This window comes from Lytechinus pictus, chromosome 4, assembly GCF_037042905.1.
Source record: "Lytechinus pictus isolate F3 Inbred chromosome 4, Lp3.0, whole genome shotgun sequence".
Lineage (NCBI taxonomy): Eukaryota > Metazoa > Echinodermata > Echinoidea > Temnopleuroida > Toxopneustidae > Lytechinus > Lytechinus pictus.
In genome coordinates this window covers 23,224,534-23,296,622 of record NC_087248.1, presented here as the reverse complement: position 1 = coordinate 23,296,622, position 72,089 = coordinate 23,224,534, and the positions used below count along the sequence as shown (strand labels likewise).

The following is a 72,089-nucleotide window of genomic DNA, read 5'->3' as shown; positions in this document are numbered from 1 at the left end:
ATTTCTGTTATATTTTCATCAATTTTGGGATTGCATCGAAATGACTGATAATTCAAAGTCTTACCCACACTTGCTTGTAAATTCGGTATATGTTGGTACACTGATAGTCAATGTAAATGATAAACATTCATAGCCTCACTAAAATTGAACAAATCCATTGTTTTTAGAATTTTAATGTCGCAGACATTTTGGAGAGTGAGCAAAGTGATGCTAACAAACGTCGCTAACAATATTGCTAGGCGAAAAGGCCTTTCAATGGCGCGCTCCACTGAGTTGAGGCCGTGAACATACGTGGTGTTACGGAAGGTTCGGATATTGCATCGACCGTTCAACTAAAAGTAAAAGCTAGCAAGGGCGATATAAAAGATGCTCTCGTTCCCCGCTGGAGAACGTAATTATGTGAAGTATTTTTTACATTGTCGATGGTATTTTATTGGGGCGATTCTGAAATAAAAAGTCGCCCCAAAGCATTGGGTTTTGAGAATTTTTAGGGGCGATTTGGGCTGTCATGGGGGCAAAATCGCCCGTCGCCCCCGTGTAATTCCGACCCTGCCCGGGGGGGCCACTTCCATTGACGAGTGGATACCATGCGCGACCACGGGGTCTCGAAAAGCACCCTCAACACGTATTTTCCATGTTCTGAAAATGCACCCCTTAACAAGTATTGGCGTCTCAAACTCTACCCTTAACAAGTATTGGTAACAAAACTATACTCTTGGCAAATATTCCCTGAAATGAACCCCTAAACAAGTATACAGCGATATTTTATTGTTGTGTCACGGGTCCGTCGGTCGTCGGTTTTACCTATTACACACCATTTGGTTTAGTACCTACGGCCCCACCTTCCTCACCACGCGCAAATCGGGACTCTAAACACGTAGTGTTGGGGCAAAAAGGACATCCTTTATACAACATTTTAATTTTGTTTTATCATCCCCGCAAATGTGACCCTAAACACGTAGCTTTCCTAGCGAAATAGATACCCTTTTTTCATTATATTTGTGTTTTTGACACCCTTATCACGTTACGTACGTAACGTGCCCTATCTTGAAAAAGACATCCTTTTTACGTGTTTTCTTGGTCGCGCATGGTATCCATTCTTCAATGTAAGTGACCCCCCGGGAGGCCTACACTAGCTAGTTCGTAAGGGTTTGAGCATTGAGTCAATATTTTGTTATATACATGTACTACAGCGAGATTGTAAGTTCACAGATTTGAGCATCCAGTTTAAGGAGATTCTGTGGTCATTGTGTTCTTTGTAGCTTTGGATGATAATGGATTTAGTAAGCAATACTTCTCTATTGACACGATTGACTTGAGTATATTTACGTGAGTTTGTCTCTTAATATGTGAATGTCTGAATTCGATAGTTCATTTTCTGCCCTTCACAAATCAATTATTTTATTTTTTTATCTGGTCTTGTCATTGGAGTCCCTTACTATTCTACAATTTACTGCAATTGAATCAACGGAATGACACCGCCTTGCTCTGAGTCAGTGAAGACCAATATCTGATGCTAGTTAGCATACCTTGCCTGATTTCTATAGAGTATGATGTCATATGTTTTGTTACAACCTTGTGATGGTTCCAAGTAAGCATTCCTCGCACCAGGCATATATTGGTGGATTACAGCCAGTTACTTGCTTTTTTAGCAACCAATGCAATCATAGACATTAAGTCCATTTGTATTTGTTCAGAATCTGTTGTCGTTTGGTAATGAAAAGCTGTGCCATCACCCTCTTGTAGTCAGAGTAGTCAATGAATTATTTTTGGATTTTCATTGCTTATGAATCAGAGGTATGATGTTTCCTTGAGGGACTCACCAATTACCTTTGCCTTATCATAAAGAACAACCAGACTTTTGGACCCAACAGTAACAAGACCATTGCTCTCTAAATATACACACAGTATTATCTCATCCCTTCAGGAATGTATTGTAAACATTTGTAAAGCCTTGGAAGAATGGACATTCTGACGAAAAACAACAGGATTAAAGTTTCTTGATTTCCAGCGTGAGGATCGTATGACATGCACAGTCATTCGAATGGAACATGCAGGTTACTGAACATCCAAAACAGATCAGTGTGTCTTGTGTGACTTTATGGAACAGTTGAGACTCTGGACATGTCAAAACTGCACTGTTTAGCCCTCTCAAGCTCGGAAATTAATTGGAATATATCAATCAAGAGCTTCTAGCGTGGATTCTGGAAAAACAGAGAGAATCTTGTCGAGTTTCGAGACACTCTCGTTCAAGTCTGTCCTCCATGCCAACTGTCAGACAAGGAATGGATATCGAGTGGGAATGGGAGATTGTTGATACGGATGAGATCGGCAAATGGGTAAGTAATAAATGATTCAAAAGCGTTTTACTGTTTAGGAAGAATTTACGTCGAGGAATTCTTTTTCCTTTACATGGGTAAACCATGAATCTAAATTTGTCTAACTTGTGCAAGAACACTCTTGAAAAGGATTGGTGAAGAAAAAACAATTTATTAGCAAATATGAGTCCCGCCGACAATTTTTTTTTGGTCAAAATCAAGCAATTTATGGGTGAGAATCTACTGGATTTTTGTTCATATTGACCATTGTAACAATAAACATTGTTGTCAGTTGGACACATATTTACCAACAGCTTAGTAACTTTGCCCAATCCTTTAAGGGTGTACACCATAGTTGGATGTGATTGTGACTGACTTATACCCCTTTCATAAACCCAATTATGCGGCTAATAGCAGCATAATTTGGTCGTGAAATCGGAGGAGGACCAGAGTTATCCGCATTATTTTGATGCTGCAATTATCCGCATAATAGCAGCATCGGGACAAGATTTTGAGTTTATGAACGTATTTCCAAATAATGCGGATAATTGCCATGGTGCGGTCACAAGGTCACCCTTTTCCAACACAACCGCATCGGAGGGGGCGTGTCCAGTTGTCATGACGATTATCCGCCTTTTTCAGGACGGGCGCTCGTAAAAATAATGCGGATAATTTTCGGAGTTTGTGAACGCAATTTTTATTGAATTATCCGCATTACTATTAGGCGGCTAATTGGAGGATAGGTTTATGAAAGGGGTATGAAATGTAGTCAGGGTTTTTTTTTTTTCTAAGGGGTGTTCCTTGCAACCAATTGCAGGTATTTCCATTTCAGTCATGCAAGTGAACAAAACTTCTTCACAATTAATAACAATACTTAAATGATAGATTTGGGTGCAACAAAGTACCTTGGAATTGAGCCAATTTTATTTTGCACCAATACATGCAACAACTTCAGTTATTTATAGTTCCATATTCGAGAGAAAATCTGATGTGTGACCTGTATTTTTGCATGAAATTTGTATGAAATGTGAATATACTGAATTGTGAAAATATTCTTGGCAGTTATATTTGTGATAATGATGGTTTTAGGGTTAGTCTTTTAGACTCTGAGATATTCTTGTGATTAATCAGTAGGCCTAAATGGCACAAAAATTATGTAATGTCATTAATCTAGAGATTAATTACATGGTGATAATTAGAATAATGATCATTATTTGCTGATGATGGCAGTTAATATAATTATGATGACTAGTTTAATGAAAAGGTTTACTTCTGAATTTGGAGCTGCAAGTTGTTTTGTTATTTGTTGTTGTTTTTTTGCTTTGTACTCAACAGTCTAAACATTCTTCCAATATACATGTATGCCCTAAGTCTTCATCACACTCCAACAGAGTTGAATCTTATATATTTGTTCAATCTTCAGTGACAGAACCAGAACTGAAGATAACTTTTAACCAACAATGGATATTTGTATGAAGAAGCACATATTGCAGAAATAATACATTTGAAGCAGGCCTGGTTTGAAGTGACCTTCTTGTTTATAAAAGCCCATCAAAGTTTCCAAAGTTGGTCTGCTGGGTCTAATTTACAAGTAATCTGGCACTTAAATGGTTTTAATTAATTGAAATTTGGTGAACCATGGTGTCAGTGATGACCAATAAAAAGATTTCCTTTTCTTGATTTCTTCCAACCTTTGACAAGAAAAATATGGTGTTTACTGGGAGTATAATGTATACAAATCTTTAGACCCCCACCCCCAAAGGAGATTGGAGTGCTATTTCACTGAAGCGTGTTACTGTGTACAGATCAGTGGCAATGTGGATTGGACTGTCTAGTCTAGTGATTCAGACGCGATGAAGCCATATTAATTCCCACCGACTTTGATGACACGCTGCTGCAGCTATTGATCCTCTGATGGTATATGCTCATTTTTAAGATCTGTTTCTCATGGCGTATCAAGGGGGAGGGGCTTGTGCCCCCAGGCGACACTTTCAGGGGGTGGCAAAATAGACAAAACATGGGGTAGAAGTAGTCCTGAACAAAAATTATACTACAGTCATTGATACTCTAATGGTAGGCCTATGTTCCTTTTTATTTCAAAGAGCGTTTCTCATGGCGTATCAAGCGTTAGCTTTATTAATTCATATTTTATGTATTATAATTTATATAAAGGGTGGGGTTAGTTTGATTCCGTTAGAAAACTGTTTTACAGCAGAGCCCTCCATTTGGTACAAACACAGATATAGAACATAAACACAATAAATGTATTTATTATACAACCAAATTGAAGCAAAAAAATGAACATTAAATGGATGACTTCATACATACTAGCAACAAAGTAAACATAACAGTACAAAATTGAAGAAGGAATGCAAGAAAAATATACAGCAGACATAATACTTAAATTCCCCTCTCACAAACCGAGCTTCTACAACCATCCATGTTATTATATTTAATATATCCGTGTATATATGATTGGTTTTGAATAAATTTGCGAATTCATTCAAGTTCTGTAAGCGAATTCTATATTCCAGACTTTCTTGACATCATGTCCTCAAATATCAATGTTTCAGGAAAGTGTGAAAGACTTCCCTGTAAGCCCAGGTTCTTTATATGAGATCTGCCAAAGAGCCTTTTTCGATCCCTTCTGCAAATGTTTCTGTTTATAGAAGCTTCTTTGGTAGAGAGGGGGTGGGTGGAGAGAGCCAATATTCAATAAGAAAGAGGAGAGACGGACTGAAAAAACCACACACTGAATCACAATGGAGATATCCCTCTGGTAGTTTACAAAGCAGACTATTGTACCAATGTCACACTTAAGTGCCCACAACTTTACAAAGCAGCATTTCCTGTCCCCCCATAGATAAATGGCCCAACTTCAACCCGATCAAAGGAAGAAGAGGAAAAAAAACATCAATAAGAGGTTCGACAAAGACGGAGGAGAAAAACGATTTAATCAAAACCCTGACGAGCCTGGAGAGGGAAGGTTCCTGCATTGTGAGTTCCCCTTCGGTTCTTTTGAGGGGAGGGTTTCTGCCCCAATTCCACACATTTTGATGATTTGAACAGTTGCAGGGGACTCAGTGCACACCGAAGGACTGTTTTATTCCGCTAGGAAAGACATAGCGGAAGCTGTCGTGATCACCAGTTGGAGGTTCTTGGACAACAATATTGTGATGTTTATGCGGATGCTGCGCTTATGGCGCGCCATTTGTTTCATAAAGGCGATAAACTCAGTTTATCGCCGAAAAACCTAGTTTATCAATCGAAAAACCTAGTTTTTCAATTGAAAAACTAAGTTTTTCGCCGATAAACTTAGTTTTTCGCCGATAAACTAAGTTTATCACTTGAAAAACTAAGTTTATCAAGAAAAACTAAGTTTATCGCCGAAAAACTTAGTTTTTCACCGATAAACTTAGTTTTTCAATGAAAAACCTAGTTTATCAATTGAAAAACTAAGTTTATCGCCGAAAAACTTAGTTTTTCACCGATAAACTTAGTTTTTCAATGAAAAACTAAGTTTATCAATGAAAAACTAAGTTTTTCAAGTGAAAAGCAGAGTTTCTTGAAAAACTAAGTTTTTCGACTGATAAACTGAGTTTTTCTAGATAAACTTAGTTTTTCAATTGAAAAACTTAGTTTTTCGGCGAAAAACTAGGTTTTTCAAGTGATAAACTTAGTTTATCGGCGAAAAACTAGGTTTTTCAAGTGATAAACTTAGTTTTTCAATTCTGATAAACTAAGTTTTTCGAATCTGATAAACTGAGTTTTTCTAAGAACGCCATTTGTCCCATAAATGCGATAAACTAGGTTTTTCAAGTGATAAACTGAGTTTATCGTAGAACGCCATTTGTCCCATAAAGGTGATAAACTAGGTTTTTCGCCGATAAACTAGGTTTTTCAATTTCGATAAACTAAGTTTTTCAATTCGAAAAACCTAGTTTATCGAAATTGAAAAACCTAGTTTATCGAAATTGAAAAACCTAGTTTATCGGCGAAAAACCTAGTTTATCGCCTTTATGAAACAAATGGCGTTCTTCGATAAACTCAGTTTATCACTTGAAAAACCTAGTTTATCGCCTTTGTGGGACAACTGGCGTTCTTAGAAAAACTCAGTTTATCAGATTCGAAAAACTTAGTTTATCAGAATTGAAAAACTAAGTTTATCACTTGAAAAACCTAGTTTTTCGCCGATAAACTAGGTTTTTCGATTTCGATAAACTAGGTTTTTCGATTTCGATAAACTAAGTTTTTCAATTCGAAAAACTTAGTTTATCGAAATCGAAAAACCTAGTTTATCGAATTCGTGTGCGCATAAGCGGGCACATTCGCGTAGTATGGCTACAGCGCACTGCAATGCTTTGGACGTCAAATGCATCAACGTCAACTGTATTTTGCTGGACAACTGAGGCTAAAGCTATGGTAAGTTCCAATTATTTATTTTTTATGATAAAACGGCAGCCATGGTTGTTGGCTTTCGTGATGTTAAAAACTTAACACCCCAACCTGAGCAGCGGATACCGCTGATCACTGCCCCGAATATCAGGGAAGAACAACAGAGAAGATGATGATTTGACTGAGCTTGCCGTGCCGCATGGTTGCATGCTAACTCAGAGAGCTGCCCATGCCCGCGAACCGTCCGGGCCGCGGTGTGGACTCTCCCTGCTGCCTGGCCTGGGTGACGATTACGATTCTGCAAATGCTTTGTGTATGATAGCTAAGTCTGAACTTTTGTCCACGGTGACTCGATGTTAAACTTAATGTAACAGTTAGGCATGAGTTTGAGCGGATGTTATAACCATTTAGGTTATCCAGCAAGAAGAAAAAAAGCATGGATCTTTGGAAGATCATCGATGTACGGTACCGTAGGCGTAGGGCCTAGGGCCTACCGTATTTCAACACTGAAAGTATATGGCAGTGAGTCCAAACTTTGCGTGTGTCCATACTTCGCGGACGGTTATTATCCCAAAAACTAACGTTAGCCAATATCCTTAAAATCTGACATCATCAGCGACCTAAAATTACCCATGGCTTCAGTGAAAATTTCTTTAGGATGAGTTCAGTATTAATGAAAATATTGGCAAAAGATCGGCAAATTTGCCATCGCTAGTACCCGTTTTTAAGAAATCAACAAGCATCACGATGTCACCATTTTGCAAGCAGAAATCATCAAAAATGTGAGTTAAATGTGGTACTAACCGATTCCATAGCATTTTGCCATCAATCTGATATAAATATTTCACTTTTTGAGCTTGAGTTTTTGTTTAAATCTCCACAAAAGCTTTGGTGCGCGAAGTTAGGTCACACTTTCTGAACGGTTTTCCAGCATAGCCCGCATTCGCCGATCGGAATAGAATTTTGAGATTGTGATACCGGCAAAACCCCTTGACTTACTTTACATTTTCGTCCATGATTTTATAGTTTACGATCTTGCCGTCAATGTGGTAACTATTTTTTGAATTGCTTTTGTATAAATTATGAATATTTTGTGAACAAAATTAAGCCTGATGAATATTTTTGAAAAGTGCGCGAAGTTTGGACACCCCATCATACATGTAGCCTAACCCACTATTTGATCATGCTACATCAGGAGCGCCGGCACACTTCGTGGGCCGGCACCCAGGAGCTCACCATGTATTTACCTATACTCACTGGACAAGGGTAGATTATGGTCAAAATATCTAACGTTAGCAAGACAAAATGTGAAAACAGAAATTATGCACTTACCACGATTATATGGATGAAGGTCTATCGAGTGGTAGTATCCTGACATCGATGCACAGATAATGATAAGGGATATTAGTAATAATAGTAATACATGTACCTGTACATAAGAATGGCAATATAATAATATTAACATTAATACTTAACAGCTATTGGCAGCATGAAAAATGAAAAGTGAAAGGAGAGTTCGAGAGAAAAGTGGGAAAGGAGGGGGAGAAAAGGTAATAGGTAAAATTTATATAAGAGGAGGAAGACGAGTGAATAAATGTGAGGGGAAGACCTGTAAAATATGAAATTTGTCCATATCTTAATTTTTTTTGCTAGATCATACTTTGTGTTGGCACTGCCTGTTTGATGAGATACATTACATGTCTTGTGTGAGAACATAATACAATTGAGTTTGATATAGTTCACAACGGGTGTAAAGTTGATAACAAATCACAAGAGCAACAGGAATCAAGTCAGCAATACACAGGCACTGAACATATAGGGAAGTGGCTAGACTATTTGATTGTAGATGAAAGGAATATTGGATGAAATGATGCTTGGCTGAGAAGGCAAATGGGTCTATAGTGGTGATTAGACTGAAGTACACTGAACAGCAATTAGACCAATTGAATGTTTGAAGAAATAAGTGTAGACTAAGTGACAGGGGACCAATTTTTTTTTTCCATTTTCACAAGTTTTTTGCTCCAATCGTTCATAATCAAACAGTATTCATGACCAATCGGTCTTTAAAAACTAAAAGGGAGGTAAATGTTATCACTTTTAGAGCACTCTTGAAATTTGTTTTTCTCCTTTCACTCTGTACACTAATCTCCACATTGACATTGTGTGTAATAATCTATATGTGACTTGTTGTTCCATTGGTAACAATTTTTTTATATAATTAATTAGATTAGATAAAACCACTTTTTCCCTCAAAAGCAATAAGATGTTAGGGGTCCATGTCCCAACTATGATTAAATCTCACAATTTTGGTTTTAATTTCTATTATTTTTTATAATTGTCCTAGGATATATAACACCCATTTTACCAGTTATGCAAATTAGGTGCCCCAAATTAGCCTAAATATATACATATCAAATTTTTCTTGATAAAAGATTAAAATTCAACATTCAGGCTTTCTTACCCCACCCAAGATAACTTGTTAAATTAAAGATGAAATTTTGCCTTCGAGGGGGACCTTTTCTTGCCTATATGGACCTAGTTTATGAAACTTTGACATGTACATGTAAGGTTAATCAAGTATTACTGAACACCCTGCCTGAGTTTCAGGTTAATTAATTTTAATCTATGATAGGAAAAATTTGAGGTAAATGACATTGTCACGAGGTGCCGTTTTGCAGCACAATCTATAGAAAATGTATTATTCAATAATCATTTAAGTAACAGTTAGATTTTAGTTGTAAATAATTATTAAATTATTAGCAACTAACATGCAAATTTTGAATTGTAAAATAGTAAATTTTAAACATTTTTACTTACATCCTACCTGGATCCAACAGTAAAGTGTCCTTCAATGCTGATGGAGTATTACTATTTCCAAAGTGCATTCACACCTGCACTGAATTCAGCACCACAGCAGTTAAAAATGATGACTAACATACATATTTCAGCACAAGTTGGAATCAATCTATTGTAAGTTTACTGAGGTATGCAGTATGCTGCTTCTTAGTTTGTTCAGAGTCAGTGTTTCTAACCCCCCCCCCCCCACTTTAGTTGTGTTTTTTCACTGTACACTTCTATAAAGTTTAAAATCTGAAGCTTGTAGAGGTATGTTTATTAATTTTTTAATATTATCTTCACCCCTCCAGATCTTACTCGAGCTTTAAAGAAGCATCCTACCTACATACTGCACAAACTAGAAAGCCATGAAGTTATTAGTATATTTCCTGATTCTGATGGCTCTTGCCTCGTTAGTTACTAGCCCGTTACCCAACAGAGTGGAAAGAGCAGCAAATCCATCCCTGTCATCGTTTCTTAATCGTGTATCCAGTTTGTTGCGTGCGTTTGAGAGGTTTGTATTGACATACTATATAAGTAATGTTAAACAGTTGCGTTGGCATGTATTAAGGTATTAAGGACCGTTTCAGTGGAGCTTTGGGATCATAGACAGTCTCCCCATATATTTTGCTGAAGAATTTTCATGGCGATGGAAGAGGTTATAGTTTTAACCCTATCTAGGCCAGGGTATTTTGGGAGTTCATTTGGCCGGCCAAATGAACTCCCAAAATACCCCGGCCTAGAACTTGACCGCGCGATTGCGCCCATAATTGGCACGCAGGTTGTCTAAGATATAATCTACAAAATTGAATAGTAATTTGTTTCTTGCAAATTTTTATTAATCAATTATGCTAATTTATGCGTAACTAGTATGCAGAATCATACTTTTTTCTCTAACTCCCTAAACAAAGTTCCCAATGTTCTAATTTTTGGCATAGAAACTCTTTGTGGTGTTCTTAGCAAGTTCACGTGAAAAAAATTGTGATACAGATCAATTTCTTATGTATTATATTGTTCTTTGCAATTTCTTATGTATTTCTTTGTTTTTTGGACCTTTTGTTTTTAATTGTTTTGCAATGAACTTCGTTGGGGACTCTTCTAAGATCATAAACAGCATAAAATACATGCATTTAGACCAGAAAAATTAAAAATAATCATGCATTTATGATTATTGGTTGAAACACCAATTTACATGTACATTAACCTTGCACACAATCACGTTTTTGAGCAATTTTGGTCTGACATGCACTTACATAACGATGCGTAATTTCGGAACCGCGAACCAGATTGATGCAAAATTGGTCTCATAAGTTGCGCAAGACTTGTAAGTAAGAGAAGTCAGCGAGCAGGGCGTTGAGGGGGGGGCATCGTAGCTAGGATTTTTTCCGGGGGGGGGCACTGGGGGGTCCTTGCTTTTTCGGGGGGGGCACCGGCCATTTTTCCGGTGTGTGTGTGTATGTGTCCACAAGGGTGGATCCGACTTTCGCCAATAGGGGACGGGGCCCGAAATTATCTTCACCTATGTCAGTCACTTCTTAGTTTTATTCTTATAAAGCAACATAAACATAACATAATCTCATAAGCCATATAAAAAGTGCGAGCGCGAGCGATTTTTTTTACTTTAATGTATTCTTTCCTGAAAATTTAATTTTCTGGGCAATGTTATGTGTGATCCTGAAAAAGATTTGTATGTAACTAGATGGTTACTGCGAACAGAAATTTTTATTAACTGTTCTAGCATTATAGAAAAGGGACCTGTTTAGGACTGCTTTATATAGTTAATCAGCACGAAGACGGTATATATTTAAATAATGCGAGCGCAAAGCTCTTTTTCTCCTTTTTTTTTTTACCCTGCCAATTTTTTCAGGGGGGCACGTGTCCCCCAGGCCCCCCCCCCCCCCCACCCCCCCCCCCCCCCCCCCCCGTAGCTACGCCACTGGCCTGCATATCAATTGCTTTTCAAGGTTTTTTTAAATTACTCTACATTGCCATAAGAATTACCATGGCTCAACCTGCCCCATGTTGGCTGGCTCAAAGTACCCCAGTCCAAACTTAATGCGATATTTTCACATACACACATTTCATATGCATCCAACATTTAAAAGACTTTGACAAGAATGAAGATCCGCACCAGGACTAACAGTATTTTTCTTATTTCTTACATGTTTATCAATACGAATCAACATGGATTTGGATGGCATGGATCTTTTAAGGCACACAACATAAGGCCTCATGCTGTTTATGTATAAACATACAGGACTTTTCAAATTTTTTGCAATCTATTTCTGTTTCTAGATTTACAGAACATCATGATCTCAGTAACCCAAGGCAGCTTTCAAGTTCCTCTATGCGGATACTTGAAGATTTGTGGGAGACATTGGAAGTGGCCATGGGACATTTTCAAAGATTAGGACCAGAACTTCCAGCAGAATTGTATGGACCAGTTAGCAGATCCCTTGAAGATATTCTTCGTTACCTGAGACGTGTACGTGAGAATGTTCAATCAGGCAACAGGTAAGTCTGTAATAATTTTTCCGATGAAAAATATACCCAAAGTCAACTTCCTCGCCCAGTAACTTGCAGTCTACCAGCACTTACATACATGTAACTAGTATGTTTGGTGTCATGTTGATAGTTGATACACAGATTAGAACTTCACCTGTAAACCATTTCTTATCATTTTTCATTTCTTAATGTGTTCAGATTTAAAGAATGGTTGGGATACTCCTATGCAACAAATGGTAAACTCTGTGTTGTTAGTGACACCACAGCTGCAAGGATCCCATTAATCCTTGTAGTACATAATCCAAATTGCAGAAGTGAATCCATAATGTTTGAGTACATATAGAAGAGTGACTGCACATAGAGCAAACTTTTTTTACTGCATTCACATACCCTGAAATTGGTAATGGTTTTGAGGGGAAAATTAATGTTTAATGATGTGTTAATGACATTCATTCCCCTTATTGAAATTGTTTTCATTTTAGTCACTACCGTAATATTGATGCATCATTTAAAACACTAAGTTCAAAATTATCTATATCTTTTACCATAGTTTTATAAAGTATCAGGTTTTTGTGGTATTGATAATGACAAATTCAACTGTAATACTATTTTTTCACCTTTTTGGGGGATCAAGTGTCAGAATTGATTTTTAATGCCCTTGCCCCACTACTAAAAGCCTCGTGCAAAACTGCACACAAAATATCTGCACTCTGTGTGTGTTAGTGTTTTTCAGCTTTTCATGCATTGTGCCAAATTATACTACAGAAATACATATTGGCACTTTTTGCTGAATTTCATTCAAAATTCATTTGATTTCTTTTTTTTTTCTTCATGGATTAGTGTTAAATTTTTTAGATTTAAAAGTTGATTATATTAGATCCACAAAAGAACACTACAAAATATGTCCATCATTTTACATGTATGATAAACAGCGAACTGTAAAATAGCACAAATTGCCAGAAAATGTTTTTGAAAAATTGATAACAAAAAGAACACTAAGTCCTATACAAAATATTTTCATAATTCTAAATCTTTTATAAACAGTAAAATAGCAAAAATTCCCAGAAAATTTTGAAATTTCTAAAGTTTGAAAGTAGTTTTGAAACTGTATGTTTTTTTATGATTCTTTTATATTCTGTTGGCATGCAAATATCACAAGGGCTTTTCTTTTCATTTTCCATAACCTTTTTTAAATTTTCAAAAAGAAGTAGATCCATCTTAAAGTATTAAATACTGGTATTTCTCTTCTGTAGAATCCAGTCTGCTCCATAAGGTTGTCATTAGCACTCCGCATAGAATAACAAAATCTGTGGAATGCCTTGTCAGTGATTGAAATGCTTTTGTATTCTTATCATTTCTTAATGCTTTGTGCCTATGTTTTCTACCCAACACACCCCTGATCTAATTTGACTGAGGGGGATTAATCAGATTTTGTTCAAGTTAATTGGTGTTTTCACACTCTGTAATTAGTTTTTTTCTCACCTGCATAGCAGAGTGAGAACTATAGGTGCTGCTTTTCTGACGGCAGCGGCGTCAACATCAAATCTTAACCTAGGTTTAAGTGTTTGAAATGTCATCATTACTTACAAAATATATGGACCTAGCTCATGAAACTTGGACACAAGGTTAATCAAGTATCACTGAACATCCTGCGTGAGTGTCACATAACCAAAGTCAATGGTAATTTTAATAGGGTCAATTAACTTTGGCCGAATTGGGGGTATCTGTTGAATTACCATCATAATTTCTAAGTTTATGGATCTTATTCATGAAACTTGGACATAATAGTTATCAAGTATCACTGAACATCCTTTGCAAGTTTCAGGTCACATGATCAAGGTCAAAGGTCAGTTAGGGTCAATGAACTTTGGCCAAATTGGGGGTATTTGTTGAATTACTATCATAACTTTGAAAGCAAGTTGGTCTAGTTCATAAAACTTGGAAATAAGAGTAACCAAGTATCACTGAACATCTTCTGCAAGTTATAGTAGTTTTCAAAGTCAGCGCTGCTGCTGTATTGAATCGCGTGATGCAGGTGAGACAGCCAGAGGCATTCCACTTGTTGTTGATAAAAGTAGATCATAGAATACACTCTCTTGTTCATTACAGCACACACACACCTTCAAATCCAGGATGCTGTCAGCGCATTCCAATTGGCAACAGAGGGGCACCTCCATACAATATACAGAGACAACAACTTGAGACACTCCTGAATATGCGCATGACCATTTCAGCAATTGCTAGAAGTGGAATTTTGGGAACCTCCAGCAGGAGCACTTTGTACAGAACTTGCGAACGACTAGGCATACAAATGCCTTGTGAGAGGTACGCTAACATAAGTGATGATAGGCTGAATGACATTGTGCAAGAAATCCATCAGGAGCAAAGAAATAGTGGAGCTGAAGAGGTACGAGCTACACTTTCAGCCTCTCGGGGCTTTGTTGTCCAACGGCACCGTGTAAGAAGAGCATTATCTTTAGTAGACCCTATAGGATCAGCAAGTCGATGGGCTCAAACCACACAGAGAAGGACGTATAATGTTCCGTCTCCTAATTCTTTGTGGCATCTGGATAATAACCATGCTCTTAGGAGGTAAGTTTAGTCATTAATGTAATGGCAATAATCTGACCAGTAATTTTTTCCTAAAAAATTGCTGACATATAGATAATTGTCACATTTTATTGTCTCGCCTGCATAGCAGAACAAGACTATAGGCGACGCTTTTCCGAAGGCAGCGTCAACATCAAATCTTAACCTAAGGTTAAGTTTTTGAAATGACATCATAAAGTATATGGACCTAGTTCATGAAACTTGGGCATAAGGTTAATCAAGTATTAGCAACATCCTGCTTGAGTTTCAAATCACATGACCAAGGTCAGAGGTCATTTAGGGTCAATGAACCTTGGTCAAGTTGGAGTTAGCACTGCTGCTATATTGAATTGCGTATTTCAGGTGAGACTGCCAGACCTATTGACCTTTTTCACTTGGACTCACTTGGAAATACATGTAAGGGTAATTAAGTGTCACCAATCATCTTAAGTTTCAGGTCACATTACTTAGGTCAAAGGTCATTTAGGGACAGGGTCGACAAACTTTAAGTATCTTGGGGTTATCAACAAAACTGAAATCATAACCAAGTTTAAGTTTGTGAGATATCTTTACTGATTATTTGGAACATGGTAATAAGGGTAATCAAGTAGATCAATAATAATTTTCAGGGGTTTCTGTTTGATATATGTGGCAACGATGCTGAAATCTTCATTGTATTTATATCTCCATGTTTAATGAATGTCCAATGTATAAAGGAGTTATTTGTACACTTTCCATAAAAAGAGTTTAAAATTTGTCTAAGAACTATGTTTGAAGTTAAAAAGTTGTAGTGTGACCTTGCTTTTAGAAAATTGAATGAATTGTATATCATATGAAAATTATTGCTTTGTTTTTACCTACTTTTTACCTAGTTGCAAATTGTGATGTAGAACTTTATTCTTGGATGACTATAAATCATGAAATTTATGATAGGCAAGTGTATACAAGGAAGTTCTGATTCAAGCTGCTATTCAGCTACATGTAATTCCTGTAATTCATTATGCTCACATTTTCTTCTTTTTCATTTTATTTACAGATGGGGATTTTATGTCCATGGAGGAATAGATGGCTTTTCGCGGTGCATTCCATTTTTATGTATAACCCTTGGAAACACGGCAAAGCTTGCATTAATTTGTTTCCTGAGAGGCATAAAAGAGCGAGGCCTACCAAGTCGGATACGCATGGACAAAGGATCTGAGTATAATGAATGTCAGCGGTTCATTGAATGGAAAATGGGCTTGAATCGAGGGAGTGCCATTCGAGGAAAGTCTGTCCACAACCAACGGATCGAACGATTGTGGCGAGATGTTTTTACTAAAGTTTTGGAGAGATTTTACAAGCTCTTTTACCACATGGAGGACACCCACTGTCTGGACATTAATAATCCCATTCATATTTTTTGTCTACAATATGTCTATTTCCCAAGGATCCAGAGAGCACTTAGCCATTGGGCTCATGTCCACAATCACCATGGTATTAGAACTGAGAGGTTTCAAACTCCTGAGCAACTATGGACAACCAACATGATTAAGCAAAGATGCGCACTTCAGGAACATGCCCAGGGATCTCGAGGCACACCAGCACAACAAACTTCTGCAGCTGTTCGCAATGTTTTGGAATTTAATATAGATAACTTTGCTGATGACATTTTGAATAGGTTTCATGTAGATTTAGCAGACATTCGTACAGAGGCAGTATGTGACAGACTTCTAAGTTTTCCATCTATGAGTAATGATGATCTGGAAATGTTAAGAAGTCAAATCAATCCTCTAAGATCTTCAGATCATGATGGGTTAGACATATATGGAGAAGTTGTTGAGTATGTCTGTGCATGCATTGAACGGCATCGCAACAGAACAGCTGATCAGATTCACGAAGATTAGACATAATTTTTTCCTTGGAAAATTTGGTAAATTCATCTTTAACCAGTGTTAAGTTTTGGAAGTGTTACATTGTAGAAAGAGACCTAGTGAACACTTTTTCATGTTAGTCTGTTTGTAGTCAAACAGGTCCATAAAAAAAAAATGTTAAAATTTTATTCTCCAATTTACTTTGTTTTTATATTTCTACATCAATTATATTCATACTTGTTAGATCATTGGATGATACCACATGTGACCTTATGAGAATGATGGGGTCAAGGTCATCTCATGTATTAGTCAAAAGGTTAAAATTATATGAGGTCATGTCCGTTCTTTTTTTGCCCCCGCAGATGAAGTCCGGAGGGGGCATTAAGCATGCTCCTGTCCTTCCGTCTGCCCCCACTGGTTTCCACACAATAAACTCAAATTTTTTAAAATGAATTTTATAAATTTGGGGTGTGTAGGTAGATGACACCAAAATACAGGGTAAGTTCGAATTCGGAGTCTGCAGGTGAAAGCTCCTTAAATATGCCAGTTGGTTTCGCATGATAACTTATGAAATATTCAACAGTTAAAAAAAAAAATTGGGGTGTAGGTAGATGACACCAAAATACAGGCTAAGTTCACGCTAAGTTTGAAATCGGAGCACACTGGTGAAGTGAGAGATTATCCACATCAAATACTGTCAGAGATTATTATGGAAAGGGTGATTCTTTAGGTCAAAGGTCTAAATTTGTTCATTATGTATATGCATATTGGTTTCTGCATGATGAAGTTCAATCATATTGAATGAATTTCTGATCATGTTAAGCAGGGGTAACTGTATCCTTTGTACACTTCAAATTTCTATTTTAATTTTTTGTTTTATTTGCTCTTGTATCTTTATTTCTGCATGAGTCTTGGTCACGCTTGCTCCAAATGATCCTGGGTAATGTTTTCATATGTGTTGTAGAGGATGATCGGGTCAACAGTCATCTAGCGATTTAAAGGTCAAGTTTTTGTTAAACTTGTTCTCAGTTGTTTCTGCATCACACATGATTTGTGAACCACCTTTAATAATTGTTAAAAATGATTTGAATTCATGAAGTAATAACATCTAGTTTTCATGTGGAATAGTGAAGTCTGTCACAGCCTATAGTTAATTTTATAGTTGAATATTTTACTCAGCAGCAAAGTTGTCAAATTTGAATTCTGAAATCATTGATGATGGCTGCAGATCTTTATGCTGGTGTTTCCCTAGGTCCTTGGCCATGTTCCTGAAATGAGGATCTGTGCTTTAGTGCTTTATAATCATGTTGGTTATCCATCGTTTATTTTGAACCTCTTGATTCTAACACCATGACTCTGGATCCTCGGAAAATAAACATTTCGGATTGAAAAATATTGTTATTAATGTCTTCACAGTGGGTGTTATACATGTAGTGAAAGAGCTTTGAAGGACAAGTCCACCCCATCAAAAAGTTGATTTGAATAAAAAGGGAAAATCCAACAAGCATAACACTGAACGTTTCATGAAAATTTTCATGTAAATTAAGAAATTTATGATATTTAAAAGTTTTGCTGTATTTCACAAAACAGTTTATTCACATCCTGTTCGGTATGCAAATGAGGAGAATGATGAAATGTCTACTCACTATTTTGTATTTCATTATATGAAATAGGAAGTATTCAAATATTCCTCATTGTTAAGCGAAACAATGATTAATTCTTCTCTGAACATGTGGAACTTGCATTGTTTATTATATGGTTCAGTCCATTTTGTCCTTTTTGTCAAATCTGTAAAAAATGAAATATTGTATAATTCAAACAATAAAAAACAGCAGAGGGACATCATCGACCGTTTCATTTGCATATCACTGTTTTGTGAAAAATAAGCGAAATTTTAAAATCCCATAACCTTATACTACATCCGAATTTGATGAAAATTTCAGCATTATGCTAATTAATTAAATCAACATTTTACTGGGATGGACCTGACCTTTAAGAACATTAATAAAAAAATATCCTGCCACAATCGTTCAATCCACAGATTATGGGTAGAGTGTTCATACGACTCCATAGATTGCTCTATGAAGCTTTGACATTCATTATTAAACACAATGCTTGTTTTTGTTATAGCAATTTTATTGTGATTTTTAGGGGTTTTTTGTGAGAGAGCTCTTGCAAGTCATAGGTTTAAGAGGGTATAGTCTGCAGTACTGTTGAACAATAGTAATACACATACTGCTTTTGTAAAAGTTTAGAAGATAATTGGGGGTGATTAAAAATCAACATGTAACAGTGCTGTCAGCACAAAATATTAAATTGTGCCATGTCTTTCAAAGCGTTGGGATTGACCTGATCAACTTCAACAAAATTTGAAAACCGTCAATACCATAAATTTTTTTACTGCATATTTGCTCAGTGTTATTTCTAAATAAAGTTGAAGCTCACTAGATTTTCAAAAGGAAACAGTATCATGAATTATGAATACACAGCATACATGTATATACATGTAGAAATATATATTTTCAATATGTCTTTTAGAAGATGCTCCTGGCTTTCCATAGTTATGGTTGATCGGATCAATCCCAATTCTTTTTGAGACGAGGCTCTGGAATATTTCAAAAAAAGTTTCCTATAATCTTAAATTTTTTATATTATTAAAACCTGTACATGAAAACTGTTGTAAGGTACAAAGAACTTGACATTGAATTTTGTTGCAATGTCCACCTTGAACTGTTTTACATGTATATCATGTTGTATAAAAGATTGAAGCTATAAGTGTTGCTGTATTGTAGCGTTTAGTTTCAACTTTTGCTTTCTGTTGTGGTGAAAAGATGGTTACCTTTCCAAGACTAAATGTTGTACAGAAACGTACAAAATAAATATGTAGAATGATGAGTACAGTACCAAAAATTTGGAAATTTTGTCTGGAAAATTATTTATTCAAATTTAAGCAAAATTTATTCATAAATCACAAAAAATGTTTTTTTTTCTTCATTTGTTAATCTTTTTAAATTGTGTTTGCTTTATATGATAGCTCGAGGTGTGGATACAAAATTTCAACATAGAATTTTGAAACTCATTAAGGGAAACCAAAATCCAAGAAGAGAAGTAATCTTATTGGAAAGAGTAAAATGAGAGGAACAACTAAAAAAAATGTTTCATCAAAATTGGTTATGAAATAAGCAAGTTATGGGAGTTTGAAAACTCTTGTTGTACTTTCTATGGGCATCCTCAAATTGGCAAACGTGCTTTAAAATTGCTGATTTTGTGTACAACTCTCCATTTGTTTTGTACACAAATTTTCAGATTTTCCTCATCTTTCAAATTGCATCTTGCCTCCTTCTGAGCACAACATATGTCATGGGAAAATATAATCCACACCATATATGTCAAGGTCAGGAGGAGATAATGTGAAATATGTAAAGGGGAAAATCTGAAAATATGTGTACAAAACAAATTGATGTGCTAGTTACCATTTTGCCTGCCTGCTCTATCAACACAGGCCATGGATTTTGCCGAGTTCCATCTTTTTAATCTTTGTTGTCCCTTAAAGTTTTGTTTTGGTTGAGGTGTATTTAGGAAGGGGGGGGGGGCATGCTTGGCCCCTCTTCATATTTTGGCTGCTGTTTGTGCAATTTTTTTGACAAATTTGGGGTGCACAATATCTTCAACATATGCAAAATGTAGTTGACAAATGCCTGCGTATTGATTTCAATATTGAACAATATTAGACTCTCCCTGACCTGTTAAATCCCTGTTGGGCCAGTAACTTGTTGCAAGTAAAGAAGTAAGTTCTTTCCTCTAAAGACATGATTTTAATGGTGAATTATGAAGTTTTCGAGTAGAGTAATTTCACGTTTTTCACCAATCTCAATTACAGGCTGGTGATTGTTACCGTAAGACAATTTTTTCAAAGTACTATTTTTGGTCGTTTTCATTCTAAGACTACTATTTTTTGTAGAAGGTTGGCAGGTCTGATTATGTATTCCCCATTAAGTCAGTTTGGGGATCCATTCTGCGCATGATCAGAAGGCCATTTGTACTAGAAGTGACATGGTGGTTTAATATTTAATGAGATAAGCACAAAATTTCATGTCTTGATTATTCATATATTTTCGTTAATTGTGTTTTTCATCAGATCTTCCACAAAAAACAAAGTGTCCACTAGGGACTGGTATTACACATTATTTATAACAATATGTTGATGCATTTAAAGTTGAAATGCAACAGAAACCTTCATAGAATGTCCATCAAAGAAATGAAAGGTCATTTGACCAAGATTGCCCATGAAGTAACTCCAAACTGGTTCAATCCCAATGATGACTGCAGCTGAACTATACATTGTCCAGTGGAGGATTATGTGTATTATCTTAAAAATAGAAAAAAAAATATTTATAAAAAAAACTTGGTGAAATAATGCTCAAATTAGGATTAATACCCCTGTCTGTCAAGACCATCCGTCAGGTGTTGTATAATAGATCAAATCCTAACAAAATTTCCTTGAGAGCAATTAATTTTCATATGAATGATCTGTTCAAGAGTGCATTTTTCAAGTTGAGGTATTCCAAGGAGTGATATAGAGGAGATTTGGGAATGGGAAGGGAACAATCATCTTGTCATTGAATTTTGTTGCATTATCACCTTAGTAATGTTTAAATATGTAGATGTATTAAAGAGATTAAAGCCCATGAGAAATGGTTCCTCTAAATGACTCTATCATGTTGAAGTTGTTGCCTTCTGTTATAGTGAATTTGTTGACCTTTCTTCTAGCTAGATGTTGTACAAAAAATCCAAAGTTAAAAAATGTTGCGAATGACCAGTATTGTTGAAATAGAAAAATCACTTTAGCAACATTCTCATTCAATACATCAGATACAAAACAAATACAGGTGTACAAATGTAATGTCTCAATTATTAAACTTTTAATAAAACAAGAAAACACATAGGATTAACAACTTATAATCCAAAACGTTGACCCTACAGTAAAACTTTGTATGCGGAACATAACATTTTTCACAGAACGATTTGACCTTGTTTAAGCATGGCTCACAACTATGCATTTAATAGCTGAGTTTTTCTGCATTAGAGGAACAAGGCAAGCAAGCTAAAGCGAGTTGTGGATGTTTAAAAATGCTGACTTTCGAGTGAGAAAGCAAGGCCTTTTGCATTGACCTCGTATTACCTTGTTTCATAACAATGTTACCTTTGACTGAGATTATGTGTGTATGGGCGATACACAGCTCAACACAAGCCCAACACACAAAGGTGTGAGCCAGGCTTTATGGAATATTTTTTCTTGTATTACCTTTTATAAAATCCAGATCATTTCAAAAGCATCACGTTTCTGTTATATTGAATTTTCTTACACTCGGCTCAGAAAGGCAATATAGTCATGTACAATCATCCATCCCATAAATCCTTTCCCTAAAGGCAATGACATTCCCTACATGTATGGTGTCCCATGACACAAGCTAGCCATCGTTGCATGATCAATGGCCGAGAAGTGAAGGGGACATTACAAAAATGAAAGTACTTGGGACTCAAATGTTGAGATTAGTAGGGTTCAGATTTTTAGGTTTGTCGGGTATGCACATGTAAGTAACAATTCTAATATTGGATGATCAATTTTTCTCAGTATACATGAAATATTGTAAATCTTTGAATATTCAGAGAATATTTTAGTTGGACACATAGAAATATGGAGAAAGATAAATATTAGAATTAAACCTCATCCAATATTTCTATGTGTCCGACTCAAAGTCATAAAACATTCTCTAAGTATTCATTCTCTAAACATTCAGAGTGCCGTCTCTCCAATTACTAATTAACCCCTTTAAATTTTTTTGCATGACAGGCATACATATATAACATTCATTTTTTTTAATCAGTCCACACACTTATATAACATACATTAGATTTCTTTTCTCTTTTGTACAGTCCACACACTTGAATATATAACGTTTTGCACGTAATAAAATCCTCAAGGCATTTGTTTAAATCATGAAAGTATTCTTTTCTTCATAGCAACTGAACATACACTGGTGTGTCCTAAAAAGTATCTTTGAAGTAGTTGCATCACTTTGGCAAAGTAAAAACAATAATATTGGTGTGAGGCATATAAAAATTACAAGGTAGAAGATGTGGTAGTGACATTTTGGCATGATAGGCATATAACATACATTAGATTTCTTTTCTCTTTTGTACAGTCCACACACTTGAATATATAACGTTTTGCACGTAATAAAATCCTCAAGGCATTTGTTTAAATCATGAAAGTATTCTTTTCTTCATAGCAACTGAACATACACTGGTGTGTCCTAAAAAGTATCTTTGAAGTAGTTGCATCACTTTGGCAAAGTAAAAACAATAATATTGGTATGAGGCATATAAAAATTACAAGTTAGAAGATGCGGTAGTGACATTATGGCATGATAGGAATATAACATACATTAGATTTCTTTTCTCTTTTGTACAGTCCACACACTTGAATATATAACGTTTTGCACGTAATAAAATCCTCAAGGCATTTGTTTAAATCATGAAAGTATTCTTTTCTTCATAGCAACTGAACACACACTGGTGTGTCCTAAAAAGTATCTTTGAAGTAGTTGCATCACTTTGGCAAAGTAAAAATAATAATATTGGTGTGAGGCATATAAAAATTACAAGTTAGAAGATGCGGTAGTGACATTTTGGCATGATAGGAATATAACATACATTAGATTTCTTTTCTCTTTTGTACAGTCCACACACTTGAATATATAATGTTTTGCACGTAATAAAATCCTCAAGGCATTTGTTTAAATCATGAAAGTATTCTTTTCTTCATAGCAACTGAACACACACTGGTGTGTCCTAAAAAGTATCTTTGAAGTAGTTGCATCACTTTGGCAAAGTAAAAATAATATTGGTGTGAGGCATATAAAAATTACAAGGTAGAAGATGTAGTAGTGACATTTTGGCATGATAGGAATATAACATACATTAGATTTCTTTTCTCTTTTGTACAGTCCACACACTTGAATATATAACGTTTTGCACGTAATAGAATCCTCAAGGCATTTGTTTAAATCATGAAAGTATTCTTTTCTTCATAGCAACTGAACATACACTGGTGTGTCCTAAAAAGTATCTTTGAAGTAGCTGCATCACTTTGGCAAAGTAAAAATAATATTGGTGTGAGGCATATAAAAATTACAAGGTAGAAGATGTGGTCGTGACATTTTGGCATGATAGGAATATAACATACTTTAGATTTCTTTTCTCTTTTGTACAGTCCACACACTTGAATATATAACGTTTTGCACGTAATAAAATCCTCAAGGCATTTGTTTAAATCATGAAAGTATTCTTTTCTTCATAGCAACTGAACATACACTGGTGTGTCCTAAAAAGTATCTTTGAAGTAGCTGCATCACTTTGGCAAAGTAAAAATAATATTGGTGTGAGGCATATAAAAATTACAAGGTAGAAGATGTGGTAGTGACATTTTGGCATGATAGGAATATAACATACATTAGATTTCTTTTCTCTTTTGTACAGTCCACACACTTGAATATATAACGTTTTGCACGTAATAAAATCCTCAAGGCATTTGTTTAAATAATGAAAGTATTATTTTCTTCATAGCAACTGAACATACACTGGTGTGTGCTAAAAAGTATCTTTGAAGTAGTTGCATCACTTTGGCAAAGTAAAAACAATAATATTGGTATGAGGCATATAAAAATTACAAGTTAGAAGATGCGGTAGTGACATTATGGCATGATAGGAATATAACATACATTAGATTTCTTTTCTCTTTTGTACAGTCCACACACTTGAATATATAATGTTTTGCACGTAATAAAATCCTCAAGGCATTTGTTTAAATCATGAAAGTATTCTTTTCTTCATAGCAACTGAACACACACTGGTGTGTCCTAAAAAGTATCTTTGAAGTAGTTGCATCACTTTGGCAAAGTAAAAATAATATTGGTGTGAGGCATATAAAAATTACAAGGTAGAAGATGTAGTAGTGACATTTTGGCATGATAGGAATATAACATACATTAGATTTCTTTTCTCTTTTGTACAGTCCACACACTTGAATATATAACGTTTTGCACGTAATAGAATCCTCAAGGCATTTGTTTAAATCATGAAAGTATTCTTTTCTTCATAGCAACTGAACATACACTGGTGTGTCCTAAAAAGTATCTTTGAAGTAGCTGCATCACTTTGGCAAAGTAAAAATAATATTGGTGTGAGGCATATAAAAATTACAAGGTAGAAGATGTGGTCGTGACATTTTGGCATGATAGGAATATAACATACTTTAGATTTCTTTTCTCTTTTGTACAGTCCACACACTTGAATATATAACGTTTTGCACGTAATAAAATCCTCAAGGCATTTGTTTAAATCATGAAAGTATTCTTTTCTTCATAGCAACTGAACATACACTGGTGTGTCCTAAAAAGTATCTTTGAAGTAGCTGCATCACTTTGGCAAAGTAAAAATAATATTGGTGTGAGGCATATAAAAATTACAAGGTAGAAGATGTGGTAGTGACATTTTGGCATGATAGGAATATAACATACATTAGATTTCTTTTCTCTTTTGTACAGTCCACACACTTGAATATATAACGTTTTGCACGTAATAAAATCCTCAAGGCATTTGTTTAAATAATGAAAGTATTATTTTCTTCATAGCAACTGAACATACACTGGTGTGTGCTAAAAAGTATCTTTGAAGTAGTTGCATCACTTTGGCAAAGTAAAAACAATAATATTGGTATGAGGCATATAAAAATTACAAGTTAGAAGATGCGGTAGTGACATTATGGCATGATAGGAATATAACATACATTAGATTTCTTTTCTCTTTTGTACAGTCCACACACTTGAATATATAACGTTTTGCACGTAATAAAATCCTCAAGGCATTTGTTTAAATCATGAAAGTATTCTTTTCTTCATAGCAACTGAACACACACTGGTGTGTCCTAAAAAGTATCTTTGAAGTAGTTGCATCACTTTGGCAAAGTAAAAATAATATTGGTGTGAGGCATATAAAAATTACAAGGTAGAAGATGTAGTAGTGACATTTTGGCATGATAGGAATATAACATACATTAGATTTCTTTTCTCTTTTGTACAGTCCACACACTTGAATATATAACGTTTTGCACGTAATAGAATCCTCAAGGCATTTGTTTAAATCATGAAAGTATTCTTTTCTTCATAGCAACTGAACATACACTGGTGTGTCCTAAAAAGTATCTTTGAAGTAGCTGCATCACTTTGGCAAAGTAAAAATAATATTGGTGTGAGGCATATAAAAATTACAAGGTAGAAGATGTGGTCGTGACATTTTGGCATGATAGGAATATAACATACTTTAGATTTCTTTTCTCTTTTGTACAGTCCACACACTTGAATATATAACGTTTTGCACGTAATAAAATCCTCAAGGCATTTGTTTAAATCATGAAAGTATTCTTTTCTTCATAGCAACTGAACATACACTGGTGTGTCCTAAAAAGTATCTTTGAAGTAGCTGCATCACTTTGGCAAAGTAAAAATAATATTGGTGTGAGGCATATAAAAATTACAAGGTAGAAGATGTGGTAGTGACATTTTGGCATGATAGGAATATAACATACATTAGATTTCTTTTCTCTTTTGTACAGTCCACACACTTGAATATATAACGTTTTGCACGTAATAAAATCCTCAAGGCATTTGTTTAAATAATGAAAGTATTCTTTTCTTCATAGCAACTGAACATACACTGGTGTGTCCTAAAAAGTATCTTTGAAGTAGTTTCATCACTTTGGCAAAGTAAAAACAATAATATTGGTATGAGGCATATAAAAATTACAAGTTAGAAGATGCGGTAGTGACATTATGGCATGATAGGAATATAACATACATTAGATTTCTTTTCTCTTTTGTACAGTCCACACACTTGAATATATAACGTTTTGCACGTAATAAAATCCTCAAGGCATTTGTTTAAATCATGAAAGTATTCTTTTCTTCATAGCAACTGAACACACACTGGTGTGTCCTAAAAAGTATCTTTGAAGTAGTTGCATCACTTTGGCAAAGTAAAAATAATAATATTGGTGTGAGGCATATAAAAATTACAAGGTAGAAGATGTGGTAGTGACATTTTGGCATGTTAGGCATATAACATACATTAGATTTCTTTTCTCTTTTGTACAGTCCACACACTTGAATATATAACGTTTTGCACGTAATAAAATCCTCAAGGCATTTGTTTAAATCATGAAAGTATTCTTTTCTTCATAGCAACTGAACATACACTGGTGTGTCCTAAAAAGTATCTTTGAAGTAGCTGCATCACTTTGGCAAAGTAAAAATAATATTGGTGTGAGGCATATAAAAATTACAAGGTAGAAGATGTGGTCGTGACATTTTGGCATGAAAGGAATATAACATACTTTAGATTTCTTTTCTCTTTTGTACAGTCCACACACTTGAATATATAACGTTTTGCACGTAATAAAATCCTCAAGGCATTTGTTTAAATCATGAAAGTATTCTTTTCTTCATAGCAACTGAACATACACTGGTGTGTCCTAAAAAGTATCTTTGAAGTAGCTGCATCACTTTGGCAAAGTAAAAATAATATTGGTGTGAGGCATATAAAAATTACAAGGTAGAAGATGTGGTAGTGACATTTTGGCATGATAGGAATATAACATACATTAGATTTCTTTTCTCTTTTGTACAGTCCACACACTTGAATATATAACGTTTTGCACGTAATAAAATCCTCAAGGCATTTGTTTAAATCATGAAAGTATTCTTTTCTTCATAGCAACTGAACATACACTGGTGTGTCCTATAAAGTATCTTTGAAGTAGCTGCATCACTTTGGCAAAGTAAAAATAATATTGGTGTGAGGCATATAAAAATTACAAGGTAGAAGATGTGGTAGTGACATTTTGGCATGATAGGAATATAACATACTTTAGATTTCTTTTCTCTTTTGTACAGTCCACACACTTGAATATATAACGTTTTGCACGTAATAAAATCCTCAAGGCATTTGTTTAAATCATGAAAGTATTCTTTTCTTCATAGCAACTGAACACACACTGGTGTGTCCTAAAAAGTATCTTTGAAGTAGTTGCATCACTTTGGCAAAGTAAAAAATAATAATATTGGTGTGAGGCATATAAAAATTACAAGGTAGAAGATGTGGTAGTGACATTTTGGCATGATAGGCATATAACATACATTAGATTTCTTTTCTCTTTTGTACAGTCCACACACTTGAATATATAACGTTTTGCACGTAATAAAATCCTCAAGGCATTTGTTTAAATCATGAAAGTATTCTTTTCTTCATAGCAACTGAACATACACTGGTGTGTCCTAAAAAGTATCTTTGAAGTAGTTGCATCACTTTGGCAAAGTAAAAATAATAATATTGGTGTGAGGCATATAAAAATTACAAGGTAGAAGATGTGGTAGTGACATTTTGGCATGATAGGCATATAACATACATTAGATTTCTTTTCTCTTTTGTACAGTCCACACACTTGAATATATAACGTTTTGCACGTAATAAAATCCTCAAGGCATTTGTTTAAATCATGAAAGTATTCTTTTCTTCATAGCAACTGAACATACACTGGTGTGTCCTAAAAAGTATCTTTGAAGTAGTTGCATCACTTTGGCAAAGTAAAAATAATAATATTGGTGTGAGGCATATAAAAATTACAAGGTAGAAGATGCGGTAGTGACATTTTGGCATGATAGGCATATAACATACATTAGATTTCTTTTCTCTTTTGTACAGTCCACACACTTGAATATATAACGTTTTGCACGTAATAAAATCCTCAAGGCATTTGTTTAAATCATGAAAGTATTCTTTTCTTCATAGCAACTGAACATACACTGGTGTGTCCTAAAAAGTATCTTTGAAGTAGTTGCATCACTTTGGCAAAGTAAAAATAATAATATTGGTGTGAGGCATATAATAAATCCAAGGTTGAAGATGTGGTAGTGACAATAATATCCTCAAGACATGTATTTCAATCAAGACATGTATTTCAATCAAGACATGTATTTCAATCAAGAAAGTATTCTTTTCTCCATGGAAACTAAACATACACTGGTGTGCCCTAAAATTCTTTGAGGTAGTTGCATCACTTTGGGAAAATAATTTTTTCTATACAGTGAACAGGTGTCGCTAAGGCGAGCACATAATAGGCCCACCTGTAACATGGAATATGGAGTTATTGGTCAAGTAATAAAAGTGGAATGGGGCGACTTTGACCTTCTGACCTCAAAATCAATAGAATTGCTGAGAACTATGCCAGTATCATACATACCAAGTTATATGAGCCTAGGTTAAGTTAAACTGAAGTTATCACGTTTACAAGGACTGCAGAAGGGTAGGGTGAAAATATGTCACTGTGACCTTCACCTCAAAATCAATAGGCTTCCTTGGATCCAAGCTAGTATCATACACACTAAATTATATGATTAAGCTTAAGTTAAACTGAAGTTATCGCGTTTACAAGGATTCAGAATGGTAAGGTGCAAATATGTCACTGACCTTAACTTTTGACCTAAAAAATCCTTGAAATTTGTAACTATTTGGATTTTAGATGGTATTAGGAGACTTTTGCATATTTTTGGCGCATTTTAGGTGATTTTCAATCCAACTTGGACACTGATAGCTCGAAAACGAGAACATGGACCCCATATTTCAATATCTTAAGGACATTCCAGTTGTCTGTGCGCATTACGATCTGCGAATATTTTACATTTTGCGCACTGACGTCACAATGGATGAACAAGTAATTAGCTGTGGGTATGTGCTGATTTTTCTCATCATCTGTACTCTAACTGCAGATCCAATGCGTTATTTTATAAAGTTAACAAAAATGATATTATTTCATGGACCATTTAAAAAAATATCTCTACAATTTCAAAATAATTTACTCTGCAGTGCTGCCAAATATCACAAACATGATGAGTTTGAATAAATGGTAGAGTGGTTTTTAGTTTTTTCTTCACATAGACACAAACACATTTGGTGTTTAAAAAGCACATTTGCTCTAATAAAACTGCCGATAGTTAGAAAACTAGCACATGAACCATTATTTTTTAATTTGTGTGCATCTTATGTATACCTTCTTTACAACTGCAAATTTTGTTGAAAATGACATGGATTTTGAATAAAGTGCAACATTTATTGTACTTTTGTAGTTTGTTTATGAAATTTCACATTTTTGAGAATTTTTTTTTTTTAAATCTCTTGCCATTTCTAAGAACTGACAGCGTGTTAGACTTGAAAATGCAATCAAATAGCACAATAAATAGATTCTCCATTCAACGGTACACTTATTAACTCTCTAGCAAAATTTGATGGCTTTTTTATGTATTTTGACTGAGCAATAGAGGTTTAAACTCATTGTAGTGATCTTGCGAGGTCTAAAAATGCCAAATTCTTGTGCATGCGCAACTCTTAACATCAATTTGGGTGAACTTTGAAGCTCTATAGCAAAAAATAAAGCACATGCACATGTTAATTTTTACATATTTCAAATATTCGGGTTCTAAAGTATCTATGTTCAAAGTTTGTTGAAAATGATATGGATTTCACTTTAACTGTGGAACGTCCTTAATGTCTTCAGAATATATTCATCTACAAATATGGAGAGGATGAGGAAAATGACATGGATTTTGAATGTTTGGAAACAAAACTACGAAACTATTCGCATTTCAGACCTTGGTACGTTGTCCGCGCATTTTAGGCGATAAGCCAACCTGCAACACTTTGGACACTGATAATTAAAAAACGGGCACATGGATCCCACATTTCTAATAGCGTAATGTCTTCAGAATATTCGTCTACAAACGAGAGCATGATGAAAATTACATGGATTTTTAACGTTTGGGAGCAAAATAAGGAACCATTTGCATTTTAGAGGGTATTAAGAGACCTTTGCATGTTTTCGGTGCAGTTTAGGCAATTTCAAGCAAACTTGCAACACTTTGGACACTTGATAGTTTAAAAATTAACACATGGACCCCATATTTGGAATATTTTAACGAATTCAGAATATATTCTACAAATCTGGAGTATGATGAAAATGACATGTATTTTGAAAAAAGTGCAGCTTACAAAATCCTTTTTATGTTTGACTGGATTCCTGTCTTTGAAGATTTGTTGTTTCACAGTTTATGCACCATTCTTACCGAATGAGGGCACTGCTGACTCCAAAAAGAGATAGTTTTACCCATTAAAAGACTCCCTTTCTTTGGTATACACTTTGTTATATATCTTGAAAATTTGATAAAGTTTGATGCAGTATCAACTGAGTAAAGATGATTTAAACTCATTTGGTGAATTTGTGAGTTCTAAGAGAGGCATGATTCTCTTGATTGCGCAAGATTGCATATCATTCAAATACGGCTAATATGACGACCCATAAAACAAAATTAAGCAGATGAACCTATATCATTTTTTGCATTTTCATAATGCATAGATACAAAAGTAACAGTGCAAAAATAGGCGAAAATTACATGGACTTCATTTAAAAGTTAAACTAAAGTTGTCATGTTTACAAGGACTTCAGAAGGGAACAATTAAAATGTGTCAGAATGACCTTGAACTTTGACTGCTTGACCTCAAAAACAATAAGCTTCCTGGGATCCATGCTAATATCATACACAAAAAATTATATGAGCCTAGGTTAAGTCAACCTAAAGTTAACAGACGGATGGATGAACGGACGGACGCATACGTCTTGTCTCGGACAAGCGTATAAAAATATAGAACATAATATATATTTAAAGGGCATCCATTATTTTGGAATGTTCAGAGAAAATAACTTGCATATCTTGATCAAAATCCTCCTGGCTGAAATACAACCTGCTCAGACTCAGAGTGTCTGAGCAGGTTGTAGCCGCCGGTCTCCTTCCAAGTCCATCGGTGGAGTTGAAGTCCACCCTCAGGACTTGGTTGGGGAGGATGGCATCACTGGCAGTCCAGAAAATAAAAAAATCCCTGAACTGATCTGGACGCAGTGATGCCATCCATGTCTTGAGGAAAATTACCACCCTTTCCTCCATTACTCTGCATGCTTCATCCTCCGAAAAAACCGGGAGGATGACATCTTCCACCTTGGTGGCGTCCGGTAATGCCTGTTGAAAAAGACGCACGATGTGCTGTTCTCCCACTCCATTCCATAAGTTGTTATATGACGTAAGGCCTTGTCCGATCTGGAGTACTGCATGAAAAGGCCGGTAAATTGTGACGGCGCTTGCCAACGTCGTTAGTATGTCCCTGGCATTCAGGTTGGTGACCCTTTGCCTAGAAGAGAAAAAAGAACAATCAGATAAATAAATTGAAATTGATGAAGAAATGACATAAGAAGCATTTTTTGTGATATATGAATAAATGTCATATAAAGTAAGCATAAGTTTTCAATAAAAATTCCTTCACTCTTTGTAGAACATTGGTGAATCTCATGTAGGTCTCAGAGGGAAAAAAATAATCAAAATCAAACAACAAATAAATAAGTATTTTTTGTGAGTTTTGAAAATATATTAATAAATTAGCACATTAAATGAGTTTCAAAATTCTGTGTTGAAATTTTGTATCACCACCTAGAGGTATCATATAAAGCAAACAAAATTGAAATTGATACACATATGAAGAAAAAACCTTTTTTGAGATTTATTAATAAATTTTGTATAAATTAGCATTAATAATTTTCTAGACAAAATTTCTAACTTTTGTGTGGAAGTTTGGTGAACCTCATGAAGCTCTACCAGATTGAAGAAAAAAAATCAAAATCAGTCAACAAATAAAGAGTCATTTTTATGTTATTTATGAATAAATTTCGCATAAATTAGCATAAATAATTTGAAACTCCAAATTAAAAAATTCTGTGTAGAATTTAGGTGAACCTCATGAAGCTCTACCAGATGCAAGAAAAAATCAAAATCTGTCAAAAAATAAAGAATTTTAAATGAATTTAAAAGACTATAATAATAATTACCTGCAGTCAAATCTTGTGAGGACACCCAAGCATCTCAGCTGGTCATCCTCAGAACCCCTGCCATGGAGAAGAGCCTGAAGAATGTGACACTCCCTTTCATTCAGCATGCCAAGGAAGGATGACAGCACAAGATCTTCAGATACTGCCGCTGTCAAGGATGCAGTTAGAGTGGCCTTATTAATGGCTATAGGCCAGTAACCACAGAGGACGAATGCATGCGCAATTATGCGCCCTAGTGTGCGATACAGATCTGTAGCATGCAGCCTGAAAATAAAGATGAGAAACTACTATCAGATTTGAAGCAGAATAAATCTCAAGGCCATGGATGCTGGGAATCCTGTTAAACAGAAGGACAATTCCAAGCAAAAGTGGACATTTTCTAAAAATTTATATTGGCTCTATTTCAAATCTGGATCAAATTTTTTAAACAAAACTCAAATGGAATTTCATAAATACAAAAGGGGAACATTATTAGCCACATTTTTTTCTCACGCATCTCCATATAGGATTATCCAAACCATACAAGAAATTCTCTACATGGGACTACATATATTGTTTTTTACTTTATTTCTATTTTACAGAAAAATATTGCTTGTTTTGTGAAATTTTCTTCGGGATAATCTGAAGGTTATCATTTTGCATCATATCAAAAAAAAATTTAATACAATAAAAGTTCATTTTACTGCCCACAAGTGGATATTTCTGATGTCACTCCGTAACCAGGCATGGGTTTACGTTTTAAGTCATAACTAGATTTTAATTTGTCATGCGGACGAATTAGGTGGTCTGTCCTTATTCTCGCCATCATGATCACTATTACCATGTTCTAAGACGAACATTTGCCATACGCTCGATCGTGACCATTTCAGTACATATACACTAGTATTAACTCTACTCTAGATTGCAACACACTCTACGCCATTTAGTCATACAGGGAACATCTCCACACCCCCTCATACATAAATGCAATACTGTCAAGGAACAATAACCTAATAATTGAGTGTAGCTGGTAACACCAATAAAAAGATTTTGAGGGAGCCTTTGGTATCGTAAGAATGTTATGGGTAAATGAAGAGATTAAACTAGGATAACTATTCTTCATGTTACCCCAAATTGTATAATTATCCTTGAAATCTGTGATAGCATTGTTTCATTTTACCTATGATCGTTGTTGGGCACTTTTTCAAGATGTCCAGTCATATATTTTTCAGCGAAAGCTGAAAAGAACAACTGGAACATCTCTTTGGTAACCCCGTCAAGATCCACAGCAATTTCGTCTTTAAGCTCCACCGTAAGACGATGGTGCTCCAGCTCCAGGTTTGACCTGTATGCATCTAAAACCGTCGCTATAATGTCTTGACGACTAACGACGATTTTTCGATTTGCACACAGGTACAAAAAGGCCTGTGCTCGCCTTCTCTCAAGCTCTGTCATGTCTGTTATATGAAAATACAATGTACATGTAAAAGATTATTCTAAGGACTTTTGGAGGGATTTTGTTTAATAAACAAATGTGTTGAGTTTTTCTTGAAACCAACATAAATATGTTGAGTTTTTCTTGAAACCAACATCTCTGATAAAGTGTATCAAACAGTATATTCAGAGTGGTCATATTTTAAACTCATTATTTGGGCAATTTACATGTTACAGGTATAAAAGGATAAGTCTACCCCAACAAAAAGTCGATTTGGATAAGAAGAGAAAGTCCAAGTAGAACACTTTAAAATTCATCAAAATCGGTAGTTAAATAGCAATAACCTTTTTAAGTTTTGCAGTTATTTCTCACAGAATAGTTATGTGCACAACTCAGTCGCATGCACATGAGACTCCATGATGTCCCTCACACTCTATTTCTTCATTTTTTTATCGATTACATAAATATTTCAATTTTTACAGATTTGACAAGAATGACCATCTTTACTGAACCATACAATGGTAAATCCACATGCAGAGGGAGAAAATTATTACTTTTCACATTTATATAACGAAATACAAAAGAAATAGTGAGAGTGATGTCAAATCATAAATGCTTTAAAATGTAAAAATCTTATTTGCACTTCAAATTTATTATTTCAAATAAAATTTGATGGTTCAAAAAATCACTTGATGCATATGCACAATGGGAAGGATATTAATTGTTGGGTTTCTGACGATTGCATGTAGTTAAGGAGAGAGTTATATTGTATCATGGTTTACAACACTTTTTAAAATCACTGGAAAGAGCTCAAAATTTTGAACTAACATTTAATCCTTTTTTCTAAACAAATACTACAAATTTCAATCTGAGATCAAGTTATTTAATTAAGTTAAATACATGCTTTTAAAAGATACAAAAAAGGAATATTAAAGGGGAATCCAACCCAAACAAAAACTTATTTTATAAGGAAAAGAAAAATCAGACAAGATGATAGTTGAAAGTTTGAACAATATTGGACAAACAAGAAAGTTATGAATTTTTAAAAGTTGCAAATATTGGTAATCACTACACCTATGGAGACTTCAAATTGGCCGCATATGGGATATCTTAGTGATGTAAGGCAAGGACTACTCTTCCATGTCCTCCAATACATATTATGGCTAAAATGTCATTTTTCCAAAAAGTTTTATTTCAAATTATATTTTTCTTTCATGAGGACATAAAACAATATACTACCTTGGTTATATTTAGATTATTGCCCCAGGGGAATGGGTATTTAGGAGAAAACCACAAATCCCTGATAATAAAGTACATGGCCTATGGGAAAGTTGTCCTTGCCCCATGTCATAATTTACTTACCCAGTTGCCAATTTGATATCTACATAGTATTAGTGATCTTAATTTTAAAGCAACTATAACTCTCTTATTGCTTGTTCGATTTATTTCAAACTTTCACCATTCTGTTTAATTTATTTTTCTCCTTCCCAACACAACATTTTATGGCCAAGGCTGGATTCCCCTTTAAAGGTTTTGAAATAAATTTCGGTTTATGTCAGTTTGTAAAAACTACATACCCAGAAGTTTTGCCTCTTCTCTGACAACAGGCTCTTCATCATTGAACTGGTCATCAGAAGAGACCTCATCCTGTACAGAAGAAGCAAATATGATGTTCTTTGTGAAGTACAAACATGGTCTACATCAAATATGGTATATTCTAGCATAAACCTATTACTTTGAAACTAAGAACTATCAACTTACAAAATACATAGTAAGAAAATGTATTTGCCAGCGTTACATCGTATAGCTGGCAAATGTTGTTTATACGGCAATCAGTGGTGAACACTAATTGTTATCCGGCATGCGTGACGGAATTATTCAATTCCGTTGCGTCGAAGGTGTTTCATTTGAATATGAAAAGAGGGGATGCGAGATAAGGGTGTGGTGTTGTAGGGGAAGTCATTCTAGCTTTCCAAGGACCGCACACTAGCACATTTTTTAAAGAGTCTCCAGCTACATTACGTCTATCTTCGAACATGGATCTGGCAAAAATTTCTGAGCTTATTGATTTAAAATTGAGCCAGTCGCAAAATAAATTGCTAACAGACTTGGACGGTTTTATATCTAACAGGTTGAGCAATTTTCACCAGTCTATAAATGAAAAGAGCTAATTTTTTGGTACAAGAACATGGATAGATTTAATGGCATACCCATTTCACAAATGATGTCGTGTAATTTCAATATGTTTACTGATGCTTCAGGTACAGGTTATGGAGCGTTCATTTGTGAGGATTTAAACCTGGAAGTGGTTGGCTCTTGGAGAGAGTTTGAATCAAAATACAGTTCTTCATGGAGAGAGATGGAAGCTCTAAATAGAGCTCTGAAATCACTTGGACCATACCGCATAATATTCGTTGTTATACTGATAATAGAAATGTCACAAGTATTGTGAAAAAAGGCAGTAAAAACAGACAATTGCAGGAGATTGCGATTGATATTCACCAGAGATGCGAGTTTTACCATTTAGGTATAGACGTAGTATGGATTCCAAGAGAACGGAATAAGAATGCAGATAGTCTTAGTAGAATATCAGACAGTGATGATTGGTGTATTAGTTCAACATTTTTTTATATTTTAGATCGAAAATGGGGGCCACACACATTCGACAGGTTTGCTTGTGACTATAACACAAAGTGTGAAAAATTTAATTCAAGATGGGGTTGTCCAACATCAAAAGAGGTCGATGCATTTTAAGCAGACGTGGAGTAATGATGTTAATTGGTGGGTACCCCCACCTCGATTGGCAGCGAGAGTTATCGATAAAGCGATAGAGGAGAAGGCCGCAGGCACTCTAATCATGCTGCAGTGGAAATCTGCTCCTTATTGGCCAAAAATTTCACAAGGAGAGAAATTTAAGCTGTTTGTCAGGGAGCGAAGAATGGTTATACATAAATGCTTTCTTATTGGCTTGATACTTAACAGGAAGTTTCTTTTTCATATAGGAAAGCTCTTTGACCTATCATAAAAAGTGTCATATCACTCCTATCAACTTGGTGCAAACGAGGGTAGTGCTACACGTTTTAGACTGTATGTTTTTTGACAGTATTGTGTAGCACCCCTTTGGGTTACTACATAATCTTTTCAGTTTATGTATGATTTCTTATATTTCGAACATATATTTTGTTAGCTCTGATATAAATTCTCATATAACTTCATCATGTATTATTTCTATGTTTCATTTCTTAAGAATATAAAATATATATTCTTCATTCAAACTTATATCACATTCACATACCTTCAGTGCATGTGTTACAAATCATAGGGCTTGCTGCCTGCAGACCCTATGATAACACTCGTTTGTCTTTATATTAATCTGTCTTAGCTAAACAATGGATGCTCAGATTACTTCAAGTTTAATGGGCATTTGTGCTCTAGACTCTACACACCTTCTTTGTCTGAAGAAGAATTTCCCTCCAAATTTTGTTTTGCACTCACCCCTATAGTGGACTGAACTAGTCCATTATTTGCATAGGTTAGATTCAGATTTTAATATTATATGTTTATTTTATAAATTTTGACATATAATGAGATGTCTTATTTTTTAAGTATTATGTTTTATATTGTATTGTTGCATTTACAAATACATAAGTATTTGTGGAGTTTAGTCAAGTAGAAATGACCATGGATCAACTCCTGGACTATTACATAATATCAAATACCCCCACAAGTTACAATATTGGAAGAGTCCGCTTTCTACTTCCAAGGGCGATGTTCCTGTCTCATCACATTTTGCTTTTAGAGATGGAAACAGAACAGACCTCCAAGAATTACCTCTCATAATTCTTGTATTTTTAATTCCTGCTTTACAGATTTCCATTGACATGAATTGGCTCATAAGCCATCTCTCCATCTCATTGAGACCCTTATATATATCATTTCGTTTTGTTTAGTTTACTATATAGTTATTACTATATTTCATTATGGTTAGTTTATTTAATTAGGAACAAAGTCATTATTCTAGTTGATATGAAGTTTACAACTCCATTTATATGGAGCTCTTGATAACGGTATTAATCAATATGTGACAAGCCGTCTCATATATATATATATATTGTATATAATGTAAATATGTTTTATTAATAATAAAAGAATAATTATCTTTTCCTTTAATCAAGTTAGTAAAGAAACTTTATTTGAATGTATTTTAATGTAGTTATTAAGTAAGTAACATATTAACTGTTGAATGCTTGTGACTGTGTGTATGATGTAATATGATTGTGTATGCATGTGCTAAGGTTTAACTATTTTTTAGTAGTTTATCGATATAATATTAAGTTCAACACCTAGTAGACCGACAGGTACGGAATAAATACTGATATAGATATACATTCCCTCTATATCAATTGTATTTAATATATAATATAAAGTCTTCCACTGCATGTTAACTATTTTTAGTAGTTTATCGATATAATATTAAGTTCAACACCTAGTACACCGACAGGTAGGGAATAAATACTGATATAGATATACATTCCCTCTATATCAATTGTATTTAATATATAATTTAAAGTCTTTGGTAACCCCGTCAAGATCCACAGCAATTTCGTCTTTAAGCTCCACCGTAAGACGATGGTGCTCCAGCTCCAGGTTTGACCTGTATGCATCTAAAACCGTCGCTATAATGTCTTGACGACTAACAACGATTTTTCGATTTGCCCGATTCAATCAAATTACTGGACAATATACTCAAATAAAACATGCAATTTTCATCTTCGAAGGTCTTCTAAGACGAACATTTGCCATACGCTCGATCGTGACCATTTCAGTACATATACACTAGTATTAACTCTACTCTAGATTGCAACACACTCTACGCCATTTAGTCATACAGGGAACATCTCCACACCCCCTCATACATAAATGCAATACTGTCAAGGAACAATAACCGAATAATTGAGTGTAAAGCTGGTAACACCAATAAAAAGATTTTGAGGGAGCCTTTGGTATCGTAAGTATTATTCAACATTTAAGAGATGGGAAACATTTATTACCACAGAGGGTGGCAGAGCGATCCCGGCTGAGCCTATTCATATAGCTTAATACCTGACGAGTTTGATCGACGGAGGAAAATCTCCAAGTGTCATTCAAGGTGCATTTTATGCCATTAAATGGTTTCATGATTTGAGAGGTTATCAAGACCCTACAGCTAATAATTTTGTAATAAATATTGTTGAAGCAGCTAAGAGGGAAAACGTTAAGAAAGTGTCAAAAGAGGACATTTTGTCGAATGAGCAGATTATTAATCTTTGCGACAAACATTCTGATACTCATTTTCTTGTTCTTCGTGATTATTCTTTGCTTCAGTGGATTTTTTAGATTCGATTAGGCCAGATCTTTAAAATGCAGTGATATCACTTTTTATGATGATCATTTGTCCGTACACATTTCAAAGAGTAAGACAGATCAGTACAGAAAAGGAGATGATGTAGTTATTTGTAAAGGGAAAACAAATGCTTGTCCTATTAGCATTGTTAAGAGGTATATGGAGTTTGCAGGGATAGATCCGAAATCAGATCAATTTTTATTTAAACCCGCATATGCAAATAAGGGAAGAAAGTTTCTGATACACAAGAATAAGAAAATGAGCTATACGAGAACACGTGAAACAGTTGTTGCTCGTCTCAAGGAGGTAAGCGGTGATTTAAACATTGGTCTCCATTCTTTGAGGGCAAGTGGCGCCACGGCAGCTGCCAGGGCAAAAGTAAATGACAGAGTATGGAGCTCTTGATAACGGTATTAATCAATATGTGACAAGTCGTCTCATATATATATATATATATTGTATATAATGTAAATATGTTTTATTAATAATAAAAGAATAATTATCTTTTCCTTTAATCAAGTTAGTAAAGAAACTTTATTTGAATGTATTTTAATGTAGTTATTAAGTAAGTAACATATTAACTGTTGAATGCTTGTGACTGTGTGTATGATGTAATATGATTGTGTATGCATGTGCTAAGAGTGCATATTTCCTTCAAGTTTGATTCTGATTTGTTACAAGTCAGCAAAATCACAATGATGTAAATAAGATCGAGAAGATAGAGATTGGTTTTTATATTTTTGATTTTCTATTTTATCTCGGATTGAGGTTTAGTCAAATCTTTTCCCCTTCTTTGTATTATCCTATAGTAGCTCGGCAGGCTATATCCCAAAATAGTGTATATTTTGTTATTTTGTCAGAGTGACATCTGGGTGTGATGTTTGCTATGGGTGATATTATGTAGTAAACGATGTTAGGATGAACCTTTAACTCCTTTCAGATTAGAATACACAGAGTGTACAGAGTGACAGAGTCCGATATGAACAAGGAGCATAATCCTGTTCGAAATACAGGGCGATGTCATTTCAAAAACTTAACCTTCGGTTAAGATTTGGTGTTGACGGCACCGGAAAAGTGGCACCTATAGTCTCACTCTGCTATGCAGGTGAGACAAAAATGAGTTTACGATTGTACACACACTATTATAATTATCCATGCTCGATTGAACCTTCGAGTCTTTTGGAATAAAATGTGAACAAATGAACAACCCTTGAGTATAGATGGTAAGATCTAATCTGCAGATCAAACTCCTACATAAAAAAACAAAGGATCTACTTTCAACTCAATTATAGATTTGAAAAGTATAAAAATATTTTGCTCAGTGCCATAATACAGAAACTAACTTATTATTATTCCACTGCGAAGGTTAAGTTGAACATTTTTTGATTGATAATGTACTTAGGATAACAGAATTATTATATAACCATACTCAACTACTTCCATTATACCTTGTTTTATGAATTCAAAAGAACATCCAAGTTATTCTTTCCTCACCTCTTCAACTGTAACAACAGAATTGTCGAAGAGCTCATCTTTGATTGGTGAATCATCTTCCACCAAGACCATTCTGTTGGGACCAAACAACTTGGATACCCGAATGCCATATTTCCCATTAACGAATAAGAAAAGAACCTATTATAAACAAGAAAAAGAGAAAGATTTATTACTTCAAAACTAATTTGAAATAAGTATATGGATAACAGAATCTATACATTAAAGGTCAAGTCCAGCAAAGGGAAATGCTGACTTGAATAAATAGAAAAAAATAACTAGCATAGTGCTGAAAATTTCAAATTTTTCAAATAAGAATTTTGTGACATTTTAAAGTTTTGCTTATTTTTAACAATACAGTGATATGAACAACTAAGCGAGTCAGTCGATGATGTCCACCACTCACTACTTCTTTTGTTTGTTATTGTTTGAATTATACATTATTTCATTTCTTATAGATTTGGCAATAAGGACAAACTTGACTGAACCATATAGTATCAAACAACACTAATTCCACATGTTCAGGGAGGAATTAATCATTATATCACTTGACAATGAGAAAATTAGAATATTTCATATAAAGAAATACAAAATAATGAATGGACGACGTCATAGTCTCCTCATTTGCATAACAGCCAGGATGTACAAATAACTGTTTTGTGAAATTAAGCAAAACTTTAAAATGTCATAACTTTCTTATTTCATATCCGATTTTGATGAAATTTTCAGTGTTACGCTTGTTGGATTTTTCTCTTTTTAATTCAAATCAACTTTTTGTTGGGATGGACTTGTCCTTTAAAGGAGAATTAAGTTTTTGCATTTTTACAATAATCTCTGAATAGAGAACACCATTACCTCCAATTTGATGTATTGGGCAGGTCTGTAGGCACCCAAATAAAATTATTAACTTTTCAACTTATTCAATTTTTAAAATGCCATCATCGTCTGCTACGAGACCATATATCAATATACCATCATGAAGGTATTCAATCTAATCAAAGCCATTTAACACTATTTTTCAGGTCACTAAAGCCTCTGAAATGTCCAATATGCAACAGACAAATTCTTGGACATACCCTTTAGTCAAGTCAAAAGGTAGAAATGTCAGCTGTAAGAAGCCCTTAAAATGTGCGTTAACATTTACTCTCCTTTAAAAGCAATGAACTAAACCTTCTCATCTTAATACAGAGTTAATCAAAGAAACATAACATTTTAAAATTATAATATTGGTTTTACCCCAATTATCAATTAACCCATTGGGCTTTTTTTAATCACTCAATTCTCGAAAGCCCCCCCCCCCCCCCCCCCCGCCATGGGATTTGGGTTAACACCACATGATGGTAGAGATATTGATATCAATCCAACATCAAAATCTAACACCACAAATGTGCAAATAACAGATTGGTGCTAGCTTTAAACAACATTGATTTTGCAATGCATGTGATCTGCCATCCAAAAACCAACGGTGTCGCCGGAAATACATTTTTAAATTTTGATTGAGCTTGGAAGAGCACATTCTAAGATTAAAATTATACATAAGCATGTCAAAAAAACGCTTGCATCTAGTTTTTTATTAACCAATAATAATATCAAATTTTGACAGTATGATTGAAGAAGATTAATTGCTCTTTCATATAAGCAAATTTTCTAATATTTCATCCATTGAAGATAAAAGAGAGAGAGAGAATTACGAAATATTCTGCAGTATATAAAAGATATTTGTAACTGCATCATTTATACGCCTCTACTTTTGAAACAAACAACTCCGAAAGGTGACCTCTACAGCCCATGACCTTTGACCTACATACTCCAAAATGTAATTGGATATTTTTAAGACAGATATCCTAAAACTTGAGGTTCATTATCTACCATGACTAACGAACTAATTACATAGAAATTTTCCAAGTTGACCTTTGTAACCCTTGACCTTTACCATACATACTTCGAAATATAATCAAATCGTCTACCTATGGTGATGCAAAATATGTCTAAGATTGAAGTTCACATCTCACATGGTTCTTGAAACGTAAGTAGGACAGGACAGTCGAGCAGGACATCCCCAAAATATTATACCTCTGGCACCACCTACAAAAGGTACTGAAAGAAATATTTTCATCACATAACTACATACCCTCATGGCAGCATTCTCATCAAATTTCCTTGTTACTCGGGTGCCATCTGGGAGGCGGAATATTATTGGTCGGCCATCTAATGGTTCCTCCCCTATTTCCTCCAGGTTTTTTTTCATAAGCTAAAAAAGAAAAAACAAAATACAGAGTGAAATTAAAACAAAACTATGAATCAACTCTGGGCAAAACATGCGCTTTTGAAATTTGACATAACCGGTACGTACTGTGCTCTCCCTGCAAATGTCTTTTATGCTGCCATATTTTCGAAAGACTGAATTATTTCACCTATGCTGTGGAATCTCTATATCATCAAGCTATATGTTAATAAAATTTAGGTATATTCCTTCATCATAGGACCCCAATCAGCTAAAAAATGATTTTTCTCAGTCTGCCTAATTTGCAGAAAGAAAATTATTTGTGCGTGAAAAACTGCTACAGAAGTGTCTCTAGTAAATAAAGAGGCTTTAATAGAATTTATAATTTGTTAACAAATTTTTGGAATTATTCCTATGTGTTGAAGATCACATGCTCGTTCTGTAATGAAAATCACAAGTCAGGAAAAAAGGAAGCGTCTCTGATAAACTGCTATATCTCACCTTAAACATTACAAAACTAAAAAAATCCATTCATTTCACTAGGAATTCCTTGTTACTTATGACAATGGTTGAAATGAGTTTTAGATTGTTAAAAAAAATAACATTGGCTGGAAGCACAAAATCACCATGAAATCTTTAAAACAATTATTTCTTGTCTTTCCCACAACTGCCCAAGAATGACATTTTGATATAATATAGTGCAAAGAATATATCTTTGATATACTGTATGAAATATATACTTCTATAATTTAATTTAAACAGGTTTATAAAAAGGTTAACCTTTATAATGACAAAATATCTACTACTAACTTTAAATCTTATTTCATTTTTGCAAACATCTTGAACACACAAAATAACTATGCTTTATATTGGCAAAATATATACTTCTATAAATTTAGAAATGAAAGCTACGTGCGTTCCCATTAAGGTCGTGACTCCAGAAAAAAATGACCCCTCCCCATCTCTGTGTGTGAGCATGGCCCGGAGCATGGTGTGAGAGAAAGATAGCGGTTGGAAATCTTTCATGTTTCAAAACAATGCAATCTCTTTTAGCCCCTGCCTCTCCTCACTCACACAATCAAAATAACATTCATACATGCACCATCACCTAATTCCAAATGTCGACTAGTCTCCTAAAACAAACCTAGTTATAGGTTCAAATGATCAGAAATTGTAATTCTGAGAGGTAATTTAAATGAAAAACATTTCGCAAAATAATTTTAACATCGTCGGCACTATCACAGGTGAGGGTTGGGGCATGGTGTGGGCAATGGATGAAATTTTTCAATAAGTAAAAAACCACAACATGGGTGTCTGTCTCAAAGAATACTTCATGAATGAGTTGTTTACAGAGACGTAAATTGGACCCGAGACTATAGGCTAATTCATTCATATGCAGGGGTGTTGCACTTGGAGGGATGCATAATACAAGGGATAGATTTTTCAGTGGAACAATGAAGTGAAAGTTTTAATCTCATTTCATATAGTTTCTTTTGAAATAAAAATCAAGGAGAAGGGGGTATAAAAGGCCCAATTTAATTCATAAGGATCAGATAGTACTCTACCCTAGATGTTCAATAATTGAAAAACCCTATTTGGGAGGTCTTAACAAGTAGGTCAACTATTGGCTTAGAAGACGTGGTTTCCAACGAACAATTGAATAATTGATTGTTTTTTTTCAGGAACTAATCGAATGGTAAAATTGACATTCGTCCCAGGCCTAGTAAACGCAAAATAAGCGCATACTTCCAACATACAATTGCAAAGAAGACTGAATAGAGAATGCGCAAATATAATGATTATAAAAGGTGTAAACTTATAAATTTATTAGCTGAAAGCCGTTTGTTTTTGTTTTTTGCCGAACTTCCGAACCAAGTCTTAGTGTTCGGTTCGGTTGTGCCATGTTCGGCGAACTACCGTTCGGTTCGGCGGTTCGGCTACAGCACTACTAATAACCATTATAAGAAAGTTTTATGGACTAGGGAATTGTACTTGCAAAATTGTCTTTAAAAATACTTAACTTTGTAAAAAAAATATATTGACTAAACAACATTGACCCTAAATGACCTATGAACTTGATCATTTGACTCATGCAAGATAATCAGCTACATGTAATAGGCCCTTATACTTATTAAATTATGACATTAAAAATAAACTCAGCCATGGTCTAAATTCATATGACCTTAAACCTTGATCATGTGACCTGGAAACTCATGCAGGATGATCAGTGATATTTGGTTACCCTTTCATGAATGAGATCCATATACTTCTTAAAGGAGAATGAAACCCTTGAAACCAGCTGAATCAATATCAAAGAGAAAAATCAAAGAAACTTATTGTTGAAAGTTTGAGGAAGATTGAATGAATAATAAGAAAGTTATGAGCATTGGAATATTGAGATCACTAGTGCCATGTAGATCCTCCCATCGGCAATGCGACCAAGATCTGTGATGTCACACACGTACAACTCCCTCATTACTTTAGTACTTATTTCACTTATATTCTCACTTTTATAGAGTCTATCACAAGGTGATGTGTTCTCTTTATGAGATGACAAGTACAGAGGTTTCACAACATTATATCATTGATGAATCATTTGTCATATGATTAGAATGAGCAAAAAGAGATGTTTTGGGGTATATTTTCAGTGTCCAAATGGGAGAGTTGTACGTGTGTGACATCACAGATCTTGGGCGCATTGCCAATGGGAGGATCTCCATAGCATTATTGATCTCGACATTCAAATGCTCATAACTCTTTTATTGCTAGTCCTATTTTACTCAAACTTTTGTTGATCTTATTCTTTGATTTTTCTGCTTTCACAAAAGCTAACTTGCTACAAGAGTTTCATTCTCCTTTAAGATAAAATTCAAAACTTAACCTTAAGATTTTCAATGTTGACGACAACGCATTGCAAAAAAGCTGAATATGAAGAAAATAGCTTGGTTATGTTTATCAGATTTTGATGGAATTTATCTGTGTTGTGCTTTATTATATTCTATTATAATTTTTAAATGATCTACATTTCAGCCTTGAGACCTCCATTATAAGTTGGAACACTGCACAATTTTTTCATACTTGTAATTCAGAAAAGAACATTACCTCTTCTCTTCTCTCCCTTCTTCTCTGCCTGAGCTCTCTTTCCTGTTGTCTGTCGGCAGCCTGTTATTAATAAATTCCAGATTAAGCATAGACTTGAGAAGTGCTTAAAGTACAATTAAAAAGTAAATCGCTTCCCTTTTAGATACACACCAGAGACCAATCAAACAAAAAAATACTACCAACAGACTATGAATGGATCAGCAATTTGCCATGCCACATTTTGTACCCCATCTACATGCATTCTCGCACAGAGTTCTGGCATGATATCAGGCAACATCGATCCATAGTTTGACTAAGCTTTAAGTTATTTTCTCTGGATTTCATCAAAAATAATTCAACAGAGTATATCTGGAGTGGTTATCTTTATAACAAGTGGAATGCCTCTGACCGTCTCACCTGCATCACGCGCTTCAATATAGCAGCAGTGCTGATTTTGAAAACTATTATAACTCGCACAAGATGTTAAGTGATACTTGGTTACTCTTATTTCCACGTTTTATGAACTAGACCCATACACTTATAGAAATATGATGGTAATTCAACAAATACCCCCAACGTGGCCAAAGTTCATTGACCTTACATGACCTTTGACTTTGATCATGTGACCTGAAACTCACACAGGATGTTCATCAATACTTGATTACTTTTATGTCCAAGTTTCAAGAGTAAGATCCATCAACTTTCCAAGTTATGATGGTAATTCAACAGATACCCCCATTATGGCCAAAGTTCATTGACCTTTGACCTTGGTCATGTGACCTAAAATGCGCACAGGATGTTCAGTGATACTTGATTACTCTTATGTCCAAGTTTCATGAATCAGATCCATAAACTTTAAAAGTTATGATGATAATTTAACAGATACACCCAATTCGGCTAAAGTTCATTGACCCTAAATGACCTTTGACCTTGGTCATGCGACGTGAAACTCATGCAGGATGTTCAGTGATACTTGATTAACCTTATGTATAAGTTTTATGAACTAGGTCCATATATTTTCTAAGTTATGATAAATTTCAAAAACTTAACCTTAGGTTAAGATTTTGATGTTGATTCCCCAACATGGTCTAAGTTCATCGACCCTAAATGACCATTGACCATGGTCATGTGACATGAAACTCAGGCAGGATGTTCAGTAATACTTGATTAACCTTATGGCCAAGTTTCATGAACTAGGTCCATATACTTTCTAAGTTATGCTGTCATTTAAAAAACTTAACCTCAGGTTAAGATTTGGTGTTGACGCCGCCGCCGCCGTCGGAAAAGCGGCGCCTATAGTCTCACTCTGCTATGCAGGTGAGACAAAAAGTACAATGAGAGGACATGTTATACATTCCAAGCTACCACAACTCAGTTTATGTTTTCAAGCTAATTATCATAATTACTGTATGTTTATTGACCCTTAATTACCTTTCGTCACCTTTGACCTTGGTCACGTGACCTGAAACGTGCACAGGATGTTGGCTGATACTTGATTGCTCTTATATCTAAGTTTCATGAACGTGATCCATAACTTTTGAGAGTTATGATGTCATTTCAGCAAACTATCAAAAAAATCTTTTCAGCCAAACTAGGTGAGGTGTGTGACCGAATTTATGATAAATCACTTTATACAAATATGATGAATTTATGATAAATCACTTCAACCCCCGTCACACTACAGGCACAATGAGCCGGAATGCCATCGGAATGAAAATTCTTGGTACATTCCTGGATATTCGAAGTGCATTCTAAAAATTCTGAATGCATTCTGAATGCATTCCAGACATTCGATCCATTCTTGTGACCGGCCCAAATGTTTTGCTCATGTTCAAAACTTTCGAAGTGCATTCGAAGTGGAGAAATATCGATGATATTCGAAGTGCATTCCGACTGCTCTCTGACTGCATTCTAACAGCATTCTTAATATTCTTCCTGTATTCCGTCTGTATTCGAGCTGCATTCGACAGTCAATACACCAAGAATGTGCAAGATTCATTCAAGGCGGGATCGAAGGACATTCTAAGTATTCGAACGACATTTCTGCAAAAGTAGTGAAAATTTCAAATTCCCTCCCGAATGTGGCATGAATTTTGAAAATTCTTCATTACGGCTGGTTCTGCTTGATTCCTGCTGATTCCGAGAAAGTGTGACGGGGGTATTACAAATATGATTTATGATAAATCACTTACAAATATGATTAATTTATGATGAATCTCTTACAAATGTGATGAATTTATGATAAATCACTTACAAATATAATTTCATATATTTAGTAATTCAAAGGTTATATCAAATAACATTAAGTCAGCTATAATATGGAAATATTTTTGCAAGGTTCTAGGCCACAGGTAAAAAGAAGTGAGTCACGTGTGTGAGTTCACAAAGAAGCATGATATTGAGAGTTCCAATGTCATTTTGAAATTCCTGCTAATTTTAAACTGATAAATGACTTGCTTCTTATAAGGTATGCATCATGAACCTTTTTATCAAAGACGTAGCACTGAATAAGCTCAATCGCAGCTTTATTTTTTAAAATCTATTATTTGAAATCATGTCGGGTCACGTGTGACATTTTTTACTTTTGAAATGCCATCACAACTTTACAAAAAAATATGAATCTAGTTCATGAAACTTAATTGCAAATAAGGGTAATGGTGCATCACTGAACATCTTGCCTTCATTTCAGGTCACATGACCAAGGTCAAGGTCATTTTAGGTCATTTAAATTTGGCCATTTTAGGAAATAAGGGTAATGGTGTATCACTGAACATCTTGCCTGCATTTCAGGTCACATGACCAAGATCAAGGACATTTAAGGTCATTGAAATTTGGCCATTTTAGGGGGATTTCTTGATTTGCCAAAACTTTCAAAGTTATATAGATATATTTCATGAAACTTGAACTTGATTCTCCCAACATGGTCTAAGTTCATTGAAACTAAATGACCTTTGTCAATAAGCAGGATGTAGAGTAATACTTGTTTAACCCGATGTCCAAGCTTCATCAACTAGGTCCATATACTTAGTAAGTTATGATAACATTTCAAAACTTAATCTTGATAAGATTTCAATGTTGATGACGCTGCTGCTGTCAGAATAGCGGCACCTATAGTCTTGCTCTGCTATGCAGGTGTGACAAAAAATGACTTCATTATTTAGAAATAGAAAAAATCAACACATTTTTCTGCATACAAAACCCTGCTGGCACAACATGACATCATTTTCAGGGAACATTGGGGTGCTCAATCGGCAATGATCGAAGCAAAATTGGAAAGAGCGGTTATTTTGATTTTGATTTGTTGTTTTGAAATAATGGAAGGAGATATATGTCATATTTTTGCATAACTATATTCTATGAAATAATACATTTCTTTTAATGTATGGTTCTTTTTACTTTGGTTGGGGACTTAAAATAACTTACTCTTTGCTGATCTGCCATAAGTGATGAATGGAAGGCAATATCTTGCTCTAATCGTAAAGCTGAATTACCATTTATCCTGGTGTTGGGAGTCTGCAAATATATATGATAGAGATGTTATACACACTTCAAACCAAATTTTCATTTGGATAACCGAGGCTGCCAGCCCCCAGTGCAGAAAGGGATACAGAATGACAATGAACGGGTACCACGGTAAAAGTAATATTAACTATCAAACAAGTTATTAACATAACCAGAAATATCGTGATTTGCGAGGCACACAAGAGAATTACCGCTAAATCAAAACTTCATTGTGAAATGACTGGGATGAATAACGCTTGTCTTAAGAGCCTTGCACGTAAACTTTAATGTTGACATGGGACAATGGGATCCCTAAGACAAAAAGCAAAGGTATATACTTTCTGAGAGATGTGAATTTGAAAACAATTGTCATATCTGCTTCAAAATTTTTGACACTGATCCAGTGCACTGCTGATTGTGTTATCCAATTTTTACTTGGCCTTTAATAGTGTAATAACACAATACAAGTAATATTTCATTCATATTTCAGTTGGAAAATAAGAAGAATCAAGAAATGAATAACAAAAAGAAGAATGCCTAGCACCTTAAGCAGAGATTTGAACTTTTGGCATGCATATTTAATATTGAACATTTCAAAATAAAGCAACAAAGTTAATGACTTTTATATTCTGTGTGCCTGTGAAATAGGTCTACTGGGATTGGAACAAATGTACAATGTTAAAGTTCAGAGGAAATTTTAAACACCATTCATTGTTTAAAAGCATTAACAAACAAGTTTCCTATTCTGAAAACCACAATTGATGAGTAAAAAACCTTCCAGAGTTAATAAAATCTTACACTTCACATCTCTACATACAATAAATGTTCATGTATTTCTCACATTTCCTTGAAATCATCATTTAGTGGGAAACTATCAAGAAATTAAGAATATTCCCTTTTCCCTGATTCTGAATGATCATTTTCATTTGATGTTACACTAAATCAACTAACATGAATGTCTACATGTGAGACCAGAATATGCAAAATATTGGCAAAACAAACTATGTCGTTCTTAGCTAAACAAAAAATTACATTTTGTGCCAATGGATAAGCCAAGAAGAAGTCATTGAATCATTGATAATGTTGATTGTCTTGCCTTTGGGGTCCTTTTGTCCATCATATCACTTAAGTAATAATGGAACAATGGAGTCATGAGGCATGTCAATGAATTTTTGCTTTATCCGTAATGCCCTGTAAATCCATCTTGATTCTTTCGAATCAAGAAAACAAACCAAGAGGCATAAGCTCATAATAATTTGATGATTTATTCTAGCCTTATCTGTTAGCACAGAATGTTTACATGTATGTCTTTAACTAAGAATGACACTATTTGTTAAAATTGCTAGATTATATAGTGTGATCAAACAAGACATTCATGTTTTTGATCTGGCATATGATGTTTTGGGGCCAAGAAAGAAGAGAATATTCATTTTCTTGATAGTTTCCCACTGAAACAAACTAATTTCAAAGAAAATATTGAAAATTGAGAACCATTTCGGCAATTTTGGGTTTTAAAAAAAAAATCCCCTTTCAAGTTAACCATAACCCCCATTTATCAATAGAGTTTAAACAATTTTTTTCAAAATAAATGTAACTCAAGTTTAGACAAAAATACCTCTGCTTCTGGTTCCAAATCATTTCCTTGAACTGGTACGAGCCTCCTCCTTTGGACCACCCCAGATGTGCTCAGTGAGTCAAACGAACTAGGCAACACCTGATAAACAATATGTTCCATTGGTAAATAATTTTGTAGAATATATCTTGAACCATCTAGTTTTAATCTTAAAATAGAAATTTCATATAAATTAATGCAACATGTCAAACATTGATCATAAAAGGTGATCATTTAATATCTTCCAAGCGTTATGTCCAGACTAGGGATGAGTCAAAAGAAATGGTCGACCATTAAAAGCATAAACGTTTCTATTTTGACAGCCGTTTGACCAGATGGAAAAACAAGTGTCGCTAAGGCGGGCACATAATACGCCTGCCTGTCAAGCAGAAAATTGAGTTATTCGTCAAGCAAAAAAGGTGGAAGGTAGCGACTTCACCTTTGAATGTCTGACCTCAAAATCAATAGAATTCTGGGATCTATGCTTGTATCATACACAACAAATTACATGAGCCTTGGTTATGTTAAACTATAGTTATCACGTTTACAAAGACTGCAGAAGGTAAGGTGAAAACATGTCACTGTGACCTTAACCTTTGGCCTCAAAATCAATAGGCTTCCAGGGATGCATGCTAGTATCATTAACACCAAATTACATGAGCCTAGGTTAATCTAAACTAAGTTATTGCATTTAGAACTTTAGAAGGGTAAGATGAAAACATGTCACTGTGATCTTGACCTTTGACCTCAAAATCAATGGCTTCCAGGGATGCATGCTAGTATCATACACAAATTACATAAGCCTAGGTTAAGATAAACTAAAGTTATTGCATTTAGAAGAACTTCAGATGGAAACATGTCACTGTGATTTTGACCTTTTTTCACCATTTTCATTTTTGAGAAATTACCTCAGTAACATCATTTTAAACATGTATCAAGTATTTTAAAATTGTTATCTTGTCATTTTTTACTATTACTGGAGTATTCAAGCTATCCCAACGTCATAATCAGGATCTGCCTAACATTCAAATATGCAAATTTTGATATTCAATTAGCGATCGGTGGCAAGCCATTCAAACCATTTGATCCATCAATGTTTCTCTCTTAAATGAATAAATGCACATTCAATATCTAGTCGTAAGGGTGGCAGAGCAATCGCATGATTGGCTAAGATTTGAGCCAATTTACTCTTGAGGCTTGCAATCATCGAACAAGTGGAACACCTCTAACAGTCTTGCCTGCATAACAAATTCAATATAGCAGCAGTGCTGACTTGAAAACTAGTACATGTACAATGATTTCTTTTTCCAAGAGTGACGCTAAGGCGACCTAATAATACCACCACCTGCAACGCGGAAATGAGGTTATTGGTCAAGCAAGAAAAGTGACCTTTGACCTTCTGGCCTCAAAATCAATTGCTGGGATCTATGCTAGTATCATACACACAAAATTATATGAGCCTGTGACCTCCAGCAGAACCACAACATGCTGGGCAAGACAATAATGATACAATTCTTTGAAATATATAATATCTAAAATATTTCCTAGTTAAGAAATTCCTTAAGTATGACCCAATACACTGGCTGAATGGTGTTCCAATAATTCTATATACATACCTCTTCATCCAGTTCTACAGCGCCATGCTCAGGCGGAGTCGGTGTGGTTTGTGGTCTGGGTCGATTTCTGGGTCTGGGTCTATTTCGAGACAATCTTGAAGTGGAGGTACTGGGCAAAACCTGATAATTAACACAATACATTATAATTACATAACTTGCAGAAAACATTTTAAATCTATCACAGCCCTTGCCCTGTGAACAACAGACTTCACATGGACACCAAGATTAATAAAACCTAAAACCCTAATACCCTGGGGTATGAGCAATGAGATTTTTCGCAGAATTTGATATTATAGTTTTGTAAATAATACCATGGGTAACGTGCATGCCAATTTTCGTCGCGATCAATGACGGCCGGGATCATGGGGGGGGGGGGGGGGGCTAATTCAGCCCCCATACCTGCCAACCTTTGATAATAAAAAATCAGTATCAAAGTCACGAGGGCGCCGAGCGGGTCGCGCGCGAGATGGTTTCCCCCTCCCATGGTAGGGACTCTGCATTTTCTGCATGTAAAAGTAGCATTTCCCTACCCTTTTTAAAGCAAATTTACCCTCTTAACCATACCACAGGATGACCTACATGTAACGTTAGTCTACTTATATGTAATATAATATCATTTATCAATCAAACATTAAAACAAGGGTCTTTAAGATATCACGTTGGTGACAAAAAAATACACCCAGTTTCATTCAGGTGTGATTTGTTTTCATTGAAATCTATATAGATTTAGGAATAATTTGATTTTGAGCATATTTTTGTAAGGCCCTCTATTGTTGGAAAGTTTCTGGAAAGATTCTCTTTTTAATCAGAAAAAAACTAATTTCAAGAATTCAATGGAGTTTTGGGCCAAGGGATATTTTGTATCATTAATTCAGATTCAAGTTGGCCTAGCCTACTGTATTAAAAACTGAGTGCAAAAAAATCTAACAAGTGATGGAATCACTTGAGTGACGCTGTCATCAACTCAACATCGACAAGCTCATTCAAGAAGGCCATTGACAGAGCTTTCTAATCCTCACCCCGCCCTCTCTCACCCGATGCGTTTATGCCCAGGAGGGCCCTGCATCGTATACATCCAGATCCAGAACATTTATTTATCATTTATAATTATATCAAGTCTATCATATGCATCAAAATAAGCCAAACATTGTCATCTTATTCATGTTTATATTTCACCACACAGGAGTAGTGACTGAGGACAAGGTTATATCATAACCTTTATTAGATAAGTGCTTGTTGGCATAAGAAAGCATATTTTCAGCCATGACAAAAACGGAGCCGAAGTAATACGGCGGAATACGCCCGACCCGCACCCACCACTGCACTTGCGGTGCGCCGATGAGACTGGGAGGCTGAGGCGCTGCAACTCGGGCGCCGGGAGTTTAGGCAAGCGAAGCAAGTAGATTTGGCGTTCGGCTCCGATGGATCAACTTGACTCGAAAGTTGATAATTGCCGCTTTCTTTCTCACAAATTTGACAATTATTCGAAAAAATAAAGTACAGATCAATTTAACATTGCGTAGGGATAAACTTGAGTAACTGCGGCAGAGCCTCCCGATGTGCACGGCGCGGCCGATCGGCCGGGTAAGCAGGCGCCGGTAAGCAGACTCATCAATGATATTACCAACACACTCTAGACACCAGTACACGACTCATTCACTAACTCATTCCACAATACAAAATCATCCGGCGAAAAGAGCAAAACCTCGAATAAAAAGTGAAATTTTCTTACTAAATCACCATATTTCGCGTCAAAAATATCACCATCCTTAATTCTATACATCGTAGTTAGGAAACAAGGGGTCTAAAAAAGTGAATTTTTCACGGTTTTTCCGATGTTCGTGGATTTTGAAAACGTGTCCTCACTGAAAACTGGCACTTTCGCGAGCCGATGTCAGCCGCCATTTTGTTCCGGAAGTCAACGCTAATATCGGCCGCGCCGCTGTGGCCGCTGCTCGTAATTTTCACATGCAATTGCAATGGAACTGTGCACTTAGCACTTAGCCGTGCGCCCCAGTTGTTTATGCGTTAGTCATATGTTACAGCCGCTTATGCGTTAGTCGCATCATACAGCCGTTTCAATAATTTCAACACTATATTGATTGACCTAAAAATCGGAATTTTGGTTTAAAAATTCGGAATTCGGAATGGAGGCTAAAAAATCGGTATAATTCCGCCAAAATCGGAATGGTTGGCAGGTATGAGCCCCCATCCAGTCTTCTTAGGCGTCGAAATAGCACAGTCAATTTAGGTTTAACCCTAACTAGGCCAGGCTTTTTTGGCTGTTCTGTGGCCGGGAGGGGGGGGGGGGGGGTTGATTAAACCCCTTGAGATCTCGGCCGCAATCACGCGAACGACGCAAAAATTTGCAAGCTGGTAGTGTACGATGTAATCTACAAGGCTGTATAGTAAATCTTCCAAAATAACAAGATTTTATTGCATATGAATAAATCATGCTAATTTATGCATAAATCTAATTTTTGCTCTAATTCACTAAATAAAGCTTCTGGAATGATAATTTTGGTAATGCGGAATTAAGGCCGTTGGTCAAGCAAGAAAAGTGACATTTGACCTTCTGGCCTCAAAATCAATTGCTGGGATCTATGCTAGTATCATACACACAAAATTATATGAGCCTGTGACCTCCAGCAGAACTACAACATGCTGGGCAAGACAATAATGATACAATTCTTTGAAATATACAATATCTAAAATATTTCCTAGTTAAGAAATTCCTTAAGTATGACCCAATACACTGGCTGAATGGTGTTCCAATAATTCTATATACATACCTCTTCATCCAGTTCTACAGCGCCATGCTCAGGCGGAGTCGGTGTGGTTTGTGGTCTGGGTCGATTTCGAGACAATCTTGAAGTGGAGGTACTGGGCAAAACCTGATAATTAACACAATACATTATAATTACATAACTTGCAGAAACATTTTAAATCTATCACAGCCCTTGCCCTGTGAACAACAGACTTCACATGGACACCAAGATTAATAAAACCTAAAACCCTAATATACCCTGGGGTATGAGCAATGAGATTTTTCGCAGAATTTGATATTATAGTTTTGTAAATAATACCATGGGTAACGTGCATGCCAATTTTCGTCGCGATCAATGACAGCCGGGATCATGGGGGGGGGGGGGGGCTGATTCAGCCCCCATCCAGTCTTCTTAGGCGTCGAAATAGCACAGTCAATTTAGGTTTAACCCTAACTAGGCCGGGCTTTTTTGGCTGTTCTGTGGCCGGGAGGGGGGGGGGGGGTTGATTAAACCCCTTGAGATCTCGGCCGCAATCACGCGAACGACGCAAAAATTTGCAAGCTGGTAGTGTACGATGTAATCTACAAGGCTGTATAGTAAATCTTCCAAAATAACAAGATTTTATTGCATATGAATCAATCATGTTAATTTATGCATAAATCTAATTTTTGCTCTTATTCACTAAATAAAGCTTCTGGAATGATAATTTTGGTAACGCGGAATTAAGGTCATTGGTCAAGCAAGAAAAGTGACATTTGACCTTCTGGCCTCAAAATCAATTGCTGGGATCTATGCTAGTATCATACACACAAAATTATATGAGCCTGTGACCTCCAGCAGAACCACAACATGATGGGCAAGACAATAATGATACAATTCTTTGAAATATACAATATCTAAAATATTTCCTAGTTAAGAAAGGCCTTAAGTATGACCCAATACACTGGCTGGTGTTCCAATAATTCTATATACATACCTCTTCATCCAGTTCTACAGCGCCATGCTCAGGCGGAGTCGGTATGGTTTGTTGTCTCGGTCGATTTCTGGGTCTATTTCGAGACGATCTTGAAGTGGAGGTACTGGGCAAAACCTGATAATTAACACAATACATTATAATTACATAACTTGCAGAAAACATTTTAAATCTATCACAGCCCTTGCCCTGTGAACAACAGACTTCACATGGACACCAAGATTAATAAAACCTAAAACCCTAATACCCTGGGGTATGAGCAATGAGATTTTTCGCAGAATTTGATATTATAGTTTTGTAAATAATACCATGGGTAACGTACATGCCAATTTTCGTCGCGATCAATGACGGCGGGGATCATGAATCAGCCCCCATCCAGTCTTCTTAGGCGTCGAAATAGCACAGTCAATTTAGGTTTAACCCTAACTAGGCTTTTTTGGATGTTCTGTGGCCGGGAGGGGGGGGGGTTGATTCAACCCCCCCCCCCCCCCCGAGACCTCGGCCGCGGATCACGCGATTGACGCAAAAATTTGCAAGCTGGTAGGGTACGATGTAATCTACAAGGCTGTATAGTAAATTTTCCAAAATAACAAGATTTTATTGCATATGAATCAATCATGCTAATTTATGCATAACTCTAATTTTTGCTCTAATTCACTAAATAAAGCTTCTGGAATGCTAATTTTGGTAACGCGGAAATAAGGTCATTGGTAAAGCAAGAAAAGTGACTTTTGACCTTCTGGCATCAAAATCAATTGCTGGGATCTATGCTAGTATCATACACACAAAATTATATAAGCCTAGTTTAAGTTCAACTTAAGTTATCGCGTTAATCAATAGACTTCCTGGCATCCATGCTAGTATCATACATACCAAATTATATGACCCTCGGTTATTGTGTTTACAAGGACTGCAGAAGGCAAGTTGAAAACATGTCACTGTAACCTTGAACTTTGACCTCAAAATCAATAGGCTTCCTGGGATGCATGCTAGAATAATACATACCAAATTATATGAGCCAAGGTTAAGTCAACCTGAAATTATTCGTTTACAAGGAAAATTTTACGGACGGACAGACAGACGGACACCGAGCGTGATAGCATAATAAGACCAGTTTAGGACGGGCATGTAAGAGGTGGAAAAAGTACACATCCGGTTGTTAATCTTTAGTTTGTTGACCTTACAAGACCTTTGTCCAGTGACCTGGGATTACATTTGTCCATTTGCCGACACCTGCAAGACTCTTATGACACTTAATTTTGCATTTGAAATAAATTGACCTTTCACCTTGTCGAGTGTAACATACCAATATGACATGAAAATCCCCTAGGTATACATAGGACCTAACTGAAAAAGATCAACAGTTGCCAAAGTTAATTTCCATAGTAGTTTTTCAAATAAAATAAAAAATGTGACCTCAAATGACCTTTACCTTATCATGTGACCTCCAGCAGAACCACAACATGATGGGCAAGACAATAATGATACAATTCCTTGAAATATACAATATCTAAAATATTTCTTAGTTAAGAAAGGCCTTAAGTATGACCCAATACACTGGCTGGTGTTCCAATAATTCTATATACATACCTCTTCATCCAGTTCAACAGCGCCATGCTCAGGCGGAGTCGGTATGGTTTGTTGTCTCGGTCGATTTCTGGGTCTGGGTCTATTTCGAGACGATCTTGAAGTGGAGGTACTGGGCAAAACCTGATAATTAACACAATACATTATAATTACATAACTTGCAGAAAACATTTTAAATCTATCACAGCCCTTGCCCTGTGAACAACAGACTTCACATGGACACCAAGATTAATAAAACCTAAAACCCTAATACCCTGGGGTATGAGCAATGAGATTTTTCGCAGAAATTGATATTATAGTTTTGTAAATAATACCATGAGTAACGTACATGCCAATTTTCGTCGCGATCAATGACGGCGGGGATCATGGGGGGGGGGGCTGATTCAGCCCCCATCCAGTCTTCTTACGCGTCGAAATAGCAGTCAATTTAAGTTTAACCCTAACTAGGCCGGGCTTTTTTTGCTGTTCTGTGGCCGGGAGGGGGGGGGGGTTGAATCAACCCCCCCACCCCCGAGATTTCGGCCGCCAATCTCGAGAGCGCCACAAAAATCTGCATGCTAGCAGTGTGCGATGTAATCTACAAGGTTGTATGGTAAATTTTCCAAAATAATGAGATTTTATTTCCTATGAATCAATTATGCTAATTTATGCATAAATCATACCTTTTGCTCTAATTCAATAAATAAAGCTCATAGAATACTAATTGGTGGTAAAAATTATTTGTAGTATTCTTAACAATCACAATTGAAAAAAACTTTGATTTGGAAATCAATTTCTTATGTATTTTATTGTTTTATGTATTTCTTTGTTTTTCAACCTTTCATTTTTCTTTGTTTTTTCAACAGATTTATTTTACAACCTTTTTGAAGCTCATTTACGCTAAAATCAATTGATTTCAGCTGTTTAGAGTAAAAACAATCATATCTTTATGATTAAGGTGAGAAAACTCAATTTACATTGACTTTGTACACAAGAAAATATTGCATAATTTCGCAACCGCATACCCAGGCATCGCAAATTTGGTCAAAAAAATTGCTCAAGACTTGGAATTAAGTCAGTGAGCAGCATAGTAAAAAAAATTTGCATTGCAGCACCCCACCCCGCCCCCCTGGTTGAACATAATAGCCCATATTCTGGTGAGTATATCATTTAAACCAAAGACAAGTGAGTTAGTATCGAGTTCAACTTTGTATGGTGCAATTGAGAAAAAATAATTGATTATACCTCAATTTCTGGACTTTCTGGTTGCGCATTGTTCAGTTGATCTCTATTCAGCCTTCCTCTTTGTACTGTACTGCGAGTGTTCAGTTGGGAACCTGGCACACCCTGTTAAAGAATGTTTCATTATCAAAACTAAGAATTTTGATTGTTCACAGGCACAACAATCAGAATACCATCCATAACTAAAATGTTAGAAAAAATTATCTTTTATCTAGGTGTTGCAAAACAAAATTGCAAAATTAGTTTGAAGATAACATTTTTACCATAATTAGGCATTAACAGATAATCGTATTGGCAAAACATTGGAATCAGAAATCTTTTTGATGAACGGCAGATGCGTCCTCAATGCAAAGTACATCGTGTTGTGGCTGCTTGTGAACAAGTTTTTCAGAGTCTTCAATAAAGATAAGAATTTGTAGGTGTTTGGGTGTTCATCATGATCTTGTATCTGGGAGTTCAACATGTTGTTTAAAATACAAGTTATGCATTGATGCATTAGATAGTGTGCATGTAGGCTATAGGGGCCAGGCTGACAAATTTTTAAAGGACAAGTCCATCCCAACAAAAGGTTAATTTAAATAAAACAGATAAATCCAACAAGCACAACACTGAAAATTTCATCAAAATCGGATGTATGGCATCACAATTAATTTCTTTTACTCTTCATTGTTTTTGAATTTTTATGTATTTGTTTTCTTGTTTGAAGTTTTAATTTTCATAACATGTATTTTTTGATAACATTTGTTGATGACATTATTTTGGTCATTAATAACAAGAAATCATGTGACTTACCAATAAAAACAAAAATATTCACTAATTTTAACAGAAAAGACAATTAGTTTTCATTTTGTACATGTACATGGAGTCACGTTTATGAGCAATTTAGGTTTGACTCACAGGTAGGACCACACACTTGCAAACCCAGGCTTCACCAACTTGATCGCAAAAGATTCGTGTGAGTTCATAGAAAATGTGGAATGCCTCTGGCCGTCTCACCTGCATCACGCGATTCAATATAGCAGCAGTGCTGATTTTGAAAACTACTATAACTCGCACAAGATGTTCAGTGATACTTGGTTACTCTTATTTCCACGTTTTATGAACTAGACCCATACACTTATAGAGATATGGTGGTAATTCAACAAATACACCCAACGTGGCCAAAGTTCATTGACCTTACATGACCTTTGACCTTGATCATGTGACCTGAAACTGGCACAGGATGTTCAGTGATACTTGATTACTGTTATGTCCAAGTTTCAAGAGAAAGATCCATCAACTTTCCAAGTTATGATGGTAATTCAACAGATACCCCAATTATGGCCAAAGTTCATTGACCTTTGACCTTGGTCATGTGACCTAAAATGCGCAAAGGATGTTCAGTGATACTTCATTACTCCTATGTCCAAGTTTTATGAACTAGACCAACACACTTTCAAAATTATTGCGGTAATTCAACAAATACCCCAATTTGACCAAAGTTCATTGACCCTAAATGACCTTTGACCTTGATCATGTGACCTGAAACTTGCACAGGATGTTCAGTAATACTTGATTACTATTATGTCCAAGTTTCGTGAATCAGATCCATAAACTTTTAAAGTTATGATGGTAAATCTACAGATACCCCCAATTCGGCCAAATTTCATTGACCCTAAATGACCTTGGTCATGTGACGTGAAACTCATGCAGGATGTTCAGTGATACTTGATTAACCTTATGTATAAGTTTCATGAACTAGGTCCATATACTTTCTAAGTTATGCTGTCATTTCAAAAACTTAACCTTAGGTTAAGATTTTGATGTTGATTCCCCCAACATGGTCTAAGTTCATTGACCCTAAATGACCATTGACCATGGTCATGTGACATGAAACTCAGGCAGGATGTTCAGTAATACTTGATTAACCTTATGGCCAAGTTTCATGAACTAGGTCCATATACTTTCTAAGTTATGCTGTCATTTCAAAAACTTAACCTCAGGTTAAGATTTGGTGTTGACGCCGCCGCCGCCGTCGGAAAAGCGGCGCCTACAGTCTCACTCTGCTATGCAGGTGAGACAAAAAATCATGCCAGGGACAAGGTTAAGCACAGATTTGGACATTGTGCATGCATTTTCGTAATGGACATTTCTACATCAATAATTGATAAATACCTCTCCTTCCGGTTGTGTATCATCATGCATTCTCCCCTGGCCATCACGAGAAGGGCTTGGTGGAGTATAAGTCCTTTCCGGAACCTAATAAACGATACAATGTTCCATTAGTCAATCAATTACAGGATAAAACTGAACCCTCTACTGTTGCAATATAGTTAAGGAGAAGTAAACATATTAAAGAATAACCACACTGAATTTTGTGTAGAAGTTTGTATCCCCTATCTAGTGAGCACTTCATATAAAGCAAATGGAATAGAATTTTTTTTTTTGTGATTTCGAGTCAAATTCTGCACACATTAGCAATAAATAAATTTCTAGTCAAGTTTCAAAATAACTTGGAGAAATTTATCGAACTACATCAGAGCTGTCAACCTGAACAAGAACATTTCAGTATTCTTAAAGCTGAAAATCAGTATTTTGATGAAGAAATCATTGATATTGATATCATTGAAAGTAGAAATAATGATACATTTATGAATTTTGGCTAAATACACAATTTGCATTGGATTTGTACATGAAATCACGTTTTTGAGCAATTTTGGGTCCGACATGCACTTATATAATGATGCGTTATGTCGTAACCGCGTACCCGGGCGTCACAAATTTGGTCTCAAAATTTGCGCAAGACTTGAAAGTGAAAAGTCAGTGAGCGGCGAGGTCAAAAAATTTCGCGCAGCAGATATATCGCGAAAATTATCTTTCAAATGCAATTTAAAAAAAATTGTTTATGCTTGAGCGAACACGGGACGTTTTTGTTAGAGGTTCAAAAAAGGTTTGCGCTAGAATAGTACAACATGATGATGATCACACTTCTTGCTAATCAGCAGACTTCCTCTTGACCTTTTCATTATCTGTGCTATAATTTTTCATTTATGCTGTCAAATTTTATTTACAAATTTATATATATGTACTTACTTGAATTATTTTGTTTCTTTCATTTTAACCTCTTTGTGAATTGTCCTTCATAAGGACAATTAAGAAAAGAAAACTTTCTATCAAACCCAAGCAAGAAGATTTGCATTATTAAGTAGGAAAACTTGTAATTATTCAAATTCTTTAATTATGTGAAAAAATTATGTTATGGTACCTTTAAAAGACATGAATCCATTTTCAAGGGGTTAATGATTCCTTGGCCAAGTGTAATTATATGCTTGACAGGATAAACAGAATGGGATTCATGTATTTTTATAGCAATGGTGTATTGAGTCAATTCTGAAGTAGCTAGATAATGCAGATCAGATAAAATGTATTAAAAAAAGTTGTGAGGAAGCGAAGCAAACACGCAAATATCAAATTTTGAGATAGATTTTGACATAATATTCATACAATTATATCATATTCTACTTTCTATCTATCTTTTTATTTCCTTTCCTCTCTTTTTCTTGGTCATGATTTTTTTTGGTTAATTGAATGGGGGGTGGCATCACCGAGCCCCCTCCCATCTCTATGGCAATGTTCAAAAGGCACCATAACATTTGTAGCACACAATGAAAGGATTTGAAAAAAAATACATGCTCTCCCATACTTCAGTTGAAAAAAATTGTTTTTGCTTTTAGAATAAGGAATAATCAAAGTTAAAAGAGAAGATATAAAAAAAAACTAATTCAAGTAAATAAATGAGATGTGAACATGAATTTTGACCACATAATTTGAAAATTAAGGCAAAGATAATCAAAAGGTTAAGAGGAAGTATGCTGTACATCATGTAGATCAGCATGCTCTCTTCCTTTGTAAAAAACATGACAAAATAAATTATTGTAAAGTAATTGGCAGTAATTGAAGTCAATTACAATTAATTTAAAAATGCAATTATGTAATTTCATCAATTACCTTGTAATTAAACCCAACTGTGGCCCTTATACTTTAAAAGTTTACATTTCAAAAACTGAACTTGGTTTAGAGTAGTCTTGACGCAAGTCACTGCTTTGAAGGCAGGACAAAAATTGTCTACTTCTCAAGTTTGCTGCTTATTGAGAGGCTATCTGGTACAGGGCATTAGCCAACAAAAACCAAGACCTGAAAAACCGTTCCTTTATAAATAGTTACTATTGCCAAAATACCTGCATGTTCTCATTATGATACACAAAGTGTTGAATGCCCATCTCTAATAGGGTGATGCTTGACCACAGTTTTAACCCTAAATAGACTGGGCTATTTCGATGCCTAAGAAGACTGATCTCGGCCGTCGATCGCGCGATCGCGACGAAAATTGGCACAAGTGTTACCCATGGCATTATCTACAAAACTGTACCATCAAATTCTGCAAAAAATCTCATTAATTATGCTAATTTATGCGTAAAATCATAAGTTTGCTCTAATTAATAAAATAATGCCCCTGAAATGCTAATTTTTCTTTCACATACTCTAGATAGGCATCTGATCAAATTTATTTAAAAAAAATTTCAACATCACATTTATTTTCTTATGTATTCTATTGTTTTCTAAATTTCTTATGTATTTCTATGTTTTTCGACTTTTTGTTTTTTATTGTTTTTTCAATGGAATTTGTCGGGGACTTCATTTTGACCATACAAAAATATAAAATTAATTGATTTTAAGCAGTAAAAAGAAAAATAATGATACATTTATGAATTTTGGTTAAAAACACTATTTGCGCGAGACGTGAAGGAAAAAGTCAGCGAGCGACGCGGTCAAAAAATTTCGCGCAGCGGATTTATCGTGAAAAATGTCGAGGGGGGGCTGAATCAGCCCCCCCCCCCAGTCTTTTTAGGGTTAAACCTACTGGGTCGGCCTGAATTAGTTTTAACCTGTAATAATAATTTTTTTATTTATGTTTTCTTAGTTATGGTTTTTGAACCAACAAGGAATAATGTTCATAGAGGAACAAAATTTTTTTAAAAGGCTGTGAACGCTTTTCCCGATCAGCAGAGTTATACTTACTGGCTTGACGTATACATTGCTTTTGTAGCCAGATTGTTTTAGCTCTTTCGGATTTTCGATTTCTAAGGGGATCAGGTTCCTCTGCCTATCCAATCGAAAGGTGAGAAAATCACCCCCTCTCAAAATTGGGAAGAGTTCATGGACACGTCCCCTGAAGGCTGCAGCTGTCATGTCGATGGGCAGTTTCACTTTGGCCACTTTCCCGCCATCTCCAATACAAGATGATGGGTAACCTGAAAAGATAAACACGTGTTTAAACACATTTTTTGGTTTTAAGAATTTCATATTACATAGAAATAGAAAAGGATGTTGGTATCAAGAATTTCATATTACATGGAAATAGAAAAGGATGTTTACTCCCTACACATGTACAACAAAATAGACTTATTACAGTAAAATGGTGCGAGTATACCTACGATTAGGTGGATTTCTATCAGGTGCCATTAAACGTTGGATATATTCATGGGCGGAAATCCCAAGGGGGACAGGGGGGTCGCGTCCCCCCTACCCAAAATAGTAGGGGGGACACAATATCAATTGTCCCCCCTACTATTTTTGGTCTTTTATGATGGAAAGAAATACATCAATAAAAATCGAAAGAGTTCATGTATTTTGGAGGAGAAAAAATGGGAAAAGGGGGAGAAGAAAGAAAAAAAGAAGGGGAAAAGGAGGATAAATAAGAGGAGGGAGACGAGTGAATAAAATAAGGTCAAGGAAGACTTGGAAAATTATTTAAAAATATATTTCATGTCACTATATTATTTTTTTGCTCGCGCTCGCATAGCCTGTTCGACGAAATACATATCGTGTTTAATAGGCTGACATGTAGCTTTTATGACAGTTTATCAAAAATTTCGTCCGCGATTTCCGCTGGCATTATTGTTGAAAATATATCAACTCATAAATTCTATTCATGATTACTAATGTGTTTAAAATATCCCATTTTCAGGCCTCCTGAATGTTAACAAATTTCACTCACTCATAAACAAATACGATATATACAATTTTCATGAATTCCTCATAACAAAATTTTCGCTTTTTCAGAATAGGAATAAGAGGATAGTCATCATTTTCATATCATGACAAAATGTCCTAAAGGCCAAGAATGTCTAGGTCTCAGGTCAAAATAGTAATAAAAATATCAGCTCGCGCTTCTCACTCGCATCATTTAGTAAGTGCTATCCATATCCACTTCACAATTTCCCTACAAAGTGCTTTAGTGCTTAAATTCACCTTTTTCATACCGGACTATCAATTATTTTCCGCTCGCGCTTCGCGCTTGCATTATTGATTTTCATGATAAAAAATGAAATGTATTCAGAATGCCCAGATTCTGCCTAACTCTAAAACACGCACACACATTTTTATTGAGATATGCAGCTTGATTTTTACCTTGGGATCTTTATTCAAAACTTGCTAAAATTATCCAGTTTCAGATCAGAATATCAAAAAATTTCTGCTCGCGTTTTGCACTCGCATTAATAATGTAAGAAAAGACAAAATTTCCCCTTTTTCATGATTTACAAAACATGAATAGAGTGTCCCATTTTAGGCCTGAAATCTAAATTTTCCGCTCGCGGTTTGCGCTCGCATTAATTGTTTGGTTTTATACCTATACGTACGGTTAAAGATTACAAATAGTGCTTAGAATGTCAACTTTTTAGGTCGGAACAACAAAAATTCAGCTCGCGCTTCGTGCTCGCATTATTTAATAGTTGAAATATGTATCGTTTTAATGGCACACTGCAAAACTTTCTTAACAGGTCCCTTATAGATCAAGCCAGAACCGCTCGCAGTAATTACTTAGCTACATACGCATTCAGTTCAAGTTCACACACATTGCCCAGAATATTCAATTTTCAGGACAAAATACATGAAATTCCCCCCAAAAAAATCAACTCGCGCTTCGCGCTCGCACTATTTAAATATTGCTTATGAGATTACTGCTCTTTTTAAGGTTTTTTATAAGAATAAAGTTAAAAATGCCTGTTAGGACATCAGCATTTTGCCCGCACCCCCAATTTTTCACGACCAAGAGACAAAAATAAAAAGAGAAAAGGGTGAAATATAAAGCCTATTATTTTCCAAATGTCATGTCAAAATCTATCACAAACTTTGATTTTTATAATGAACATTTTGAAATTTTTACTCGCTCGCTTCGCTCGCGACTTCTTATTTATTTTACGTGATATGCCATATTGAGCTCCTCAAAACTTTTGGCTCATTACGCCATTGGGACAACCCCTTCAAAGAAACAAACATCAACTTTGAGCGGCCGATCGGGGAGAATATGGGTGAAAAAAATTCGCCCCCCCCCCCCTTATTGGCGGGAGCTGGATCCGCCCCTGGTCCCCCCTACCTTCGGGGAGAGATTTCCGCCCATGGATATATTGCACAATTGTGAATAAACACTCTTGGATTCTTGGGATCCGTATTTAAAATGAATGAGGACAAGCTACTTGTCTGACCTACATGTGCAGGAATGCTAGCAAGTTATTTATTAAAGTTAATTCCAATTCTCCTGACATTTACATGAATGTTTATATTTGACTAATAACAAAATATACATCAATTTTTCTCTTTCAAATTGACATTCTGATTTTATTCATAAGAATATCATGCCTGTTTACCTATGCAGTTCTGGAATCATACTTTAATGGTTAGGAAATTTTTTGTCTGAACATGTACCATTCCCAGGTACTTTTTTCAGTACAATATAACATGTAGATGTACTTTTTCGGCTTGTGTCAAATTTGGCTACCCATTGGACACCTTTGTGAATACAGGCCATAATGTGTCGATCTGCCAGTGTTAATCGTAACATGGGAAATTCACAAGAAAGTACACATTAGCAACAAACTGAAATCCAAAATGAAACCAATCAACATTTTGATCCAACTGCACCTTTTAAACTAGAAGAAACCAGTACATTCATATGATGAAGAATGATTGATAAGATACATGTATATTACAGCTACAAATTAACAAATGAAAGGACTTTACCATAGCCTGCCTCTTTGTGGGCACGGTATACAGGGCATGAGTCAATCCTTTTAAGATTAGGAAGACATGATCCCTCAGGCATGCAGTACCATGTATTGGATACAAGAGTTGGCTGTGGGCCTCTCTTTCTTTTCCGGGAAGACCGGGATGCATCACCTCCAGGCATATACTGTGCTAAGGCATGGAGGCCTCCAATTGCCAAATTTAAGTTTGTACGGAATCGGTTTGCCTCTTGAAAGTCATCATCCTGAAATAGTAAAAAGTAAACAGAAAATATGTCAAATAAATTTGATGCTCTTGGCAGGGTAATATTGAAGCTGTCTTATTATGACTTTATGTTCACAGAATTTCAAGAGTATACTTGTTTATTCCTCAAATTATGTGATTTGTTTAAGTGTTTTATTTTATTTATGTAAGTTTACTTATAAAAAAAGAATGGCAGGAATAAAATATGTACACTTCAACTGGATTGGAGTACATTATATAGTTTTCAGTGTTTGGTGATTCCATGGTCAGTCGCATTACACTATTATAGTGTCAAATCTGTAACGTGGTAGAACCAGTCTTACAAGAACAAGACTTTTCACGGTTTATACTTTGTTTAAAATTTGATAACCATGTACTATGAAGCTTCAAAGTAATGCTATGAGGAATGTTGCAGGCTTTGTACTGTGAATGTTGTGAAGGAGTAAAAGTTATTCCTTTGCATTACAAAAAGAGGACAAAAAAAAGTTCTGTAGCGATACCTCTCCTAATTCTACCAAAAATTCAATGGCCGATCGAGACTGGGGCAGAAGGAGAGAAATATTTTTTGAGGTTCTGGTCTCTGCATCGATGTCAGGATACTGCCACATGTTAGACCATCATCCATATTTTATCGTGGTAGGTGCATAATTTCTGTTTTCAATATTCAGTTTCATAAATATTTTGAACATAACTTACCCTAGTCCCATGTCTATAGAAAAATACATGGTAAGCAACTGGGCTCCCGCCTGGGTTACCCCCCCCCCCCCCCCCCCCGGAGTCTTACACTGTGTAGCCTTGTTTGTTGGATCTTTTTTGTAAATTGTCCCGTATTTCATTTTGGGAAATCTGGTCACCCTGCCAGTCGGAGTCGATATGATTCAGCTTGCAAGTAGGGGGAATCCCAAGCTGCACTAGCACTCTTTTATTCTAGTCGAGTTCACTGCAAACCTAGACCAAAAGCTTCAGTCTCTGTATTTTGGTTGTTTCGCTGAACTACGTTGGCTCCACTCACCAATACATAGACTGAAGAGCTTGGAGGTATGAACCGGTACCTACAGACAACGTATAAGTGAACTAACGTTTTATAGGTCGCGATTTAAAACTGTTTTTAAGCGAAATTTACAGTTTCATGGTTTCCATTATCAGGGAAATATAACTTATTGCGTACCTTGGACCGGAGTCGTTGTTAAAATCCTCTGGATACTTAGAAATCTTTCATCTAAGACATTTTCACCTGAGCTGACGGTCTTTCTTGCAAGTTGCCATCTTGAATGACGTCATTATCCTTATTAACTTTTTAATGTCTCGATATATCAAATGTTGTCTGCTACCTGTGTTCGTAACGGAGCTCGCATGTGGAGCGGATCGCATAATAAATATCGATAGCAATATCGATATCACATTCGAAAAATGATGTACTCTCCGTTCATTTGTAATTTTGGGAGTGATTCTGGTGTCCAAGTCGCAAAACATTGGTAAAGTTCAATTTCCATACCTTTTGGTATATTTCTTTATTCAATGATTATAAATTGATATCTTATAGTCACAGGGGACAATCAGTATATAATGCATAGTGGGTATGTGCCGCGGAGGGGACCCCCATTTTTACACTCAAATTTCCTTCCCAGGCATAGCATTTTATTTGTCTTATTGAGAAAAAGAACAAAGAAAGCAGCTCCAAGGCATAGCACTTTTTTTCTTATAAAGAAAAATGAAGAAATCCGTTCCAAAGCTTCGCATATTTTTCGTTACACCGTTCAGATTGCATTGATCTGCTACAATGAGCTGCAATTTTGGTGAAAAGCGGCCGCAGAGCGCTGTCCGACCATCGCCTCAGCTCTGCGCGAGCGCACCCGGCGGAGGCCGCGCTAGCTGCATAATGCACGCATGACCGTTATACGCTCTCACACGTTGGCGATCCGTTCAAAGGACCCCCGTTCCGCGAGGACCCTCCTTTTTACAATAAGCCCGCTACAAGTCCAAGGACCCAATTTTTTGTCTCGCCCGCGGCACTCCCCCACCACTTTTTTGGTCGAGTGCCCCCCCCCCCCCCCCCCCGGCTTGTAAGTTGTAGTTGATGAATCCTTAAATGTAAATTAGATGCAAAAAAGCATATCCCAAGTCTGGACAGCTCATCGACAAAAGGGATTGGGAGGATGTGATTAATACACATGCAAGCTCACACCTACTACACTACGGTCAGTGAATGGCAGATGGGGATAATAAAAATGTCAGAAATTGTTGAATAAATCCCCAGAAATGAGCTAGGTAATTCCAATCTACTGTAAACCCTAGCTGCCCATGCAGCACCAGCGGGAGTCTCTCAGCTCAGGGACAGGAAAGGCTGGAATCCTACTCGTAGAGGCTAGAGCGCCATTAACCCAGGGGCTTACCGTGTATACTCACGGACGAGACTAACCCAGGGAGCCGGGAGCTCCCGCCCGCGCAGCTGGTGGGAGCCCAAGAGCTTACCGTGTATTTGACCATAGTCACCGGACTAGGGTGATTTATGGTCTAAATATTTCTCCAAATGAATTGTAAAAACAGAAAGTATATGATTACCACGATTATATGGATGAAGGTCTAATGAGTGGCAGTTTCCTGACATCTGGGCATGCACACCTCGACTGGAACCTCAAAAAACGAAAAGTTCTCTCCTTCAAATTCCGAGTCCTTCTACCTCACTAAATACGACACAATTTTTATAACTGCCCCTTTTAAATGCTCAGGATAAGGCCGTCCGCGGCCCTAAATAAATAAGTATAAGTTATAACTTAGGGCCTAACAACGTAAGTCGTAAAGAGCTGAAAAGCGAAATTTTGACTTTTTTTTGTTACAATTTAAAAAAAATGGCCCAGATGTGGCCTGTGCCCAAATGTCAGGAAACTGCCACTCGTTATAACTTCATCCATATAATTACAATTCATTCGGGGTCACCGGGGAAATATTTAGACCATAAATCACGCTAGTCCCGTGATGGTCAAATACACGGACCCAAGCCCCTATGGGCTCCCGCCCGCTGCGGGCGGGAGCTCCCTGCATGCCCTGGGTTAGTCTTAGAGCGCCACGTGCGTTGCCCGTGGCCCCGGACAAAATATTATTTAATCTTCGAAATTCCAAATAAGAAATAATAAGGTTGAATCAATATACTTACATCTGGATGTCGGTCGAGATCCGGGTCTGGTAAATCTCGATCTGACTGTTCACCACCTTCTGCATTCATGTTTTCTTGACAGAGACAAAGCTAACGTTAACATTAGCCGCTCAGAGAAGAAGGCAGCTTGACATGTGAATTTCCCGCGCTGAATCGAAAAACCTAGTTTATCAAATCGAAAAACTAAGTTTATCGAATCGAAAAACTAAGTTTATCGAATCGATAAACTAGGTTTTTCGAAATTGAAAAACTTAGTTTATCACTTGAAAAACCTAGTTTATCGCCGATAAACTAAGTTTTTCGAATCTGATAAACTGAGTTTATCGAAGAACGCCATTTGTCCCATAAAGGCGATAAACCAGGTTTTTCAAGTGATAAACTGAGTTTATCGAAGAACGCCATATGTCCCATAAAGGCGATAAACTAGGTTTTTCAAGTGATAAACTAAGTTTTTCAATTCGAAAAACTAGGTTTTTCGATTTCGATAAACTAGGTTTTTCGATTCGATAAACTAGGTTTTTCAAAATTGAAAAACTTAGATTATCACTTGAAAAACCTAGTTTATCGGCGAAAAACTAAGTTTTTCAAATCTGATAAACTAAGTTTTTCGAATCTGATAAACTGAGTTTATCGTAGAACGCCATTTGTCCCATAAAGGCGATAAACTAGGTTTTTCAAGTGATAAACTGAGTTTTTCTAAGAACGCCATATGTCCCATAAAGGCGATAAACTAGGTTTTTCAAGTGATAAACTAAGTTTTTCAATTTTGAAAAACCTAGTTTATCGAATCGAAAAACCTAGTTTATCGAAATCGAAAAACCTAGTTTATCGAAATTGAAAAACTTAGTTTATCACTTGAAAAACTTAGTTTATCAAATAACTCTGTTTATCAAATGAAAAACTTAGATTTTCGTTGATAAACTCAGTTTTTCGCCGATAAACTTAGTTTTTCAATTGAAAAACTAGGTTTATCAAAAAAACCCTATTCATCAAATGAAAAACTAAGTTTTTCGGCGATAAACTTAGTTTTTCTTGATAAACTTAGTTTTTCAATTGAAAAACTAAGTTTATCAAAATAACATTATTTATCAAATGAAAAACTAAGTTTTTCGGCGATAAACTTAGTTTTTCTTGATAAACTGAGTTTTTCAAGTGATAAACTTAGTTTATCGGTGAAAAACTAAGTTTATCGGCGAAAAACTAAGTTTTTCGATTGAAAAACT

General features: G+C 35.5%; 3 protein-coding genes across 3 annotated transcripts; 1 reads left to right on the top strand and 2 right to left on the bottom strand.

Moving 5' to 3' along the window:
• The first annotated feature begins 5,385 nt into the window (after positions 1 to 5,385).
• Positions 5,386 to 21,203, top strand: LOC135153899 (uncharacterized). The gene is made up of 5 exons (XM_064098674.1): positions 5,386 to 6,740; positions 9,860 to 10,062; positions 11,844 to 12,062; positions 14,163 to 14,645; positions 15,679 to 21,203. The coding sequence occupies exons 2-5, from the start codon at positions 9,917 to 9,919 to the stop codon at positions 16,523 to 16,525; spliced, it is 1,695 nt and encodes a 564-aa protein (XP_063954744.1). The 5' UTR covers positions 5,386 to 6,740; positions 9,860 to 9,916; the 3' UTR covers positions 16,526 to 21,203.
• Positions 21,204 to 26,282: 5,079 nt separating this feature from the next.
• LOC135153898 (uncharacterized) lies at positions 26,283 to 40,897 on the bottom strand. The gene is made up of 5 exons (XM_064098673.1): positions 40,826 to 40,897; positions 35,526 to 35,595; positions 33,694 to 33,970; positions 32,535 to 32,798; positions 26,283 to 31,843 (listed from the first exon to the last, which is right to left on the bottom strand). The coding sequence occupies exons 1-5, from the start codon at positions 40,895 to 40,897 to the stop codon at positions 31,321 to 31,323; spliced, it is 1,206 nt and encodes a 401-aa protein (XP_063954743.1). The 3' UTR covers positions 26,283 to 31,320.
• A 1,933-nt stretch (positions 40,898 to 42,830) lies between these two features.
• LOC135153828 (serine/arginine repetitive matrix protein 1-like) lies at positions 42,831 to 70,935 on the bottom strand. The gene is made up of 13 exons (XM_064097992.1): positions 70,867 to 70,935; positions 67,467 to 67,713; positions 64,464 to 64,696; positions 61,560 to 61,643; positions 59,409 to 59,510; positions 58,188 to 58,307; positions 56,601 to 56,714; positions 55,649 to 55,750; positions 52,857 to 52,976; positions 51,244 to 51,342; positions 49,551 to 49,640; positions 46,149 to 46,208; positions 42,831 to 43,073 (listed from the first exon to the last, which is right to left on the bottom strand). Exons 1-13 carry the CDS (start codon positions 70,933 to 70,935, stop codon positions 42,831 to 42,833), a joined length of 1,683 nt encoding a protein of 560 aa, XP_063954062.1.
• Between the last annotated feature and the right edge of the window lie 1,154 nt (positions 70,936 to 72,089).

What these genes read in the sequence shown, in the direction of transcription:
- LOC135153899 (XM_064098674.1), top strand. Translation starts at nt 9,917, where the DNA reads ATGAAGTTATTAGTATATTTCCTGATTCTGATGGCTCTTGCCTCGTTA. An exon ending in TTGTTGCGTGCGTTTGAGAG is followed by an intron (nt 10,063 to 11,843) that starts GTTTGTATTGAC and finishes TTCTGTTTCTAG; the next exon opens with ATTTACAGAACATCATGATC. An exon ending in AATAACCATGCTCTTAGGAG is followed by an intron (nt 14,646 to 15,678) that starts GTAAGTTTAGTC and finishes TTTTATTTACAG; the next exon opens with ATGGGGATTTTATGTCCATG.
- LOC135153898 (XM_064098673.1), bottom strand. Translation starts at nt 40,897, where the DNA reads ATGGTCTTGGTGGAAGATGATTCACCAATCAAAGATGAGCTCTTCGAC. An exon ending in AGAAGAGGCAAAACTTCTGG is followed by an intron (nt 33,971 to 35,525) that starts GTATGTAGTTTT and finishes TTCATATAACAG; the next exon opens with ACATGACAGAGCTTGAGAGA. An exon ending in GTGCCCAACAACGATCATAG is followed by an intron (nt 32,799 to 33,693) that starts GTAAAATGAAAC and finishes CTTTATTTTCAG; the next exon opens with GCTGCATGCTACAGATCTGT.
- LOC135153828 (XM_064097992.1), bottom strand. Translation starts at nt 70,935, where the DNA reads ATGAATGCAGAAGGTGGTGAACAGTCAGATCGAGATTTACCAGACCCG. An exon ending in ATTTGGAACCAGAAGCAGAG is followed by an intron (nt 49,641 to 51,243) that starts GTATTTTTGTCT and finishes ATATATTTGCAG; the next exon opens with ACTCCCAACACCAGGATAAA. An exon ending in TTATGGCAGATCAGCAAAGA is followed by an intron (nt 46,209 to 49,550) that starts GTAAGTTATTTT and finishes TATTAATAACAG; the next exon opens with GCTGCCGACAGACAACAGGA.